Source organism: Furipterus horrens, unplaced genomic scaffold (assembly GCF_987537825.1).
Source record: "Furipterus horrens unplaced genomic scaffold, mFurHor1.1.pri manual_scaffold_7, whole genome shotgun sequence".
NCBI classification, from domain to species: Eukaryota; Metazoa; Chordata; class Mammalia; order Chiroptera; family Furipteridae; genus Furipterus; species Furipterus horrens.
In genome coordinates this window covers 13,603,716-13,675,804 of record NW_028327177.1, presented here as the reverse complement: position 1 = coordinate 13,675,804, position 72,089 = coordinate 13,603,716, and the positions used below count along the sequence as shown (strand labels likewise).

At 40.0% G+C, this 72,089-nt stretch overlaps 1 protein-coding gene and 1 pseudogene across 1 annotated transcript; one reads left to right on the top strand and one right to left on the bottom strand.

The window, feature by feature from the left end:
- The first annotated feature begins 8,865 nt into the window (after positions 1-8,865).
- Positions 8,866-17,476, top strand: LOC150004061 (armadillo repeat-containing protein 10 pseudogene; annotated as a pseudogene).
- Positions 17,477-21,663: 4,187 nt separating this feature from the next.
- On the bottom strand, positions 21,664-49,939 carry TNFRSF11B (TNF receptor superfamily member 11b). Its single transcript, XM_090282745.1, has 5 exons — positions 49,606-49,939; positions 30,686-31,055; positions 26,799-26,990; positions 24,597-24,821; positions 21,664-22,839 (listed from the first exon to the last, which is right to left on the bottom strand). The coding sequence occupies exons 1-5, from the start codon at positions 49,633-49,635 to the stop codon at positions 22,451-22,453; spliced, it is 1,206 nt and encodes a 401-aa protein (XP_090138871.1). The 5' UTR covers positions 49,636-49,939; the 3' UTR covers positions 21,664-22,450.
- Between the last annotated feature and the right edge of the window lie 22,150 nt (positions 49,940-72,089).

The following is a 72,089-nucleotide window of genomic DNA, read 5'->3' as shown; positions in this document are numbered from 1 at the left end:
AAAACATTGAGAATAGGGACATGAATAAAGCACAGTCAGCCCTGTTCCCACCTTAGAAGACAAGTCTCTGTTCTAGAAACACTGAGGCAGGTGGAAGAGACGGACAAGCAAAGACTCATGATCACCTAAGTAAGATCTTTGATGGAGAGAGGTATAAAATGACATTGGAAATGGTGATGGGAAGGTCCAACTCACTCTTGGGAAGGGAAAGAAGTTTTTAGAGGATGTTGCATTTGAGATGAGATGCAAAGAATCTCCCAAGTGAAGGGCATGAGGAAGGACATCCCAAGCACAGGACTGAGCTGCCGAATGGCACGGGCTTACCAGCATGCCAGAGGACATGCGAGAGAAGCCTGAGTGGGGACAGTTAGAGCGTTTGTGTCCTAGGACAGGACTCTCATGTGTGTCTGAGGTGGAGATGGTGATGCCCATGGTATCACTGACTCTTTCATACAGCGCTTTTACTTCCCTCAACTGGACATTGACTGGGTGTCTTTGTCCATAGGAGACAATCCTAAACAGAATTTGCAATGGAAATTCACTAAAGGAGCACCATGTCTCCCAAAGTTGAAGCCACAGAAAAGATTGTTGAGAAAGATGATGCTGAGGGAAGTCTAAAGAGTGAAGCAGCGTTATCATAAAAAGGGAGAAGGGCAGAAAGGGGCCGTCATTCTGCAAGTGCAAAGCATGGAGTAAGACTGGGAGAAAGGCGTGTGCCCAACTGTTCAAAGGCTTCGTATGCTCTGCTGGAGTCTAGACTCCATCTAGGTGGCGCTGGGGAGCACGGGTTATTTTATGCAGGGCAGTGGCAGGGTCTGATTTACTCTTCTGACAGGTCACTGGGCATATGTGTATTTTCTTTTCCAACGGATTTGTAAGCATCTCTCAACAGGGATCATTTCTAGATTTTTTTTAAATCACCAGTAGTGCTTAGCGGAGTAAAGGACACATGTTGAGAGGCCGGTACTTAATGGATTCATTAATTAACTGAGAGACACAAACTCATACTTGAATGCATGCTGTAATATGGCTACTATATCCTACGTGGTGCCCGAAATTCAAAGATCTCAAACACTCTTAAGCTGTGCTTCTTAATTTTAACTTGCACACAAATCACCTGAAGGTCTTGTTCAATGGAGATTCTGATTCGTTATGTCTTGGGTGAGGCCTGAGTTTCCACCTTTTCTAACAAGCATCCAGATGCCGCAGCTGACTGTATAAAGTTACCCATTTTGAGTGGCAGGGACCTTACCAGTCAGTAGCCTTATTTGGAAAGGTTCTGGCGGTGAGGTCATCTGTGAACTGTGGGACTTTCTGCAGGGATCGTGTCGATGGAGAGGCTTCACCATGAGAGACTAAGGTCCCGTGGCTGAACTAAGGCTTGACACAGCTCCTTGGCGATCAGTTTTGAAGGCGGTAGCGTGCCTTCAAGGGCCCCTTGACATTGAGGTTATTTGCCTTGAGGGAACTGCTGCTGTGGTGCTGCTACCAGCTCCTCGCTGGGGCTGCCAAGTATCACGCTCCGCCAGAAAATCCATTAGTAACGGCGGGGCCGACGGTGGAACGGCAGAGGCAGTCGGGGGCTCTAAAAGCAGCATGCTGTCAGTGGAGAATGTGTTTAGGCTTTTGGAGAACAGAGTCTTTCTCAGGAATTTTCAGGTTTGAAATTTGATGATGGGCCAGTTTGTAATTTCTTGATAATTTCCTCTTTTTTTCTCTGTTCCCTTTCATGTACTCATTGCCATATGATGGCAGTCTGGATGTCCCAGGGGCCTCACCAGCTTGTACTCATAAAGGCAGCACCATGGGTCAGACAGCGATTTTCAACTGGCGTGCCGCAAGAATTTTGAAAACATGCGATACATGACTATTTAGTCAGGGGCACTGACCTCTTTTCCCTTCGGTTGTCAAATAAAATATGACAACAGCCAGCACAATAGCCGTCCAGTGTGAATGAATCCAAATTATACCTATGTTTTTGTCAAATCGGCAAAAAAATGCATTTTTTGGTGTGCCGCAGAATCTCAGTAATTAGTTTATGCGTGCCAGGAGATGAAAAAGGTTGAAAATCGCTGGGTTAGGCTAAAATCTGCTGGCTTAATGCCACTCATTACTACGAGCAGGAGCTTGGTCTTCATGTTCAGGTTCCCTGGCTCCTCTAGAAGCTCTCGGGGCAGCCCCAGGCCACAGCTGCCCTCACCCCCAATGTTAATATGGGGCTTTGCTTGCATTTCTCCCCTCTTTCCGCAATGGACCCACAATGGCCTTTCCGTCTCAGACAGCTCCCCAGGACACTGCCTGTCTCCTTGGCATCCACTCCATGGCTGTCCCTACTGCTTGCCTGGACCACAGCTGCTACCCCCTTGTGAACGTAGGGCAGGGTAGCAGCTAAGAGGATTGTCTGTGGACACAGAATGCTACCTATCAGCTTTGTGAACTGGGCAAGTTATTTCACTATACTAATCCTCAGATTCCTTACCTGTAAAATGATGTTAACCAGCGTTCTCTATTCTTAAAATTGTTGAGAAAATAAGACAATCCACTTAAGCTCCTGACACTTCATTACTGGCACGAGATAATGCTCAGTAAGTGTTAACTATTATTCTTACTGCCTTTCTCTTTATTGCTATGGTCTGAGCCTGATCAGGCTTCATTTTTATTTATTTGCAACACGTCTGAGACCAGTTAGTTCATAAGGTATTCATGACATGGCTGCAGGCTCTGGGATAAGGGAAGGGAATGAAAACCGCTGTTTAATATGGACACCCTCAGAAATAATAGGCCCAGGGGTCTATTGTTTCTGGGGTCCCTTTCAGGGACTCCTCATATGCCTACAGGACTGCCTTTCATGTCAGAAGACATTTTCCCACATGTCAAAAAATGTCCTTGAACTTATCTGGATGCCTTTGCATCTGGGCTCAGAGATAAGTTTTGTCATCCTGGGGTCTGTTTCCTTCTCCAGCATCAACTTCTTCGTAGGGTTATTGGCAGCAGGAATCTGCACTCCCTTCAAACAACCTTCCCCCTACTCAGAGGAATCTGTAGGCCCATGTCTGTACCCGCTTCCCAGTCTCACTCCAAAAGTTGTTCTTTCCTTTGTGAAGAGGGTAACTGAACTCTTGGCTCAGTTCATACTCAGTCTCTACCCAGGCTCACATGTGTACTTACCTCTAATAATAATAACAACAACAATTATTTTTTCTCATTTACTTTGCTCCACTGCCTCTAAAATGATCTAACATATGCTTTTTTTTATTATTTCACTTCCTTATTATAGCCATTGCCCCTCATCGCTCCCCACCAAAAAAAAAAAAAAAAGAAGAAAGAAAAAAGAAAACTTTGGAGAAAAATATTTTATTAGCCTAAGAGTCTTTATCTGTGCTGGTCTTTCCTCCTGAGATGCTTTTTCTCCTTTATTTCCTCAGGAATGTCCATTCAACCTGCACAGTCTAAACTCAAATATGATATCCTCTGTGGGTTCTTTCTAGGACCTGGCTGGCACCCCATATCCCTATACCTCAGTCAGGCTCCTCGTCTGGGCCCCCATGGCACTCTGCACATGACTCCATCACATTGCACCCCATAATGATCCGCTTCCAGTTCTGTGTCTGCCCTTTGAAAGGAGCTCCATGACAGCACAGTCTCCATCACAAGGGTGGCCAGTGAGTAAAGTAATGTTTCCTTTGCATTGTTCTGAGTCCCTTTTCATCTGTCTTTTGTTTTCCTGGTCCTTCCAATGGGTCCATGAGAGAAGTAGGGTGAGTATTATGTGACCTTCACTTGATAGCTGACCAAAGGGGGTTCCGGCAACTAGGTGACCAGACTGTAGTCACCTGAGGGAGAGAAGAGGGAAGTAAACTCAGATTGAGCTCTTTGGACTTGAATTCCAATACCCCCTTATACTCCTTTTTATTGCAAAATAAAAAATACAACCCTGAACCCTGGTAGAAAAAGGATAAGATCTCAAGGAAGAAGGAGACACAGGCCAAGGAAGACCAAGGGGAGATGGCCACACCCAGGGACACCACGGTGGCAGGTCACTAGGACTCACAGGTCACGCCATTGAGCCTGATGTGGAGACTGCACACCCTGTGGACTGACATTTAAGTATAAGGAAGATGATATTTGACTCAAAAAAAGGTGGATGGGAATGGCGTAAAAAAAATAAAAACCAAATGCAGGTTCCACTTAAATTCTGGTCTCAAGCACCACCTTGCAGCCATTCCTTTTCATCAGCCCTCTGGATGGCTCTAAGTGGCGATGGATAATTTCATAAACAGCTGCTAAGAGTTCTTTTTAAAGCTGAAAATAAAACAAACAAGCATGAAGTTTTACAGAGCTGAGAATAAGCTCCAGAGAGGGTGAGAGCAGTGGAAATAGTTACTGGGACGGAGACCGAGATCACAATGTACCTTGTTTCAAACCCCACAAGCGCTGTCACCTCACCCACTTGCAAGTCCTGCGGGCAGTCTGAGCTCCGCCGAGGGGGGTGGCAGGGAGACGCCAGGATGGGAGGGCTCAGAGCTATTTCCGTCTCAAGGCCAACATCCACGGAGACCTTGAGTTCCGTCATCGAAACTGTCTGGACTTTAGGCCCCTTATGCCAAATGCGGTTTCCAGAAAAAGGATCCGTCACATATTTGGAAGCCCATCAACCAAAAGTCGTCTCGTCACTTTTGTGCATGAGATCTTTTCATTTGTGAAGAGTATATTATTGTGCTTAATTATGGGCTTTGAGGAGATGGCATAGGGCAGCGGAAAAAGCATGAGCTCGGAGTCAGAGAGTCCTGGGTCTGAATCATGGCTCTGTCTTCCCCCAGCTGTGGGGCACTGGCTGGTGGGCCTCTGTCTTCTTGTACATCACTGAGAGTTACCTTGTACAATAGTATTTACCTGTTGTATGGCAGTTGTTAGGGTTAGAACGTGAATGTATGTCAAGAATCTGACATTGTTCTTCTATTCCGATACTTACTAATTGGTAGTTAGTATTTAAAGTGACTTTTATCACAATAACATTTGGCAAATGAGAGTTCATTTTCAATCCAGAAATAGTAAATGTACAGTGGTATGTTTATACACATATATGAATATATTTTCCTTTTGCTTGTAAAAACTACAGTGTATATTAAATTTCTATTTCCCAGTAGAGCTTGCCGTAATTCAAAATTACCTCCCTAAGCTCACCTTTCCTAGGGAATTTTTTAGATAAACCTTATGGATGCTAATTTTCATCACCTTGAGAATTTGTTGTCTTTAATACTTACATTTTATTTTGTAATCATCTATGCCATGATTAATTCTACTTTTGTTAAGGAAGAAGTGATCCTGGAAATGGATAAGACTGGAGCCATTTTCTCCATCACTCAGGCACTCACTTACTAAGACTGACTCTTCCTCTCAGGTTTGGGGATAATATTGGACCTATGAACCTTACAAAAGATTTTTGTTTTCCCTTAAAAAAAGTCAGCTAAAGTCATAAGTGGGAAAATATTTTATAAATTAAATAAGATATGTAAATTTGGGTTATGACAATTTTTGCCATAGATCATTTTCGCCACAGCTCGGAAGGTCCTTCATGCTGGGGCCACCTGATGCTGTTGACTGGCTGGTGTTCGGTGCCTGCGAGTCACCTGGGGGTTACTTGGAGCCTCTCTCCACCACCGGATGTCAGGGGTTTGGGCAGCTTTCTTGAGTTATTATCTCCTCTGACTCAAGTTCCTTGCAGTCCCCATAAGGAATAGCCCCAGACTTTAAGCTTAGGCTTTTTTATACCTCTTCCAATACTACCTATCTGAGTAGTCACAGAAAAAAATCTGTGCTGCTGTGGATTCAGGCTTGCTTAAATGTACTTTGGGCAAATACTCTGGGAAGGGCACAAGATCTCCATTCCTCTAGTCAGATTATGTTCAAGGACATCTATGTCTCCTTAAAGGCCTACTGGGGATGGAAGAACATAGTTAATATAGAGACTAAGTGCCAACAAGTGGTCAAGAGTTACCTTTAAGGTATATGTGACTGTCTTTCTCTGTTTCTGGTTTCTCTCTCTCTCTTTTTTTCTAACACTTTTTCCTTAGTTTCATTTTACTGTACTCTCTTACAATAAATAGACCTGCCATGACATTCCCACACCTAAGTCATTAGCTTCATTAGAAGTACTCAGAATGCAACTGTTGTAGATGTGTAGTCCAGGTCTCAGGTTCTCATCCCTTGCTGTGTATTGTAATTACCTGGAGAGCGAAAGGATACTGATACCTCAGCCCTCAGTAAGTTAATATCTCTGATGGTAGGCCCTGAGCCTGGTAATTTTTTAAAGTTTCTAAAATGATTCTAATGTACATTCAGGTTACACTTGTTAAAGATACTTGGAAAGTGAAGATATGACCAAACTCTTATAAAAATAAAATAAAAAACAAATGTATGGCTCAAATAGCTGCAATCACGTGGTTTGGCCATGTTGGCTTGTTTTCTACCAATCAAATGCCAAGTGTTGTTTGAGAACCACAGAAAGAAGGGGTTGGTGATGTCCAGGCAAAGCTTCTAGGTGAGTTTCAAAGTTAAGGTGAATGACCATGACACTATTAGAGCTAGCTCTGAGCCACGAGCTATACTAAACACCTTTTTTGTACATTATATCATGTAGTCTTCTCAACAACTCTCTAAGGCATTATTATTCCTCCCAGTTTACAAACAAAGATACAGAGCCACCAAGTGATTGCTTAAATAGCTCAAGATTTGATTACCAATTAGAAGTGGAGCCAAGATTTGAATACAGACAGTTAGATTACAGTCTTCCTTTTAATCATCATATGATACCTCCTCCTCACATCAACGGGTAAGATGAAAATACAAAAACTTAATGGACTATTGGTTCTCAATTGAGGCTGCATTCTAGACTCATTTGGGAGAGCTTTGTGAAAGTCCTTTGCTCAGATCACACCTTAGACCAATTTAATCCACACCTCTCAAAAATGAAACCCAGACATCAATATTTTTTAAAGTGCAATAGATGAATCCAATGTGCAGACAAAATTGAAAACTACTGGATTAGAGCAAAGAAAATACTGTGGGTGAGAGTTCTCAGGGAAAACATTCTAGGTAATATGTTACCTGATCTCAGCATGAGATAGAATAATGCTCCCCACCCCCACCAAAGATGTCCATATCCTATTTTCTTAGACCTCAGAATATGTTGCTTTATAAGACAAAGGGGAAGTAGGGGTGCAGATGGAATTAAGATTGTTAGTCAGCTGATATTAAAATGGGGATTTAGCTTAGATTATCCAGGTGGACCTGATGTAATCACGCGGGTCCTTAACAGTGGAAGAAGGTGACTAAAGCAGGAGAAACAGAAAGATGCAGCCTGAACAGGACTTGGCCCGATGTTGTTGGCTTTGAAAATGGAGAATGGACTTAAGGAATGCAGGGGGCCTCTAGAAGCTGGAAAGACAAGGAGATAAGTTCTACCCTAGAGCATCCAGAATGAACACAGCCCTGGCCAACACCTTGGTTTGAGCCCAGTGAGACTCATTTTGGACTTATGTCCTTCCGACTGTAAGAAAATCAATTTGTGTTGTGTAAACCACTGTTTATAGTCACTAGTTTCAGCAGCTAGAAAGTTAATATAGTGCCTTACAAAGGAAGAATTTAGAGAAGTGTGTGGTAAAAGTGAAAAACACCTATTTAAATTGCAGATTAGGTTTCCTGTATATAATCATCTATGTACCGAGCCCCTCACATCTCTTCCCTATGCAATGCCTCTACAGCGTAGGCATCCGTAGCTTGAAGTTGAGCCAGGATTCAAACCCAAGCCTTCTGGACTCTAGCTTCAGTGCTCATTCCAGTTACCATACTGTGTGCTTTTCCTCCAGACCATGTGGATCTCTAGTGGTTTTGCTATTCTCTCTTGAACAAAAGGCAAGAAAGCATGATGTCACAGCGGACCTTATGGTAGAGAGATAAAGGGTTCTCATCCAAGTGGCTTAGAGGAAAAAATCACTGCTAATTAGTTGAGTGTTTTAAAGAAGATTGACCTGATATTTGCATGCAAGAAGGATTGGAGTAAATAAAGCCGGGGGCAGGTAGATCAGTCAAGAAGGTGAACCAACAACTTAGGTTCTGAAGTTTTGAATTCAGTGAGCAGTGTTAATGATGGTAGTGGAAGTGAAGAGTAGAGGGTGAATCTAGTAAACATAGGGGAAATTACGCTACTTGAGAAGGGCAAAGGAAATGCAGAACCAAAGACAACTCCAGGTTTTCAAGCTGAAAGTGTGGTTGCTGGTGCCCCTGAGTGAATTGTTGCTAGAAAAGGGGAATAAGTTTGAGGAGTGGGTTGGGATTGAGTGGTGGCCTGTAATAATAAAGAACTTCGTTGGTTTTTGTTTCTGGAAGGGACACTCTAAAACCTTGGACTATCCCAAGTGATAAAGAATATCTTGTTATGCTACTGAATGACTCATGTTATCCATCTAGATAATTTTAGCATGGGAGTTGGTCACAGGAAAGACCAACCATGTTGCTTAAAGTGTTGGGAGTTTGAGCTATCTTGACGTCTGGGGCACGGAAGAAGACTGGAAATTGAGTTCAAGCAATCATGCTTATGTAATGAAACCCCAGTAAAAACTCTGAACAGTGGAGCTTTCTGGTTGCTAAACACATTATCGATGTGCTGGGAGAGTGATGCATCTGATTGCACAGGGAAAGGGCATGGAAGCTGCGTACGCAGGACCCTCTCAGATCTAGCCTCTAGGAGTATCCTTTATAATAAACTTTATAATAAACTTTCCTGAATTCTAAGAATCATTCTTTCAAATCCTCAAATCTGAGGGTGTTGCGAGAACCCCTTTGTTGTAGCCAGTCTGTCAGAGTATGGGTGACCTGGGGACTCCTGAAACATGTGGCAGGCAGCTGGTCTCTGAAGAGGGCAGTCTTCTGGAGGATTTTGCCTTTACCTTCCAAGGTCTGTGCTAACTCTGGCTGGTAAGTGTGAGAACTGAATTTCTGTTCACCCACTTGGGTGGAAACAAAACAGGTAGACACTAACATGACATATGTACCTGTGGGCAAAACTCAGAACTTTGTGACTTTCCCCTCAACATCAGAGCTAAAAGAAAATTCAGAGAACCTTAAATACAAGTTTTTAATGTCCACTTCTTGATTCTTTTTTTAAGTATATTTTATTGATTATGTTGTTACAGTAGTCCCTTTTCTTTTTCCCTTTGCTCCCCTCTGCCCAGTACCCCCCTTCCTTCCAGCAATCCCACCCCCTTAGTCCATGTTCTTGGGTTGTGCATATAAATTCTTTGGCTTCACCCTTTCCTGTATTATTCTTAACTTCCCCCTGTCTATTTAGTACCAACCAATTATGCTTCTTAGTCCCTGCACCATATCCGTACTTCTCCCCCTTCCCCATCCGAGCTGATAATCCTCCAAATGATCCCCATACCTATGATTCTGTTCCTATTCTGGTTTCCTTACTTGTAATTTGTTTTTATTTTTTAGATAAAATTGTTGATAGTTGTGAGTGTGTTGTCATCTTAATGTTCATAATTTCAATCTTTTTCTTAAGTAAGTTTCTTTACATTTCATATAATAATACTTTGGTGATGATGAACTCCTTTAGCTTTACCTTGTCTGGGAAGCACTTTATCTGCCCTTCCATTCTAAATGATACCATTGCTGAATAGAATAATCTTGGTTCTAGGTCCTTGCTTTTCATCACCTTGAATACTTCTTGCCAGGCCCTTCCTGCCTGCAAAGTTTATTTTGAGAAATCAGCTGATAGTCTTATAGGCACCCTTTTGTAGGTAACTCTCTTCTTTTCTCTTGCTGCTTTTAAGATTCTCTCTTTATCTTGAATCTTTGGCATTTTAATTATGTTGTGTCTTGGTGTGGTCCTCTTTGGTACTAGCTTGTTTGGGACTTCCTCTGCTTCCTTCACCAAATTTAGGGAGTTTTCCTCCATTATTTTCTCACATAAGCTTTCAATTTCTTGCTCCTCCTCTTCTCCTTCTGACACCCCTATGGTTTGGATATTGGCACATTTAAAGTTGTCCCAGAGTTTCTTCAGCCTCTCCTCATTTTTTTCAATTCCTGTTTCCTCATTCTGTACTGGTTGACTATTTTTTTCTTCCTTATATTCCAAATAATTGATTTGAACCCTGGTTTCCTTCCCTTCACCATTGGTTTTGTGTGGATTTTCCTTCATTTCATTTAGCATAGCCTTCACTTCTTCCCTATGTTTTTACTGTACTTAAGCATACCTGTCAAGCTTGTGAGACCTTTATCAGCAGTGTTTTGAACTTTACATATGTTAGGTTGGCTATCTCCTCATCATTCAGTTCTCCCACTGGGACCTTGATCCATTCCCCCTTTTGGGCCATACCTCTCTGTCTCCTCATCTTGACAGGCTCCTGTGTTTGTTTACCTCTGTGTCTTAGGTAGAGCTGTCCCACCTGTTACATTGTAAGGGGCAGAGCACTAGGTATTTGTCAGTACAGGCTACCCATTTCACCACGTTGTGGTATTGTATGTGGGGAAGGGGCCTGAGAGGGAACAATGCCACTTGCTCAGCACTAGTTCCTTTTCCAGGCACTTCTCCCATTTCTGTATGGGACTGACTCCTCTCTAACTGTTGCCCTAGATGTCATTCCCAGAATGGGTGGGCCTGTGGACATTCTAGGACTGTGGAGGCCCCTTAAACAAGTGGACTCTGCTGAGAAACTGGCAGTTTCCTCTTCTGCCCCAACCCCCACTGGTTTGCACTGTCAGAAGCAAAGAGACTTTACTTTCCCCAGTGCTGGATCCATGAGCTGTGAAGTCTGGTCTGGTGCTGGGAGTGCTCCCCAGGTGTCCCTCCTGACTTTTTAAAATGTGTGACTGCACTTTCCACTGGCCTGCCACTGCTGCCACTGCTGCTGCCACCACACCATGTCCTCTCTGCCCTGGCTCTGCCCCTCCTACCTGTCTGGATGAGTATTTCTTCTTTATATCTTTGTTTGCTGGACTTCTATGCAGTTTGATTTTCTGGAACTTCTGGTTGTCTCTAGTTTTGAGGTAGTTGTATTCCTTCTTAGTTGTGGAGGGAGACTCAGTCTGTCTGTCTCGGCCTCCATCTTGGCTGGAAGTCCACTTCTTGATTCTTAGTTGACTGTTCACTGTCTTCCCTAGTGTCTTTGGGCTAGTGTGATGGAATGAAATATCAGGGGTTTTGGTTCACAGGCCAGCACTCAATCCCTTGAGCCACACCAGCCAAGGTGAAATATCAGGGGTTTTAGAGACAAAATAGAGCTCAAATCCTGTCTTTTACTTACTTGCTGTGAAATGGTAGCATGAACTTGTTCTCTTCAGGCTGTAGCCCTTTATCTTTAAAATGAGAATATTAAGGCCCAATTTGTACAGTTGTTGAAGGAATGAGCATTAGAAAGGTAAGATCTTGGTACATGACTGATGCTCAGTGAATGTTATTTTCTGCTGTCCTTTAAGATTATTTCCAATTGGAATGGTTATTTTTGAGAGAAATTTTCTTTTATCTGGATTTATCAAGAGGAAGTCAGAGTGATGGATGTGGCTGCATTGAACATTCAACAATCCCTCTGATTTGGGGTGGGGGGTGTGCTGAGTCAACCTCGCAAATGTCAGAGTCTGTTAGAGAGTTTTGTCTTCAAGAGTGTAAACTATAGAAAATGTATGATCTCTGCTACACATGTGCAGGGACATTCCTACAGTGCCTGCAGCTGCCTGGTGCCCGTTTGCCACAAACCATCTGAATGGCAGGTGCCCTGTCCCCAGACTCTGCAGAACACCCTTCTTGTAGGCTCGTCATGGCTTCAGTGACCTCCCCAGGGAGGCCCAGCGAGTCTGGGGCCCAGAGTGAAAGCCAGGCCCACAGATACTCCCTTACTTCTTTAATCTCCTTCCCCTAATGTGCCTTTCTTCCATTTTTTGGTGAAGTGGTTAATGCTCTGAACCAACTAACGAGCGTAGTTTTCTGGAGGAATGTCCCCTTCATCATCTTCCTCAAAATGATCACACAAAATGATGAGAACATCCCCTGTGTAAATGTCTCTCTTGTGAAGGAAAAGTGTAAAAACAATGACACATTTACTATCCCCAAGGGCTGTGGTAGAAAGAAACAGGAATATCCCAATAAACTTCTGAGGTGTTATTCTATTGATTATTCTGATAGAGAAGCTGAGCCCCAAAGCAATCCCGCTATTTAGGAGAAGAGACAGGATTGAAAGTCAGGTGTGTCTCACTCCAAAGCTCTTTATCCTTTTGCTAAAGATTTATTGACCCACATGGGCCTGTTTCTGAGAAAGACAGCTACTTATTTCTTGGTGGAATCTGCTCTTATTTTCCTTTTATTCCCACAGTCCATCAAATTTTTATTTTTTCTAGAAACTTTATTATGCTATTTTGAAAACATGGCTTAGTCAACAAAGCCAATTTTCAAGTAATTGGGAAATGATATATAGTGCCAGTTATATCCAAGTGTGAGTCTGCTGGCTTTAATGTTTTTTATATACCCAGTCTCAACTGCATGGTTTGGGTTAAAACAAATTTATTCTGGAAGCTTTAGCAGAGTTTACTTCTTTTGCCATCTCCTTTTAATAAGCATATCCTGGCTGCTGTCCTTGCCACTAGCGCTTAATGGAAGAGTACATCTTGTCACCATCCAGGGCAGATCCTTGAGAGCGGCTTATTCTCCCAGCTGGAGGGAGAAATCCGATCCAGATCCAAGAAAAAAGCAGATGTAATTTTCCATACCAAACCATTACTCTTGAATTCCTGGCTGGTGAATTTCTGTTTTTCAGAATTGTAACTTTTTCTGTCTTGACCCTTGCTGTTATCCTATTTCAGGAGTGATGTTTGGCAGCTCAAGCTTCAATCCAAATGTGTAATCAGGATAGATCGTTGTAGGATGTACAAGGCTTGGGATATCTGTGACTGAATCTGGCAAACATGGCACCCAGTCCAAGGAGTAAGATGAGAAGAGATCCCTATGAAAGACTGGTGAATGTCAGAGGAAGTCAGCTGCTAGGGCTGTTAAGTTTTAGTAAAACAGTGATGATATAATAAGTTGCTTGGGGAGAGTCAGCCAACTGGGTTTTGGGGATTTAATGAAATGATGTCTATAATGGTCTTAAGGGTAGGGCTGTGCTCCAAGCAAGTTCTCAATAAAGGACATTTGCTGTCAGAACTAGAGGTCAATGTAGAAGCAATCACAAGTCTGAAAATAAATCAGTGACCTCCTGGCTTCTGATTTCATGGAACACTGTTTTCTAAGAACCTAAGTGGATCCAGGATCTGGGCAAACAGGAAAGCATTTAATAAATAATAATAATTATAATTGCTGTTGTTAGTATTACCATTAGTATTAGCATCAAGGGAGATAGTTAAGATAGATAGTGATAATTGCAATGATATATATATGTGTACAGTGATTAAATCACCCAAAGAAGGGAAGTTAGTTGTTCCCCATCTTCATTAAGAGAAGCAAAAAGTTACACAAGAGTCTTAGTAAGACTGAGGATCTCTGAGTACTTCTACTAGCTGTGCAACTTAATTCCTCCAAGCCTCATTTGAATCCTCAAGGATTAGATACAATATGTCCCAAAGTTGGCCAATAAAAATTCTAGCACTCTGCTCATGAACCATGGTATCAAAAGAACCCTGAGAGGGTGCTGGAATTGTGGATTTTGAACAAATATCCCAAGTGATGCTTATCATCAACACTCACTTAGAACACTGTATAAAGGCCCAGGTGCTCTAAAATTCCAATAAGGTAGGGGTTTCTATTAAAGAAGCCATTTCTGCCTAGACTCAAGTTTAGTGTGGGAGCTATTAAGTCCTGGAATTGGGTTCTATTAGCTCTCTGTGAGTTTGTGTGTGTGTGCAGGGTTGGGGAGATTCCTATAGCAATAAAAGCATTTTTAAAATGCTTAAATTCAAGGTCATCACTCTCCAGGATGATTTAGGAATGACTGGACCAAAGCAGGAGGGATGACTAGATGAGCTCATGTTGTCTCTCAGAAACCTATGATTCCACAAGAATGACACAGGTTTTATGCATGATCTGCCCAGTTCACCTCCTCTTGTCTGAAGTCAGTGAGTCATGAAAAACCAAAATTACTATAGAAATGTCAGTTTGGAAGATGTCTTTGTTTTAGTTAGAAGAATATTTGTGGAAATATGACTTAAGCTTTTATGTCTCAAAAGATGAGGTGGGTTTCCCTGGGGAAAAAACACTCAAGAAAACCCAAGGAAGTGAGAGATTTATTCTGTATTAAATATTTGGAAAAAGACAGGAATCTCAATCCATTAGTCATAACCAAATGCCCAGTGATGGTCCTCCTTCTCTGATGACTCTTCTGGAAAGATTAATGGTTCTTTAATGTGACCTTCCCTTTCCCCTCTAGGCTCCCACCTCCAGTCTGAGCTGTCTGTTTACTTCATGGCTGAACCATTTTAATAGGCAGTTCTTCTGGGTTAATTGACTCTAGCCTATTTCTGCTCCAATCCATTCTCTACTCTCCTGCCAGAACAATCTTGAAATGTTTCTTTGCAAACCTCAATACCTTTCTTAAAACCTCAGTGGCTCTTATTGTGCTTATAGGTAAATAGAAAATTAAAGATTCTCAGGTGGTAAGGATCTCGCAATCATCACAGTGAGCTCCTCAATTTCAAATATAATTGTCTGATATTTAAGGACTTCTTATTTACTCTGCATATCAGTCAGGACTCTTTTTTTGTGAATGACAGAAGCTGGCTTGGGTGAGAAAGAGAGTCAATGGTTCACAGAAGTAGCTAACAGGAAGAAAAGATGTGGCTAGAACCAGGGGCTTGCACATCATCAGGATTCTTTGCCTGTCTCTTCTTCCTAGTTCTCTCTGCTGGCCCCTTGCCTCTGTGGACTCTGGCAGCTTTGGGTTTATACTTTTATAGCTTTTCCTTAGACAGAAAAAAAATCTAAATAACTTCAAATGCAAAATCCTAAGAAAGGTCTCTTGTTGAATGCCTTGGGATAGCAATGGTGGAAGATGGGGGTGACCAGAAAGAGATGCTATGGGGTTGGGCTGGACAGAGAAGTTCCCTGAAAGAAGACACTGCTTACTAGACTCAAATGAAGAATTTTGGGTAGACAAAGCAATAACTCTTCCTATTATAAGCCACAGTATGTTAGTAATAAATTTCTACGAGCTTATTTTATATTTCTCTTTGAATTTCTTATATAAACTGCATGAGTCTAGACAATGTTTTCTTAATATGCTAGGTACATTTTATTGTCTATGGCTTTTCCAGTGCAATTCCTTATGTCTAAAATATCCCACATATTTCCCTCTGCCTAGATGTTCCTACAAGACTCAGCTAAAGTTACTGCTTCTTGGCTTGCCCTGGGCTTCAGATATGACATTTGATGATGGTGCCATGTTTATACAATTCAATTGGCACTAAGTGTGTACCATCTGGTATTAGCAACCACTCTTTCATGTGAATATCTTGTCTCCCCAACTAGATTATAACCATCTCCAGAACAGATGTACGTATTTAAACTCAGTTACAGAGACTATTGTTGCAGGTCATTATTACTGTTAAATCCATGTTTTATAGTTACCTAGATTTGAAGAGAAAGAAATCTGGAACACAATAGCAAGAAAGTCAAAGAATCCAAGTACAGTTATATTCGCATCAACAATAAGAATTGCAATAATTATAGCCACTGTTATAAACTTTGATCAAGGGAAGAGAGTAGTAAAAGTTTATCCCTCAGATTGAGTTTGGGCATCAATTTAGGGAACACCTCCAAAGGTGCTAAGTGTTATCAATTTCTGCATTGGTGAGAAAGGTGCAAAAGTCTCTGTTCTTAGAGCTCTCCCCTTCTCCCACACTCAGCTCTACACCTTTAGCACAAACACTGTTGTGTTTGACAGGGATGGCTTCACAAATAGCAAATGAAAACAACCTAACATTATGCTCCTGAGAGTAGTAATGGTTTGCCACTGTATCTCTTGCTTAGAACGGAGTATAAAGTGCTTTGAATTAAGTATACTGAGCCTCAAAAGTGTTTTTTTTCCACTGAATTAACCAATTAGGTTTTCAATGTGTAAATAAAATACTGAAGATGGTGTATTAAATAAAATGCTTAATGGAATAAGTAGAATAGAAAAGCATGGTTATATAAATACAAAGGCTTCATAGAATATTTTTCTTGGTCTGAATTCTTTAGCTCATTATTCAAGCTCATCAGAAATACTTTACAACTTGTGTAGGTTTTTAGATGGACAAGAGGAGACAGTGGGTCTGGACTCGTGAGAATAGTTTTAACTCCCATTGAATCTTTAGCATCAAGTGTTTAAACAACACAATTGACTTTTGGCTTCTTCCTGGGATGAATGCACAGAGCTGTAGGATATAGAGAGCTGGAATTAGCTCCAGCTTGGGGGACTGGGGGACCCATTTGCTTCACTGACCCCTGCACCAGTTCCCACAAGCTTCCTGAGCCAGGCCCCGTACTGTGCCCCAGTGGCAGGCAGGTGTGGACCTCCAGGCCATGCCAGCTATTGCATTTACAGGCTGATGTGGGCTGGTGGCCGAGAGGCCACAGTCTTTGGCTGCGTCCTTCTGAGTCTGCAGAAGACTTGACCAATTGTTCATATGATGATGTCCTAAATGCTGAACAATATCAGAAAATCCTTTATCTGCTTGAGTCAACTGAGGATCCTGTAATTATTGAATAAGCTTTAGTCACTCTGGGTAACAATGCAGACTTTTCACCTAAACAAGTCATCATTTTTGAATTGGGTGATATTCCAGTTGTTGGAAACAAAATCAACAATCCCAACCACAGTATTAAAGAGAAGGCTTTAAATGCACCGAGTAGCCTGAGTGTGAATGTTGAAAATCAAATCAAGAGAAGGGCAGACATCAATCAAGTCTGTGAGAATTCTTCTCTGGTCCCTTGAACTGCCCCCTTCAGCTGTCCAGACTGAGACTGTTGACAAACAAACATGACAGTTGCCTCTAACCACGAGCTCATACTGAACAGTTACATTGCAGACCTGTTCCAAGTGTTCCTTACACGAAATGGAAGCACCAAGGTTCACGTTTTGAAACTGTTGTTGAATCTGTCTGAAAATCCAGCCACAACAACAAGGACAGCTTGGTGCCCCCAGTGGATCCATCATTCCTTGAAGATGGCTACCTGACAAAAGAGATTCTTCTTCAAATTCTTTCACTATTTCAGAATATAAATGACTGCTTCAAAAAGGAAGCCCATTCATCCATTTAGCTGACTTTCACCTCAGGTTTACTGGTTTTCCTGTTAGGTGGAGAAGAATGTGGCCAGAAAATGAGAGACTTGGTTAGTCACCATGATGCAGATGTGAAGGAAAAGTACCCAAGAGTAATGCAGTTTGGAAGTAATGCATATAAACTTCTTTTTCATCTTCTTTACAAGGGGATTCTTTTCAGCTGCTGAATTTAAACAGTAAATATCAGATTTCATCATTTACTCAGCCACAACTTGCCATGATCTTCTGGTTTGTTTTGGACCATTTTATCGATACTAAATGGATACAGAAGTTTGTTCTGAACATTTTTTTTTTTTTTTTTTGCTAATTGCTGGGCTACTTCAATTATTTCCTCGACATGAAGTGACAGTGACCTTTTTTATGTGTAAGCTACTCATCTACTCTTTGCTGTGATTTATAGTTACCTGCGAGAGCATTAGTATGTGATTGTTTCAAAACTACCGTCACAACAACCTTCTTCTTTTAGTAGCAATGAAATCCTAAGCTCTTGAGTCCACCTGCCTGCCTAGCTATACTGCTTTTGAAAGTCTGTTCCAATCATTAGAATCTATTTTAGTCAATGAAAATCATAAACGTTTAGGAGAAATGTTTCCTAGTATTCCCCCACTCCCATTCAATGTACCACTACATAAAGATGCTGTGTATAAAATGCTAGGATCAATCAAAAGATCCATCTGTAGGCAATTGGTTAAGTCAGTTATTCAGTCCTAAAAGAACTAAGCAGGTCTGAGTGTGCTGATGTGGAAAGACACCCATGAAATATGGATGTGGTTTTTTAAATGAAAAATACTTAGCACTTATGTATGAGCAGCACACTTCTAGAATGATACCCAGACTCCTGGGAGTGGGACTGTGGAGTGAGGAAATGACTTTTTTATGTACACTTTCTTCTACTGTTTGAATTTTTTACTATGGCATAAATTTTATAATGATTTTTTAAAATAAGAGCAAAAATAACTCACAGAAAAAAAGAGCTCAGCTGGGAGAGCCAACAAATTGACAAAGACTGTCTGGGGGTTGGTGAAACAGTGTGAACTCCTAGATGCTGCAGAAACTGCAGGAGTCTGCACCCTTTTTGTTGTTGCACATCCTTGAGAGCTTCCCAGGTAAAATCTGAAAATGCCCACCCACACATGGAAGGCAAGGAGGGACCGAAGAAAGAGGCGGACCACCCCAAATTGGTAGGCGCTAGGTTTAATGAGTAAGGGAAATTACTACATGGCTTATCCTGAGTGACCGCAAGACAGGTAGATCTCTGCATCTGCCCACCAGGATCTAAAAGTTTATAAGAGACCTTAACAAGGTTCAGTCTTGCACTCAGTCCAGGTGGTCTCAACAACACCTCAACCTCTCAAGGAGTCGTCTTTGAAACGGCTCCCACTGTGGGAACAGTGGGCAGAACATACAATCCAAGGACAGGGGAGTGGGTTTGGAGCCTCTGATTGCCCGCAGCCGGCTTGAGGGTCAGGTCCTTTTGTTGACCTCCCAACACCTTTGCAAGCTCCTTCTCCATGAACCCCACTGAGCACTCACTGACTAGGTGAGAAAGAACCATAATATATTGGAAGGAGAGGCAGTGGTCCTCCAGGGAAGGGCAAGACACCTCACCCAGAAGAACAAAAGCATTGATCTGGGGGTGGCGGCATAAACCTGCTGGCTTTAAGATAATGGTGAACACCCATGGCAGCTGGGGAAGGGGAACAGGAGTGGGCAAAGTACATTCTTGCCTTGTGACAAGGGGCAGGATTAAATGCTGAACTCACAACTGCAACCTGGGAAGGGACCTGAGAACTGAGACATATACCCCGGGGACACAAACGCACTTAAGAGACTTAATCAGAACTGAGAATGTACCTACTTTCCTCCACCATGAAGCTAAGAAGCTTCAAATGACAAGTAACAGCGAAATGCCCTGGATGAGGACTTGTAGAAGGGCAAGAATGTGCAAAGAGAACCTCTCCAAGGCATAGCACAAAGGGAAGTCCTAACACTCAGAATCAAATAGGCATTGATCTCATGCACATCCACCATCCAATAAACAAGCTGTAGGAATTCAAAACCTATGGTGCTCTGCGTGTAACCACAGGGGGGAAAAAAAAACCACCATCACAAAATCTAGTCCACCTACTGACTGAATTAATGCAAAGTCTTCCATTACAATTCTAGCAGAAGGAAAGGCATGTCCATATCCAGGTATAAATACTATATACCTTAGTTTCCACTGGTCTACACAATAGATTTGGCTTTTAGCCAAAAATTAGGAGTCATACAAAAAAGCAAGGGAACACACACATGCACTCTCCCAAGTGGCAATGTAATCATCAGAAATAATTTTAAGATTTACTATAAAGTGACAGTAATTAAGACAATGTGGCATAGGGGAAAGGATAAATTTATAATACATGGAACAGAATAACATCCTAAAATATACCCACACAGATATAATCAACTGATTTTTGACAAAGATTCAAAGGCCGTTAAGTGGAGAAATCCTAGTCTTTTCCACAAATGATATTGGAACAACTCGTTGGTCTTATGTAATTAAAAAAGAAAAAGCAACTTCAATACATATCTCACATCTTATATAAAAATTAACTCAGTTATTGTGGTTAATATCAGCAGCAATTAGCCATGCTGACATCATTTGCCTCTGATATGTTGTGAGAAGGACCATGATCTATGTGATATTTTTCTCCATATCAGTCTATTCATTAGAAACATCAAACAAAATGATTGTAGCATATTTTACAAAATAGTTCACTACAGGTACTTAATAGTATCTTTTCAATGAATCTGTGCATCTAAAATTATTTCAAAATTAGAAGTTTTAAAAAGGGAAACTAACATGAACTTATGTATTCTATATCCCTTGGAGAAGTTTAAAGTAGACCTAACCCAAAGGAGCAGCCAAGAAAACCAAACAAATTAGCATTTGAATGATTTAGACTTGATACCATTAACTTTCAAACTTTTCTTAAACTTGACTGATGTGTGTGGGTCACTTCAATGCCCATAAAAAGAAATTTTGGTGGAGAAACTGGAGCTTCTGAAGGGAAACTGCAGACCATTAGTTAACCCCTGTCCTCCTGCTTACACCTGCATCACTTAATTTCTACATTTTTTTTCCACTTCAAGTATTACAACATTGGGACTCTGATTCTCCACGTTTGAGCCTCTTGACTCCCCATCTGCTTTTCATTTCCCCAGATTTATGAGTTTGTGTAATACTTACCTGGATCAGCCATACCTGATCTGTTTTCACAAGGTAGAGTGGATCTGTGCCAACATTAAACTCTAAGTCATAGTAAGGTGAGAGAAAAGAAGAACACAGACTTGGAAAGGGTGCGATACAGTGAACCCTGTTCACAATATCCCCTGCTTGGGTGTTGCAGCTGATAAAAGACAGGCCCTCACTATCCAGGTCTTTATGCCAATGTAGGACAACCGGAATTTCTCTCATGGGAATTTGAAATTTTGAATTTAAAGATACAGAAATATAGGATTAGGAACCAGTGTAGAGACCTCTGCCCACAATGGTGCCAGAGTGATCTTAATTCTGCCATTTGTGAGGTTGTGATACAACCTGTATTAGTGTCTGGTGGCTATTGCAGCAAATTACCACAAACTTGGTGGCTTCAAATGACAGAAATTCATTATCTCATAGTTCTGAAAACCAGAAGTCCTAAATCAGCAAGACTGTACTCCTTACAGAGACTCCAGCGGAGAATTTTCTCTTGCCTCCCCTAGCTTCCTTGGTTTATGGCTACATCACTCCCATCTCTGCCTCTGTCTTTACATCATCTTCTCTTCTGTCTGTCCCCTCTGTCTCTTGTCACCTCAAAAATTAGTAATTTAATTACTTCCACAATGACCCTTTTAGTAAAAAAGGTAACATTTACTGGTTCTGGGCATTATAAATAATGTGAACCAATTTGGGGAAGTGGCACCATTCAACCCAATACAATGGCCTTCCAATTAATGTTTTCTTAAACTAGGTAGTGGCAGTTTCTGTAGTTTGCAAACAAAATAACTTACATAGCTGGCCTCTCAATGCTAGTGTCAATAGTTATAAATGGATTGCACCATCTGTATGCTAAACTTGACCTTAAAAGTTCTCCAGTGTTAATTAATAAGTACTTTAGAACTTGTTAAAAAAGCAGATTTCTGCCCATCTTCCTAGAGTTTGTCAATAAACTGGCCCAGAAATCTGCATTTTTTAACAGTTCCCAGATGGTCCTGGTGATGTAAGAATGGAAAAAATTATAAAAATTCAGACCCACCAATATTCCATTCAAATAAAAAACAAGAGGAAAAGCGATGAAAAATAATTTGAAAACTTTAATGATGTTGTTTATTTAGTAAAAACATAAAATCTTTTAAATAAGGTACATTCAACTTCTCAGCGCATCTAATATTCAGATAATTTATATTTCAAACACTTTCCAACATTAAACAATTGACTAAATAATGCATTTTCTATAAAATGATATCATAGCTTATATAGGTTACATTATATTACAAACACACTCCACACAGGAAGAATGGCAGTACCTATTAGGAAATGTTACAGACTGTCCATTAAAAAATATATTTTATCTCTCTTGTTTGTCAATAATAAACAGAATATATAAATTTTTTCTTTCTAAAATTAAGTCTTACACAGTTTCCCTTTAGGATGATAATATGTACAAACCTTATATCTGAATGAATATAAATAGCAAATACTGTAATAGTGTTACAGATATATTAGTACTTTTAAAGAAAAAAACATGGCTTTCTAATAAAAGCCTCTAGACAGCTAAAATCTCAAGCTATTTAACTTAGACATTCTCATATTTAGTAAGACACAATAGAGTCTAGTTCCTTATTTCCAGTTGAATTACTGCAAACAGTAATAAGGGAAAATGTAGTCAGTAGATATTGGACCAGATCTGTCAGTTGGATAAACTATTTGGGGTTTCTTTCTCCATGCCAGTTTTTTTTTTTTTTTTTCTTTTTTCTTTCCTTTTGGGCCCTGGGGCCAAATCCAGCCCTTGGTGATGAGAAAGAAATAATTGTACCCCCTCAAGTGCCTGAGAAACAGTTTACTCATCCATCGGATCTGGTCCACGGTGAGGAAACAGCCCGACGGCCATTTCCCGTTATAAGCAGCTTATTTTTACTGAGTGGACCTGGTTCCCTATCATTTCTAAGAATAGCTTCTGATACAATCTGTACATCGTGAAGCTGCGAAGGAACCTGATGGTCTTTTTCAGACTGTGGGTGACCGTTTTGGGAAAGTGGTACGTTTTCAGATGCTTCAGTGCGTGCACGAGGCCCGTCAGGGTGTCCTGGTCGCCGTTCTTTATTCTCCACAGGCTGAGCAGCTTCAGGATCTGCTCGCTCGATTCGCATGCCTTCATTGTCTTTTCAATGTCTTCTGGTGTGACTTTCTTCCCTGGCAAGCTTTCCATCAACCGGTGGAGCTGCTCGAAGGTGAGGTTGGCATGGCCCAGGTGCCTCTGCACGCTGTTCTCGCAGAGGTCGATATCTACAGGGAGCAAAAGCACACAGAGACGACCACGTCACTGCCAGTGCCCTGAGGCAAAGGTTCCCCAAGCTTCATAGCTTTAGGAATAACCTTTTCCTTCATTTTTTTTTTTTTTTTTTAATTTTTGGAGGGGGGCTTACGCGATGCTAGTTATTCCTGCAAACTGAGATAAATATTACTTTATGTTATCATAAGATAATATGCTATATAGTCTAGGCATTCAACAAAGCTTGGTGAGAAGCCCTCATTTTGAAAATTACTAGTAGAAAATCAAAGGCACATTATTCTCAGTTTTAAAAAAAGCACTTGAGAAATTAAAACCATAACACTTCAGAAAAACAAAGTATTCAAGCTATTTTGTAATATAAACTTTCATTACCTGATATCTAACATATGTGCTATTTTATAAGAGTTAGTTGCTTCAAACAGTCTTTAATAAAGAGTACAAGAGGATTACCACCACAGAGAAGAAAATTCAAAAACCTTATAATATGTGGCCCAGGGACATAATGATACACACAGCCTAGAGAATATTTCCGTAATGAGCTAGGGCATAAACATAAGAGGGAGTAACTAATGTTTCTATTAATGACATGAGTCATTTTGTATCTGAGCCCTAAGGCAAGTCAGTTCATCTTCCTGGGCTGAAATGTCCTCATTTATAAAATAGGGATTTGGTCCCTTCTGATGCTCACAGTCTCTGATTCTTTACTTCCTTTTCTTTTTGCTTCGGGGCTAATTATACTTTCAAAGAACATATTTTGTTTGCCAAAAACAGGGGGAAAGTTTACTCTTTGCACAAGTGAATGCATTCAGGGGCCAAAAATGTTAAGTCTCCTAAAGTCCGTTGCCTCGGTTTCAGATGTTGGAGGATTTTAGGGTAGTGTTAGGACTCGTTCGGTTACAGGGGGAGGAGAATGAACTTCTCGTTGACATTGTTTGTGTTATGAAAAACCTCCCTCATGTTTTTCTGGCATGCCCTTCCATTGCTAATTGAATTCAGGACTCTTTCTGCTGTATAACCTAAAACTTGCAGTCCACACTGTATGAAATTTACTTTTCCTTTTGGATTTTCTCCTCATGGTCTCCCCCTGCCCCAACCCCCCCACCCCAACACACACACACACACACACACACACACACACACACACACACACACACACTTTCTAAAGGAGATTCTTTAGAAAACTGTAAAACAGGAGAGCACGTGGCTTAAACTAACGCCTTTTTCCAAGAAACTCAAGCATGTTACAGCCCTTATCTCATTAATCCTTACAACATATGTTATTAAAATGGTAATTTTAAAGTAGGCCACCTTGTGAGGATTAATGAGAGGCTCTCTGTAAGACACTGGGAGGCTCTCTCGAGAGAATTTTACCAAATAAATACAACAGAGCTTCTTGGTAGAAACGCAAGGTAAGATTCAAAGTGGTTAAAGAACTCCTAGGAAGGTCAGAGGGGATGCTAATAAAATTCTGAGGGATTTAGAGTTAGATTTCCTGAGTCCTAACCCTGCACTGAAATGAAATGCACTGTGGCTTCTATATACGCTGTGAAAAGAAAGTGGAGGTGGGGTGGGGGAGGTGACAATAAAACCCTGCACGACTGTTCTGAGAAAAGCATGCACAGCATCCCTTCATAATGACGTTTTCAGTCCAACACTAATTGCAAACAGGAAACATCATCCACACGACTAAATCCGTGCTTAAAGGGTGTCTTTGATGTCTGACCGACTTGCATATTTCAGGTTACCGTACCTTGGATGATCTTCTTGACCATATCCTGGTCTTTGTTTTGATGTTTCCATAACTTCAGCAGCTGGAAAGTCTGTTCTTGGGAGCTGTGCCGCCTTTTTATCCTCTCGACACTCTCCGCGTTGACTTTGGTGCCAGGCAAATTGTCCACCAGGAGACTGAGCCAGTCAGGGGTAAACTTGGTAGGGACAGCAAACCTGAAGAATGCCTCCTCACACAGGGTGACATCTAAAGAAAGATGGGAAAACCAGGGTTTGCTCAACAATTAGACTCTTGGAAGTCCGTTGGACAAAATATAAAATTTAAAAACCCACACAATTGATAAATTCCAAGATAAAATATGCTAAAATGAAAAATTTGAATGAAACCAGACTTCTCTTGGCTGCTCTTAGGGGTAGATTGCCAATCCAACTGGGCTTCTATCCTTTCTTATGTTCTTTTAGGGCATTTTGGGAGAGAAAGTTTAATAAATGTTTAATAGCAAAATATGGCTATAAATAAATTAAAGCAAAAGTTCTAGGATTTAATGTAAATATTAACATTCTGTTAAGGGTGTCCCTAGTACCCACAGGATACTTCAAGATCAGTGCCAAAACAAATATAAGCATTGCTTTGAAAGAAGCTTGAAAGTAATCTGGAAGAGTGTATTATTTTCTGTACATACACAATCACATAGTTTACCTTTGGGAATAAGAATATATATAAACATATAAGCATATACTGAATGAGAAAATAGTCACACACCAAAAAACATGTCATTTAGAAATGAGGTGCAATGGCCTGAATGTCTGGGTAGGGCTGGTATATCGCAGGGATTAAGTGTTTGTCTTTGAATTCACCAGCCCTGGGTTTGAATCCTGACTCTGCCCTATATTGAACTTGAGAAGCCTTAACAGTGTCTTTGTAAAGATTAAAACCCATGTAGCAAAGTACCTGGCAAAGAGCTCCAGGGATGACAAGAACAAAATTTCAAATGTATTCAAGAGAATGTTAAAGTTAGAAGTCATTCCTCTAACTACCTCTTCCCTTTTTCCATTTTTTAGGTAAGAAAGCAGAAAAGCTAAATAATGTGTTTAGGATTTCAATCACACAGTGAGAAAACACTGGTACTGGGTTGGAACTTTAAATCTCCCAGTTCACATGCCTATGCTTCCTGCACTTCTGTGTAGTACAAATAGATGCCTGGGGAGAGCCAGGCTGGTTCATGATGTTGTTGAGCTAAATGCTAAAAGACAGATTATCGTTGGTGTAATGAGTCCGTGATAGAAGGTGTGAGATTAGTCTCATAGTAGAAGTGACAGGGTGAGGACACCAATTTGATTAGTGTCATCAACAACATGGGATACATTCAGATAACTTGAGCTCTGAGCTAGTGACCCTTCCTGACTAAAGAGTTTAAGGCAAGAGGAACTTGGCACTTCTGTGTAATAGACACAGCAATACCATAGACAAAAAGTCAGTTTTACATTTCTAATTTGTCATCAATTTATGTCACTGTGCTTCATTTTTTAAAATTAATTAATTTATTTTTTATAACAATAAAAAATAACAATCCCTCCTTCTCAGACTTAAGACCCTTTATAATCTTATAAAGGACAATAGGCGAAGGTCTTGTGCTCCTCTAGCTGCTTCAAGCTGGACATGGTCATCGTCCTACCTACCCTTGGGTCCAGAAGTCCCTAATAAGAGTGGGGGTGTGGAGGGGAGGGTGGCCTTCCCACATGGGGAAGGATCGTGCAGACTCCAGGTCAGGTGGCTGTCCCCGGACAATGGCGTGCTTAGTTTAACAGGCTGGCATCCTTGTTGTATTCTCTGGTTCAATTTGTGCTTCTTAACCCACCTTATGCTAGGGTTAATAATACAGGTATTCTTAAAAGTGATAAAAATGCATAACAAAAAATTCTGCAATTTGAACTCTGCTAATTTGGCCTCAGACATAATCTTTGCACTGCCCTTTTCTCCACGGGTAACATCTGATCCAAGTGTGAAGGGAAGAAAATCAGGGTTTAGAGCATGATCTATGAGGAAATGAGGAATTTTTGACGGACTTTGAGGGTGCTTTGGCAATGACGCACAGAGAATAAATAGTCTTAGAATAGACTAGCTGGTTAAAATTTGAGAAAGGGGAAATATAAGTTTGATGAAGAAGGGTCTTGTATTCAACTCAGAGGGGGCACGAAGGCTGATATTCTGACTGATAATTACCTATTCCACATCGTTGAGTCGATTCACTGTTTCCGGAACACATATTGTCATGCATTGCATTTCCTTTCTGAGTCAGAAGGAGACCAAGCGCACTGCAATTTGAGTGTTTTCTACAGGGTGCTTTTGAGGACGTCTCATTCGAGAAGAACCCATCTGGACATCTTTTGCAAATCGTATTTCGCTCCGGAGTCCCTACAGAAAATACCAAACAATTTAGTGCCTTCTTCTCAAACACTTTCACAGCAGATACCCTCCACGCAGTTTTAGAAAGACTTTTCACTTTGTTTTAATGGCTGTTTGGCTTCGTCTTTACTATTAACGTTGTACCAAACTTCAGGCATTCTCATTTTTCACTTCATTAGACACACAGAACAGAACTCTCCAGTTAGCCCCTTCGGCGGTCTCCCCTCCTAGCGATACAAACACAAGTTCGTTCTGCTGTTACCCACAAAACACTTCTGAAATGCGAGATGAAGGAAAGAAGGGAGGCTGTTCATTAGTGCTGTGCGTGATACAATGTCAGTAGTGTTGTCCGCCATATTTTTGCACAATTATCCTGGAAAAGCATCAAGATAGATGTTGTGTAACAGCTGTGCTATCATTCTCCCAAATCAGCACCCACTGGATGCTGCGTCGTTAAATTCCAATCCGTTCCTTCCGAAGTCCTTTCTCCTGAATCCTAATTGTGAAGCAACTCATAAGTATGCTAACCCTAGGAAGTAAAAATTTATAGCATTATAATAAACTTTTGAAGGTGGCAATAAAGTCGGCCGCTGACTCAAAAGCGTAAGCCGGCAGTTAAGCTACACATTAAATGGAAGATGATGTATTGTTTGCTTAAACTGTTGCGTTTTAAAAGAGTCTAGTCATTAAAATTTCAGGGAAGGGTGACTGCAAGGGTGTTTCACGGTAGAAAAATGCTTGACAAATATGGAGAAATCATTGGTAGGCCAACTTGAACAAGTCAACAACTAAAGATGCTATTAAAAATAAATACCTTCAAACCCTTGACTCTATTATACATTCGTAAATCATACACTGAAGTGCATTTGCATTTGAAAATACCTCCATCTAGTGTAAGTTAGTTGAACAGATTTAGGTTTCAGTATTCAACAGTAGCTTTTATAGGCCAGTTCTGGCTTATGCAAGATAACAAATGCAAAGGGGACTAATGAAAGCTACAGAAAGCTAATGAACTTCAGTTATTAAAAATGCGACCCTCCCACCTCATTGCAGAAAATTCAGTGGAAAAAAAAAACAACAAAATGGTTTGGTTCTAGTTTCATCTCCTACTTCTTCTAAAGGGATTAATGATTCATTGACCAGTAAAAATGAGAAAGGGCTGGCAGCAAAAAGGGGAGGCGGGAAACCACAGGCAGGAAACCTTCACATATTAAATGCTGCCTCTAGCACTGCAGTGACATCTTAGGAACCAACCTACAAAGGGGAATATTTTTTTTTAAAGTACTTTCTTACTATATTTCTCTTTTTATTTATTTTTATTATTTTTTTAATTTTATTTTTTGGTTTTTCAATTACAGTTGTCCCATTTTTTTTTTTTTCTTCTTAAAGGGCATTCAACTCCACACCAAATTCTACAATGCCCTAAGTGAAGATACTTGGGCAGGGATTCCATGGTATTTTTTCATGGCTAATATTCTGGAAATAAGTGGACTTGAACATCTGGATCCAAGCCTCCCTTTGCCAACCACCACATGTTCTGGAAAGCCAACTGCATGAAGAACTTGTCATTCTTCAGCTACACATTGACAGATTGGGTCTTTGCATGCATCTCGATGGGAAAGTCATCGGTACAGACATGACATTATTTAAAGTCCTTTAACAAAAGGAATCCAAGAATGATAGAAGTAAAGTTTCTTAATATCTTTGGAAGCTTTATATAATGACCTTGATGAAAAGCACTTCCCTGTTTTATAATTGTTAGAACTTTTTATAAAGAAAGATTCATCCATCTAAGTAAATGATTTTGCCTTATTAATATCAATGGAAACATAAAAAGTATAATCTGGCAGACCAAACATCAAATATCATAATGATGAGAGGAACTGTGTTCTGCAGTTGAGAACTTCACCATGCTAGCCAAAAGTAATGACATAAGAATCTGAAGACTGACAGAGTGAATAAAATATGGAGACAATCTGACTTCAAAGAAACAACACAAAGGAATAGTTATTAAATACTTTTTAGAATGGTATTTCATAGTCTTTCCCTCTCCTTGGGCTGGAAACCTCTTACTGTCCACAAGAAACTACCCTGTGGCTTTTCAGGGAATGGGAGGTAAATAAACCCAGCTGCGCACCACAAAAGAAAATGTGCATCTTTACGCTGGCCCTCTGGCTGCCAGCTTACTTCATTCTGCAAAACAGATTTCCATGCTTATGTGAGAAAAATCTTTGCTATTTCCATCCTTTTTTCAAAGCTTTCTAATTTCTAAGCTGCCTCGTCCCTGCATTAATTTTTCTACATATAGAATTTACTGAAGTGAATTAAATGAATGTGTTTTTGTTGGATGGGCTTTTCCACTCTACAGCTTGGTTTAGTATCATCCAATAAAAAAGTATCCAAAAGTCCCAAAGTGTTATCCAATAAAAAACTAGGAAGTGTCATTAATTTCTCCCTCAAATACTCACACTCGAGATATCTGAAGGAACTCTCTTGCACTTTGCACCTACTGTGATTTATCTTACAAGGTTCACAACTTAGGAAGCAATAGATTTCAATTTTTGAAAATGTTTGCTTTGTATTTTTCATCCAATAACTTAGAAATCTGTATATCATAAGTCCTGAAAGTTAAAATAGTTAGAAATAATTAGCATCCTCTTAACCAGTGGTTGTCAACCAGGGGCAACTTTTCCATCAGGAGACAATGGGTAATGCCTGGAGACACTTTTGGTTGTCACCCGGCACAAGGAGCATCTAGTGACAAGACCAGGGAGGCTGTTAAATGTTCTACAATGCTCGGGACAGCTGCTCACAGAGAGAATTATCTAGCCCAAAATGTCACTGGTGCAGAGGCTGAGAAACACTGCTTCAAACTGAGTAATCAGTTTCTATACTGATTACTACTTCCTCCAGAAAAGTGATTTACTCTTAATTTTCCCAAGCTATCAGACTACATGGAAGTTTTGTGAATGTGGTAGAAAAAAAAAATGTGGTTGCAGCTTTAAAAGATTCAATGCACACTGGCCCTAACCTATGCTGTTCAAAATGCAAAAAGAGAAAGCACTTTGTAGACAAGTACTTACTCTTGGCTTGACAATCTGTTTTATCTAAGCTAAAGAATAAACTCACTGATGAGATACAGCTATAGTCTTTATCTTCCCAGCTCCTCAACTCCCACACCAACGAAGGACTAGCTTCATTTTTTATAATGAAATGTATTTCCCCTAGCCATTCTCATTTTTTGCATAATTAATTATAACTGTTCATTGTGAGCCCTCCAGAGTCTCATCACTATCAGCATAATTACTCTCTTGGTATCAATTAAGATTTCTGATGTTTGTCAAAAAAGCACCGCAGTTTCAAGCTGTCCATGCTGAAGTGAAACATAGAGGTATCTATCAGTTACAAACAGTGCAACTCAGAGTGTCCCTTTAAAAAAGCAGTCCATCACGCATCTCATTAGAGAGCAATTCGCTGCATCTGAGATTTGTCACTAAATCGCCCTATAGCGGCAGAGTATTCCTCTGAGGAATGGTCATTCGGCAGCAATCCAGACACATAGTATGTACCTAGCAGGTTCCATCACCTTTGCGATTTGCTATCCTGTAATATCATCAGACAAAAGCGTTCCTTTAATCTTTCCCTACTACCTAACTTTATATGATGCTAATGAATGGTGCGACCTGTTGAAAGCTGACACATACCAGCTTGCAGCACTCCAAACCCCGGGGGGCAGCTCCTGTGCTTTAAGCAGAACTCCACCTCGAGGTAGCGACCTTCTTCACATTCGCACACACGGTTGTGGGTGCGGTTGCACTCCTGCTTGACATACTGCAGCTCCTTGCACACTGGTGTGCAGTACAGACACTCGTCACTGGTGTGCCAGGTGTCTGTGTAGTAGCTGTCAGGACAAGGGGCACACACGGTCTTCCGCCTTGCTGTGCAGTGTTGTTTTAAGTAGGTGCCAGGAGGACACTTGTCACACATCAGCTGGCGAGAGGTTTCTGGGTCATAATGAAGGTACTTTGGAGGAAAAGCTTCCTGGGTGGTCCATTTAATGGAGATGTCCAGGAACTAGAAGAAGGGAAATAGTCACATGTCAACATGGAAATAGGGTGGTTCTTCGGTACAAAGACATCACAGGATCCTTTATGAACCTCCTGCCTCCTGAGTGGCGTCACAAAGTTCAGAGACCATAATTTTTGCCTCTATGAGCTTAATCTCAAAGACCAAGATGGTGGTGGCAGCACGCCTATATTAAGTAAATCCAGCTCATAGATCAGTGGAGTAGAAAGCTCATCAGAAAAGAAATAACTACAGTTAGGTGCACCATTAAACAGGCCACATGGCCTCATGGACACTTTCTCTCCCTGGACTTCAGGATTATTTCTAGATGACTGAGTTGGAAGAACTAGTGGTTCTCAGGAGAACCATACCACACTCTTGGATAAAAATGTAGGGTCTGGGGATCCACATCACTAAACATTCTGATTCCACAGGTGTGGAATTGGGTTAGGGATTTAAGAAAAATTCTTGGAGCCCATACTAAAAAGTTATTCTATTTTTTATTCATTGGACAAATAGTTATTGAGACCTTAATATGTGCCAGGCTCTGTTCTTGGCCACTGGGAGACAGCAGTGAATAAAACAGGCCGGAAACACTGCTTTTGTGGAATTTACCATGCAATTGGAGGTGTAAGAAAATAACAAACTAGAGGTAAATTACATGTTAGAAAAAAAGTGTTCTAAGAAAAATTATGAGTAAAAGAGATTAAAAACATGGAGGTTGGGGGAGATTACAACACTTAAATGAGGAGGTCACAGTAGCCATGATTAGGACCAGATGATATCTCCCTTATAGTTAACTCATTCTCAGACTTAATGATTCCAGACATGTAGTGAAGTCAAGAGGTGGAGATGTTTGAAGTATGATTACATCAACAGTCACCTGATCATTCATTCATTCATTTGTTCATTCATCCCACAGATACACATCAAATGCCCACCAGGAAAGTACCAGGAATACGCTGGTGAGTCAAGTATAATCCCTATCTCCACACCACTGGAAAGAATCCTAGAATTTTAAGACTGATGTTTCCTCCAGAACATCACATAGCCAAGTCTTGACTCTTTTATAGGTCAGTGATGTGTAGAAAATTAAATGATCACCTCTTTTCAGGTTAACTGGGAAAAACTTCAGGGAGCAGGCAGGGTTTCATAAGTATCCATACATATGGCAGGAAGTAGTCTATACAAGAAGACAAAGAAGAAGGAGGAGCAGAAGGAGAAGAAAAAAGGGAGGAGGAGGAGAACAAGGGGAGGAGGAGGAGAAGGAGAAGGAGAGGAGGAGGTGGAGAAGGAAGAGGAAGGGGAATGAGAAGGGGAAGAAGGAGAACAAGGAGGAAGAGGAAAAGGAGGCAGAGTTTTCAAGCAAGGATGCTGCTTGGCAGGGCCACTCTAACTAGGTATTTCATCTTGTAGTCTAAATCTCAATGGGTCTTCTAGGGAGCATTGAAGTAGTTCTTCATACTAGTTTACAGGAAACACACGCTCAAAAGAAATAGTTTTATTTGTGCGTAGGGGGTGGTTTGTTTGGTTTTTATTATTTGTTTTTTGGGAAAGGGATCAACAGTGACTATTTTCAGGCTTTGGGGAGGTGGCAGGCCAAACATAATAAATTTTTCCAAACTCTCTTATTTGCAGAACTCAGGAAATTTCACAGAAACCCCTTGACCTGGGAAAAGCATGCCAAGCTAGGAAAATAGCACTGCCTTTGGAATTAGGCATGACAAAGGTAAAGATGGCCTTCTTAAATAAGCATTTGGGCATTTTGATCTAAGTAATTTCATTTACTTCTTATTGGAACACAACAAGCATCAGTACTGACTGGACATGATATGAGCTGATAACCCAGAAAAAAAGAACAAAATATATGCCTTAGGGCCATGGACCTTTTATCCAAGAGAAATGTTTAGAGTGTTATAATGTGAAGGACTCCTAACCGTCAAACATAGAATATAGTGCAAAATTGAGGCTGTTTTGGTGGTCTTTTCAAGGCACTTTCCTAACCTGAGGTTTTCTGGGGAAAAATGTTCTTAAATTTTCCTGTGGTTCTTATTGGATCAGTTGGAGTGGGTGGGCATTAGAAGAAATGAACCAGAATTGGGTGAAAGTACCAGTTTGCTCAAAATCTTTCAGAAATGAATGGAATCTATTCATTCAACACACATTCATTGAGTACCCACTGCATACCAAGCACTGTAGAAGGTACTTAGCACATGGCTGTACACAATACAAAGATAGTCCATGCCTTCAGAAGCTCTCAGTCTAGCGTGCAGCAAGACAGCAGAGGAGAAATAAATAATTGCAAGTAACAATCAGTATTTTAAAGAAACAATGCAACATAAAATGACTTTGTTGCTTCTTGGTCATTTGAATATACCATGCTATATTTTTCAAGGCCCTTTGTGTGGATTTGGCTCAGATGTTTCTAAAATCCCCAATAAAGGAAATAAAATTTTCCTGGTACAACTTGCAAAGACAACAAAAGAAATGAGAAATGCTTTTTTCTCTTGCTGCCTATATCTGAAAGGTCTGTTGCCTTAAAGATGCCTGTCTTGCATGCTACTGCTGAGTGAGCTTCATCCTGGTAGGGCTAGCAGTCCTGAGACCTCCGCCAGCCCAACTTCCCATCATGCCCCCTTTCCCATTTCAGTGGGGTTCTGCTGTGTCCACTTATTTTGTGTTGACTCTAATCTCCCTTCCCAAGAAGTGATGCGGATGAGATGGGAAAACCCCACAGAAGGTGCCTGTGTTCCTCACTGAAGGAGCCACACAAATACAAGATCAGACCAAGAACGCTGAATCAATTTGTATTTTTCTAGGCAATTGGACATGACACTGTTGGTTTCCTGAAACCATGCTTTGGAAATTAGTTACCTTTTCTTCAAAATACAGGGAAGTTGAGGTGAAAGGAATCCGCAGAGAAAAATAAATGAATAAGGTTGACTTAGAGAGGAATTGTATCAGTGAAGGCAATTTCTTTAAGGCCACTGCATAGAATTAGCCTATGTATTTCAAAAAAGAGGAAAGCCTTGAGGAACTGCAGACTTGTTTTCAGTAAGTTCCATTGGGCCTCTGTGTTTTATTTGAAAATTTTCCACTTTGGTAAAAAGACAGAACTCTGTGTGGCCAAAATGGATGTTTAGGTTTCAATCTCTGGTTAGCCCCAATTCCCACATAAAATTTCTGGATCCAGTTACTGTACAGAGGACGGACAGGATTAATAGAACTCTTCATCAGTCCTCTCTCTTACTTTCTTTTGCATTTCCTGGAAATGCAGTGGAAAAGATACCATAGGAAAACAGATCATCTTAACATTGGTTTTATCTCGTTTGCCAGCTAATAATACTTAAAATCTAATAAGAGTTCAAAATATTTTTTTCTGTGTAAATTGCATAACTAGTGAGGAACATCTGCAAAAGCCAGGGCATGTGCATAGGTGTGTCTGCAGAAGCATAAAGTGCCTTTTGCAGAAGAGGACACACCTTTGGTGTTTAATGCTTGACTTTAGAAGAAAACATTAAATGGAACCTTCTCTCTGGTTTTCCTTTCTTCCCCCTCCCATCCCCTATGGGTCTGATCTTTGGTGTGTAGGCCAGTTGTTCTTGAAGGGAATGAAACTCCTTCAATTTGGTGCTTCTCACCAGTCCAGGAAATCTTCCTGGAGCCCCTATCCCTCTTTTCTTCTCATCTTCTGTGTTTAATGTTGGACAGTGTTAAAGAACTTTTGGTCTCAAACCCAACATCTTTCCTCACCTATCCAATGTCAGCAGACGATGGTGGTGTGTGAAGGTGGTGAGTAGGTCGAATAACTTGTTCTCTAAAGCCTTTTCTAAATCTACCATTGGCATATTCTGTGGTTTGACAGGGCTTAATTGGCCAATGAACTTGGACACCAATGTCTTGCTCTAACTCCCTTCCTACCTCCTTTCTTCACTGCTTTATTTGTGAAACCCCTTTTGACTGCAAAACTCTACCACTATCCACTTTTCAGGCATGCCTTCCATTTCCTCTGTAAACCCAAGTGATGCACCAGCACCCTGAATTCTCAGCTCTGCCTTCTCTGCTAGCATACCACTCCTGTGTGTCCTTACCAGTGGAGAGGCATGCTTAGCAAGTCAGTTGTGTGTGTGATGCTGAATCTGCTTATGCTCCTGGTATATATGTACCTGTAAATGCTGTAGTATAGCTATCATTAGTAACTCCATTAACTACTATGTAAACCAATAAACACAGGTGAAAAAAATTATTATTTTACTCTATAAAATAAATGCAATGCTCTGGGGATGACTTGATAAAGATGAGCTACAAAAAAAATAAAAATAAAAAAAGATAGAAAGATTAAAACCTACCATAAATTTGAGAGAGCTGAGACAGTTGTAAAAACAAAATGGTGAAAATGTCTAGAAGGGTTATATAATCAATTTATTTCAAAAATATCTTGAAATACCAAAAAGAAAATGAATGGGCTATGCATTATAGATAAGGGTTTTGCAAGAAAGGTGGCATGGAGTCCCATGTTAGCAAACACAAATTCCAAGAAAGGCCTTGGTCATATCTCAAAATATAAGCAAATAAGTATATACTTGAATGTTCTAAGTAAAAATAAAACATTTAAGATATATGTGTACCATTTTTATTATTAAAAGACATAACTGGTTTTTCACTTAATCACCTAATTCTTAATCCCAAACATTCTATGCCAGGCAGTAGACTAAAAAATAATTTTTATAATATTTTGGTTTGTACCTACTTTAGGGTGTTGTACCATTATCATCAAGTCTCCACCAACTATAAACATGAGTCTTAGAATGAGTAATTAACCTTGTGAGGTCATAACAATTAGTGGAGGCAGAATTCAAAGCCAGAGCATGTGTCACAGAATGCTATTATTTGTCCAAATCCTTTAACATTTACCAAATGCTCTCACTTATGCTATAGCCTTCATGCAGTTCAAAAGTTACCCTAAAGTGCTAATTTTTCACTTAGACTCAAGAGCATGGAGTTTGGAGATCACAAAAGTTAGATCAACCGATGCCATCTTAAGTGAATTAACTCTCACTTTTATTTCTTTGCGCTAAGACTGGCTCTCGTCTAAAGCTACTGAGAAGGACACTTCTCAGATGATAAGTAACTTGACTACAGCATTCTACTGGTGCAGGCTTCTTTCAAAGGACAGCAGAAGAAAACAATGCCTCCAGCAAGTTTATTTTTGCATTATGCAGTGCAGCCAGCCCCATACTACTGGGCTTGCCCTCTGGAGTGCAGGACCAGGAGTGACCCAGTGGGTTTCCATTTATGGAAAATTCATTAAAAGGAGCCCACACAAAGCTTGAAATAACTACTTGGTTTGGGAGTTCCTTTTGTGATCCCTCGTCATGACCTTTCCCGCAGGAAACTATTTGAGGACTATCCAGAGTTAGGTAAACTGGTCAGTTGGGAAATCATGCCATTTTATATAGTTCATCTTGGCCAAGAGAGGAAGCTTTCAGGATATATGAATATGGTGAGTTTCCTAAAGAGCTCTTGTAGTATGAACTATAAAGCTTACATTTTTTAAAAACGTACTTTTTTCCAATATTTTTTTTTATCAAAGCCTGCCACAAAATGGAATGGAACATTTTAAGTAAGTTTATGAGATAAAGCAATATTGGTTGCGAGTAACTTTGGACTACATCTGTAGGGCTTTAGTCATTCACTCATTCATTCTTTCACTCTTCGTTCATTTGAGTGCCTAAAAACACACACTTTTTCTTTCCTGTGGAGGTTAGTTTATTTGATATTCAATAGTCTTAAAGTGTTGTATTTGCTTTATGCTTTTCTCTGTTTCTTAAATAATTCATTTATTCATTCATCCCCACTTACTGAAACAATTTCTATGCTCTGGACACATTGCTAAGCGATGGAGTTGAATAAGTTAATGTTACTGTTTCATATGAACATTCATCTAAAAGCCAAGTGTGATGTAAAATACTCATAAATCACTGCAAAACAATTGGTTGCAGAAGAAAGGAGAAAGAGAATCAAGAAAAGCCTCAACAGAGAAACAGGTCAGAAATGAGGAGGAGCTGAAGTTAGACACGAGTCATGGAGGAGAGAAATGGATAGATATGACATGTTATTGGCTGGCTGCATGGCAGGAGGAACTAGAAAGAGCAATTGAAGAACATGGCCATGATTTCTTACTATTAGGTATGTGGTATTGGCATTAATTAGTGACAAAAGAGAGATGTTTATGAAGAAAGGCAACGAATTTAGTCTGGAATATCTCCCATCCAGGAGACTCAAATAGATATATGTACTGGGAATTCAGGACAGAAGTGCAACTAAGGGCACAGATTTCGGGGTTATAAGCACATAAATGACTCTAGAAGCAAAGAGATCAGATGGCATTATCCAACAATATTGTTCACAAGCAAAAAGTACAAAAATGTCAATCCTTGGGGCTTATAAACACTGGCAGGATGGGATGAAAAAAGAGAAGATTTTAAAAAGTAGAGATATCACAGAGAATTCTAAGAATACTAAATGAATAATGAATAATATAAAAAGTATATAGCATAGCAATTAATTAGATTGATGTAAATTGACAAGTGTGCTTTCAGCTTGGTGCCTGCATTTTGAATATGCACCCAGGGTTCTAAACCCAGTTAGACCATTAGGTTAGTAACCCTGGGCCACTATCTTGCCTCTAAAACGAGAATATCTTACCTCTAAAGTGAGAAAAATCCTCTAAAAGGAGACTATCCTTGTACAAGTGTTATATTTTAGATGAGTTAAAAGACACAAGTAAACTTGGTAAAAAATAAAGTCCCACACAAGTATGAGGCATTATTATATATGCGAATTACACAGAATATAAGAAATGGGAGACATTTGAATCAGCCCAATTTCTGGAGAGGTTTTTAAGTTTCTTGTCCAGTAAGAAGTAACACACCTAAAATGTGCCCTAAGGTGATTATCTACCCTGTTCTTAACTGTCTCCAGAAAAAGCATCTTGGAATTGTTTTTAAAATCAGTTTCAGTGTCTTTCCAACTGGTATCATTTTCTTGGTCTCACTGGAATGTTTCAAGGCAGCTCCATGGGTTTCCTCCAAAGGCCTTAATAGAAAAGTATTTGTCTCCATATTCCTTAAATGCTTAGCACAGTGTCTTACATGTAGCAAGTATTCAATATATCTAATTTAATTTTATTCAGTCCAATAGATATAGTGAATGAATTATCTACCATATGTAATTAGGATTATTGATGATTATATATAGATGCGGATAAATATCCACACGTAAAGGATGAATTTGCGAGGACAAGCACAAAAGTCCGCCATTTTCTCATCTGTAAAATGATAGGGATGACTATTTACCCAAAGGAAGATTTTTTTTTAAGCTTCTTTCATTTTTGCCTAAACTATTCCATTTGTATTTAGCTTCCACTCTACAGGGCAATGGGTGAAAAAAACAGGTTGTTCATTTGAAAGGTTTATCTGCCGCTGCAGGCTCCCTACCTGAGAGTCTACCACTGCTTAATAATTTTCACAACAGCCAGTTGTCTGGCAGAGGATTATGTCTGTAGGTAGGAAGTAAGAGCAGAAGAATTAAATCTGTTCATCTATACAGAACCGATTTGCTGCCAACATCTTTTGCTAGGCAAATGGGAAAGAAAACATAAGCAATTACGACTTATTAGATGAATCACCTGGCCAAATTCCACGCTCTTATGCTTCCCTTGGGGCTGAAGAACTGTCTACGTACAAGTACAACTTAACTTTAAATGTGTGAGGTTTTGTTTGTTTTTGTTTCTGTTTTTGCCCTCACTGGGCCGGTGTGGCTCAGTTCGTTGGGCATCGTCCTACAAACCAAAAGATCGCTGGTTCAATTCCCAGTCAGGGTACCTGCCTGGGCGGCAGGTTATTTATCTCTCATATTGATGTTTCTCTCCCTCTCTTTCTTTCCCCTTTCCCCTCTCTCTAAAAATAAACAAATAAAATCTTTAAAAAAATAAAAGTTGAAAATAATAATAAATGCCATTTTTTGTTCCCTTCAGACTTTCCTTTAGTTATCTGAAGGCTTTTAAATTAATTAGCAGTAGTTTGTTTAATTTTGGAATCAACCAGAATTACCAGGACAGATTTGTTTATGATACCTTTGGTACTTCAGAGGAGTGTTACAGACAATTAACATTTGACAGATTAATAAATAAAAGGGGGAAAAAAATCTCTGAAAGAAAAAAACTTGTAATGCAGGTAAATACTTAAAACTTTCCAAGGAAAGCATGTAGAAATCTCACATATTTTGGCTCCCGGATCTTAATATTTCTTCTCTTGGGCTTGGTGTTAATCCCCAGTTTTGAGATATAACATCAATTCTAAAAACTTCTACTCAGCAGGAGGGCTGGTTGTGATTTTCCGTATCATTACATCCATTCTGGCCCACTTGATTAGCACAAGGGCGGGATCGCTCCAGAGATTTTCGTCTCTAGTCCCTGGCATTTGGGGCCCAGAATTGGCAATACGTTTAGTATGTAGAGAGTTTTAAACATCAATTTTTTAAATTCCATTTTATTTCTACAGTGTTCTCCTTTGAAGATAGTACATGGCTCATATCATCTTATGAATCTCTTTTGGTTGTTAATGTCCTGGATGAAGCCCAATCAATCAAATTTATGGCTGAGGGCAGCTGGTGAAAGTTAGGAAAGAAAAATCATGGTGGTTATGAAATGGAATAGAAACTAGAAGTGGAAAGGAAATAAAATAGTATCTGATTTAAACACGTGGACATTTACAATGTGCCTACAACATGTGAAACACCATACTAGAAGCCCTGTGTGGTCTGATGAAAAATAACAGCTTAGTATATTACAATATTATTATACAGTAGGCTCTTAGACTAAGCTCTTTCTTCCTTGCTATTATCATCCATTCCTTCCAACCATCTTTGAGGAGATAGGATTATCCCCATTTTATAAATGACACTGACTCCCAGAGAAGTTGAGTGACTTGGCAAAGGCCACAAGGCCAGTAACACATTCTAGCTGGGATTCAAGTCCACTCCTGTGAGAATCTAAGCCTTTGACAACTGACTCTTCCCTCTGCAGACTTACAGTCTTATGAAGGAGAGAGGCATAATAAATGATCAACGACAACACAATGTAAGATTCAGTAAGATCTCTTTTATCTATCTGTCTGTCTATCTAGAACAAAAAATGGGCTATGTAATAAACTTGACAAGCTCAGGGGGCTACTTGGCAAACCTGACAAGCTTAGTGATCAAAAGTAACCAGAAAGGATGATCTGATCATAGATTCCTGACTGGGCAGGTCACAGCAGGTCACGGCAGGTCATGGTGGGTAGTCACATCCCAGGACAATAGCTTCCTTAGCAAAGGTCAGTCTTGACCTTCACTGAGCCCTGTCCATTGTTCTTATCATCTAGGATAACATACCTTTGAAATGTCAGAGTAATTTTCTTGTCTAGACTACTCGAAGGCACAAATGCAGGTACCACAGGAAAGGACGATAGGACCCCTCCTTGTTATCTTGTTCCTTGAATACCATCTCTACATGCTGTGAGTGTTATTTATTAACTACCTTATAGCCACCATGGTAAAAGAAGTGTGTGCTTCTCCATTTTTGCTTTTTATCCAATCCTAGAGAACTTCCCGCTCTGCTTTTTCTCACCTCTTTAATCTACCACCAATGGATTTCATGTGCCTTCCTTGTGTTTTCTTCTTTGATTATAAATGCATAAAAGGGACTGCAGAACTGCCATTCCCTATGTCCTCATAATTATGAATCAAATAAACTCTTTTCTATAGGTTGGCCATTCTATCTATCTATGATGGATCTATCCATCCATCCTGGTGAATAAATTCTTCTCCCACTCCTGTCCTGGAATACAGTTAGTTCACACAACCTCTCCGTGAGATTGAGCAATGAATTACACTTTGTACAAAGCAGAAGCTTCTCGGTAATGCAGCTCCTTCCTTTTCTGCCTTCTCCTTTCGCTCACTCTTGCTTCTTCTCTAGGATTGCTCTTTCTAATAATGTATTAAAACGTAAGTGTTTGCCTCATGCTCTGTTCCCCAAGGAATCTGGCTTAGAAGTTATGTCCAAAAAAAGAGATCCAGGGATTTAATTTCAAAACAAAAAAGAAAAAAACATGGTGACCCCCAGGAGCCACTGGAGGGAAAAGAAGAAAAAAATACACCGGCACAGATTTGCCCACAGATTTGGCCCTCCGAAGCCCCCTCCTGAGGCATCCTTAACCCGAGCTGAGAGGAGAGCTCTGGGTTGAAGGCACCCACAGAGGCTTAGCTCTGATTTATGGTTATTTTTCCCAGGACTCGATAACTATTAGATCTAAGCTCCTACAGGGCAGAAAAAACCTTCTCAGCTAGATAACCACCCTTAGGGAAAATCACTCCATTTTCTTGTCTGTAAAATAGATACTAATCTCTGCGTGATAGGATTTTTTGTGAAAATTAAGTGAATCACTGTGTGCGTGACTTTCATATACGATACACATTCTACTATGGGTGTCTTTCTGTGTTATGGTTTCCAGCTTTTGGATTAGCTGAACTGGGTAGAAGTTGCCCTGATGAAGACGAATGAACCCCTACAAAGGAAGGGTCAGTTGAAATCGATGAAAAGAAAAAACATGCTCCCTGTTTGCTTCCTCTCACAGAACAGGGTGTTTGATTTAGAGTCTCCCATTACATAGCTGTTTACCTTCCCATTTTGAAGCCTGGCTAAGCTTTGAAGTAATCTCAGTTCCCTAAATTTGGAATTTTCAGCATCAGAAGAGGTTCTCGCAGGAGTCCTGCTCACAATACCTTTGATGGGAGAGGAGTTTAACTTGATCATCTAAAACCACAGATTTTAGTCATTGGTGATTTTTAAGTGCTCTTTGCCATTACTGCCCCTCAATGATCAGAGATACGACTGGGGTTTGGTTACTATATTTGTCAAGGACGAGCTGGGTTTTACACTGCACTAACAACTTCCAAATTTCAGTGGCTTAAAAATAACAAAGGTGTATTTCTCACTCATGCTACATCCCTAATGGATCCACTGAAGGCTGTTAGCATTGTCTGCTGTCCAGAACCTAAGATGATATAGCAACTACTATCTGGAATATAGCAGGCTAAATGTGGAGGAGGGAAAGAGGAACAAAATGTTGGGGGTTATACACTGGCAATTATATGCTCTAATCTAGAAGAGACTTATTGGCCAGAACTATTCACATACCACACCACCCTCCTCCCCTACCAGAAGGAGGTGAGGAGGTACAATCTTATCATATTTCTGGAAGGGAGAAGAAATGAGATCAATTTACAAAAAGCATTAACTACATCATCACTCAATAAACATCATTCATACATTTTAGCTGACCTTTATTTTAGCACCATTGATTTGATTTTTTTTTTCTTTTCACTAAGTATTAAAAGAAGAGATAGGAAGCAGAGAATGTGGGAGCAGAGGTTTCTGTCCATCAACCAGATGGAGTAGTCAAGTGTAGTATTTAATGGTCATGCCAACCTACTCATCATCATGCTTAATCTGTCTGAAGGTTTGACATTTATTCTAAAGAAAGATAAGCAATTGTCAAGTACTTCCTTGTGAATACAAATTCAAAGAAAATTCTGCTCAGTGAGAATAAGAAGATTGCTAGTGACCATAATTACACCTCTTCAGTAAGTCCTGAAGCAATGTCTTGGACCCGCCTTCTAACTAAATGGAATATATATATATTAAAAAAAAAAAAAGGTGCATTAATGACTTCTATGCATACTAGCTAAAGACAACAAGAACTTGTTTCAGAGTGGGAAAATAGTTTTTGGTTTAAAAGAATCTCTGATCCCCAAACAAGTCCTTCCACTTAAAAGCAGGTGACATTTCAAAAGCTGCTTCCTCTTGTGATTTCATTGACCTAAAAAGAATGTCTTATACATGAAACCTACTGGGCAGAGCAAACTTTGACAACTGCGACAAAATAGACATTTTTTTTAAAAAGAAAACATTTCTCTAGGAATAAGTAAGTTTGATTTAAATATTTATTCTAAAACTTCAATATTAATATTTTAATTAAATAAATATGTAAGTATTTCAGTACAACTGCTTATTTAAATACTTATTTAAATAAGTCAGTTTGAGTTTTGCAGGTTTGGAATATTAAATAGTATACAGTATAATCCTTTATAAATTCATTTTTTCAATGACAGAGCTTAAACCTGAAAATACCTTCCACATACACCTGGTTTAACACCCCTGTGTTAGAGATGAGTCAAAATAGACCCAACGAAGTGGAGTCACAGACTAGACCTTAGAGTCTATAGTAACACTGAGAAGGCAGGTGTTTTGCCTGTGTTGTAGAGGTCTCATTATCAGTATGTCCCATGATTGAATTCCTATATTAAATTTTTTCCTTTTTGTTGGTGGAGGTGGCAATTAATGGTAGAGGGTACGTCCTATGGAATATGATCCTGATATTTGTATTTTCTAAGGTTAAAAGAAATAGGTTTTTTTTTTTTTAACAAAGTCACATTACCATGTGGCAAGGGAATTGAGATTTTTGGATCAAAGACCAGAGAAGAAAATTGAATTTACCAAAGGCATTCACAAAGCTTAGATGAATGACTGTATTGCTTTAAATCTAAATTCATCTTGACACCTATTTTTCTATTTTAGAGTTGATTATTTAAGAGGCACTTATAGAAAATGCTTCAAAGCTACAGACTAAATTGAAGTGAAAATCCTAAGGCTATTCATTTTATTTTTATAGAAGGTGCTTCAAGGAAATTAAACAATGTTTTTGCAGTATTAAAGCTACAATTTTAGAGAGAGAATTTTTTTAAAAAACCACAATAAAAGGTAATAAATCAAGCCTATCAGGAGCACATTACTTTTTTTTTTTTTTTTTTTTTTTAAGAAGAACTTCAGGAGAATGACATTGCATTTTTTTTCTTCTGTGTCTTTTATCCATTTAAGGTCAGGCTGATTCAAGTGCTTTTGTGAAATCGGGGTGAAAAAAAGACCTACCCAACACCTGGGAAGTTATGTCACATTGTCATTGGGAAAAACCATTTGAGTGTGTCTAGATTATTCTGGCCTTTGAAATGTTAATTTAGAGAGGCCAGGTAACTGTGAGAGGGGGTGGGTACCATAACCTGTCGTAACACTATTCTTATCCCTTACAACTGTCTAAAAGAATTCTTTTTTTAGACATTCTATGCTAGTTACCCCAAAATATTCTGTGGTAGTGAGTTCCAAAAACTAATTACATGTCACATAAAAATACTGTCCTGGTATCTATTTCAAGTTGGCCATACCTCGCTCTTTCTTCTTGCACAGATAGTTTACAGATGTTGCTAGGATTTCCGATCCACTAGTTCCTGCTATTGTGGGTTGCTAAGTTTTATTTTGATTTTTGTTTTCTTTTCTAAACATGGCTGCTATTATTGTTCATATTTGCATTTTGTTTACCAGACTATCAGTATCAGAAGAGGACTCTGGACTGTCTTCTTTCTCTCTCTTGCCATGAGAAATCATCCTTCCCCCTATGGCTTTAAAGACCCGCTCTACTCTGATAACGTACTTTTTTTTTTTTTTTTTAATTCCAGCTCAGGCTTCTACTAAGTTCAAATTATTTTTGAATCCAAATGCCTACTTGATATCTCCATTGGCACATTTTACAGACATATAAAATGTATTAAAACCAAAAATGAGCACTTGATGCCTGAATCAACCAGATGGGGCAGTCAGAACCAGGTTCAAGTGAGCTTAGGCAGTGCCTCCAAAGGTCAATATATGAACCCAATTCATTTTTTTCCTTTTTTGCTTGAGAATGGGCCTCCCTGGACTTAAAAGTGAAAATGTACAAAAGAACATTTAAATATTGGTTAGGTGGGTGGGTGTTATATTCATATCTTGGAAAAGATCAAAGCCAACATTAGAATATTAAGTCTCTGGCAGTAAGCTAAATTCTGTTGGAACATCCATGAAAATCGCTGGTAGATTACACAACACACTAGCAAATCTCCCCATCGCTCCTTGACTCGGCAAACACACACTTAGTGTCAGGCACTGTGGAGGCCTGAGGAGTACAAACATGAAGAAGATAGAAACCTATGTTTGCAAAGAGCTTGTACTTTGTTCTCTCTAAGAGTGGTGCTATTCCCTGGAAGTCCTGGAAATCTGTGCGGGATATCTGTAGTCAGGGGGCCTGTGTTCTGCTAGGTATCCTCAATGATCAAGAATAAGCCCCTGTCCCACACACTTTCAGATGTCCTATTGAACACTGATACAAGTGATCTAAGTAAAAAGCCCATTTAACATTATCTGAGCCTAGATTCTATTTCCATTTTATATAGATACAAAGTGGTTTTTGCATGCTTTTTATACTTACTGGACTTTTCAAGAATTCAATGACATAAAATTTGATAGAAGGTTGTACTTTGCTTTTGTTTCAAACTTTAGCAAGATTTATTCACCATTTCAGAAAATCATAGCACCAAAGCCAACGCTGATTGTAGCTTTGAGCCCCAATGAGATATATGTGCTCCAGTCCTTGTTCCTAAAGGGGCGTTCATGGCAATTGTACATAAAGCTGCCAACATATCACTGCTCCATTATGTCTTCTAGAGAAACTGGTTTTACTTCAAGTAATTTTCCTTTTCTTTCTCTTTTATAGTATAGTTATGCTGGCATATTGACTTTTTAAAATTATGTATATAGGTACAGTATATGTCCTCTAAATTTCATTTCAGGAGGGCAAGGGAGTTGGTACAAGGATTTACTTTACAAGTGCTTGGAAGAAGTCTGATATGATTGAAAACCATTGCCCTACATGGTAAAACATACAAATTCACTGACAATTTTGGCATCTCTGCTCTATACTAACAACATAAGGGACAGCTAGGCATCATTAGTCAAGGTCTTGACTAACTTTTTATCAATCTACTTCCAAGTCCTCTTTTTTAAAAAAAATTTATGGCTACAAAGGAGAAATGCAAGCTAAAGGAAATGCTGTTGGTTAATGAGATGCTAATGGGAATAATTCCTGTCACAGAGAGCTTTCCAAAAGGGGACCATGCAGGCAGGGGACTGAGAATTGCTTAAAGCAAAACCCAGTAGGCAAGTCAGTGACTAGGAGAGCAAGAAGACTTGAGTGTGGGTTAAGTGTCCCTTTGATAGACACTGCCACAGCTCCCGTTCTAGACCTAAGTGGGTAAAACATCTGGCACAGAAAGCCTTCTTCCCAACCCATGGAACTTGACAACTGTGGTTTAAGCCTAAGAAGTAAAATTAAATACCACACTGAAGTTAGGAATTGTGCTGAAGGTTTCTAGGCAACAGAGGCCAGGAGGTTGCTAGGGACAGGGATTAGGGCTGTTTTAAACTGAGTATATGTCAGATCTTCCTAGAAACTTCACAGTGATCATTCCTTTAAACAAGCAAACAAACAAATGGGCTAGAGAAATATGCACACTCAACCATGGGGGTTGGAGGAGGAAACCCAAGTAAATAACAAAGCAACCAAAAGTCTGAAGGAGTATTATCCTAAAGGAGGATCAACACATCAGGCAATTGTTCTGAGAAAAAGCATCTACGACCTCCTACCTCTTCTCCTGCCTCCCTCAAGTCATAGTATCATAACATTAACTCAGGGCTTAGCACAGAGAAAGCCAACGTATGGTTCTGGCACTTATGATGGGACGTTTCAGCCACCAGTTAAAATCTAAGCCAAGGCCAGAATGTTTGCAGTGTATCAGGTGGTCCTTGGGCAACCATGAAAGAAATGACCTGGTGATGTGACTACCTCACATTGTGGAGAGGTTCTCTGCTTAATTCCATTAGTGAGCATTCCAGAAAGCCCGGAGCCATGGCATTAACTCAGTGATCACACCCCCTCTCTGCTTTCCTGCCAGCGTACCCTATACTCTCATAAAAGAGTCTAGAACTCTCCTTTGCCACAGTTTTATTTCTCCTCCTTCTTAGGTTTCAGGGCACCCTGACTTTATCTCCAACAATGAAACATTCTACTCTTCCTTTGAGGTAATAGCTAGTGGCCCTTTCTCCCTCCTCAGAGCATCGCCAGCACTTTGTATACATCATCCACTTGGTTGTAGATTGTCCTGCAGTTCCTGTGAGCATAATGCTAGAAGCTGGGATTAATATAAAGACAGAACTTTATGTGGTTATCTAGCATGCGTGCATATCATTATATCTATTTTCAAGAAAACTAAAACTCAGAAGAGACGTAACTTGCCCACCATAATTTATCAAGTAAGTAGTGGTACTGGGATTTGATTTTGGTTCACCTGATAACCACTGCACTGCAGCTTCCCTTTTATGTCCTAGAGGACAGGATCTTTTATATTCCCAAGTCACCCAGCACTTCCTCACTTGTTACTCTCATTACCGGTACAGTTATTTGTCTACTGTCTGCTTCTCCATTAGGCTGTGAAGTCCATGGGCACAGGAATGGTGCCCATCTTGTTTTCCTTCTGTCTCTAGTGCCCAGTGCCATGCCTGGTACAAAGTATGAAATATCCGTAATGCTTCCAGTTCCTGGAACTGTACCTCAGCATTTACAAAAGGGCATTTGGGCTCTTTATATGTGACTACAAAGCATCCCTTTCCAATCATTTATAACATAAAGTCAATCTCAGAAACTACAGAAAGGGAAAGAGAAACCTTTCCTATTTAATTTACTACGTTCACAACCCAAAGTTTTCTCTTTTGATAATGCCATATCATCTATAATTAATATTATCTATATAAATATCTATCTTTGATACAGACCATGTATCAAAACATCTATTTATTATTTAGAAACAAATTATTAGGTACTTATATTATTTAGTAGAAACTATGAAAGTTAAGTCATTGACAGTATGTACATCATTAATTAAATCTTTGACAGAATATTAAAGGCTAGGAAGAATAAAAGTTTCCCCATATTAATAGCAGGGTTACTTATACTAGCCAACAAGGAGAATAATTAAATCAATTCTGGTGTGCCCATGCAAGGGAATATTATACAGCAATAAAAATGAAGAAACTACTGTATATCTGACAATGAAAATAATTTCAATAATAATAAAACTTTAAGTGAAATTAGCCAGACACAAAAAAAGTGCCTAAAGTCTATTTACATACAGTTCAAATAGAAGCAAGACCCCTTGATGGTGTTGGGAGTCAGAATATTGATTACTCTGTCCATGAACATAACAGTGACACAGAAAGTCCAGGAAGCTTCCAGGGTGCTGGTAATACAACGTTGCTTGATCCGAGTGCTAGCTCACAAGTGTTCACTTTGAAAAACTTTATTAGGCATTATTATTTGGGTAATTCTTTATGTATGTTAACAAAGGTTTACTTTTAAAAAGTTCTTCACAGTATCCTTATTGGTGGAGACACATCTGCATCTATATATCTATAGTTATATAGTTATATGGCAGTAGGTAAAATGAGCATACTTATATGTGGACTCCTGACGAACCTATCTGCTCTTTAGTGCCTTTGCTACTTATTTAGTTAGTTAGTTAGTCTGTGTATCCCAGAACCTTCCTAGTCTTCCATTCACTGTGGGTTGGATATTAAAGTTCAAGCATTTACTCCAACACGTTCAAAATAATATATAGCTTAAATATGGATTTTCCCTATCCTTTTGTGAACATCTGAGTTATATCTCAATCAATCCCTCACTTTGGTGACATAAAGGAAATAAGTCATGATCATAGAATAATCTTCAAATCTTATTTACTTAATTGGTCAAATCTCTCTTTTTTTTTAAGAAGCAAAACCAAATCACAGAGCTTCCATTTTTCTCCAAATGATATGTTAAAAATAACATTTAGCCCTATGCAATGCTCAATTTCAATTACATAAACATGTTTTTGAACATCATTAACATTAGCCCATCAATGTTTTCTCCATCATACTAGCATTGAGAACTGGAAAAAGCCATTTTAATGATAAAATTTTATTAAAATGTTAAATTGCACAGTTAAGAAGTATGTGTGTGCGTGATCTTATGCTAATAATTCAAAATTCCCCATAACATTCGCCTACGTGGAGAGTGAGCCTATAGCTGTATCTATCATATAACTGTATCCAAAGTTTATTCTAATTATAATAGTTTTAAAAAGACTGACATCTTCTCCCCACTTACTCTAAGGGACTACTTTATTGTTAATAATAATGGCAACGTCCAAGTTAACTAAGCAAAGATGGTATGAACTATGTGAGGGCGTTATCTGAGATGAAGAAGACAGTGCATAAAATAGATAAAAATCATTCAAACTAAAAAAGACCTACAGCTTCTCTCTCTTTTGTATAAACCCAGAAGGAACTTTCCAATGTAAAGGGACATCCTAGGAGAAGCACATTTATCTTGAAAGAGGTCTCCTGTTCCAACTGACCCCAAATCTCTCGTGGGAGGGGAGCGCGTTGAGCTTAGTCCCCATCCAGCCGAGGGGGGGTCCGGCGGCCTGGCCAGAAGACGGGCAGCCTCTCCAGGCGCCCGGGGCGCAAGTACCGGCTTCCCCTGGTCCAGGGACTTACCACGAGTGCGCAGCACAGCAACTTGTTCATTGTGGTCCCCAGGAAACCTCAGGCGCTCAGAGGAGGCGGCAGCGGCAGGGCGAGCGCTTCGGTGCGTCTCCGCAACCGGTGCAGTCACCGCGTTATATATAGTGTTGCAACAGGAAGTACCCGCTTGGCTTTGATCTTTCATTCCCTATCGGGACCAAACTTTGCACCTTTTTTAGGAACCTTGGAAAGGGAGCGGTGGAGGTAGGGGGTTGGGGGGAGGTGAATACCAGTATGAAAAGCTCCGGGGGTTAACACTTTCAGAGCCAAGACGGAAAGAATCAGCTGGACAGATGGGCAGTGAGGGGTGGGGCGGGGATGTCTGGCCTTTGGGAGGAGGGGAAAAGCCCTCCAGGGCTGCGGAACAAGGCACTCTTTCTCCGCTAGGCTTGAGGTTTCCAGGTCCCTTCCCGCCAGCGGGCAGCCTCCTGGCTGCCACCACCGGAGGTGGGAGGGATGGGCGCACGCTGGGGAGCCGCTCTGGCTCTTCCACCCTGAGAATCCCTTTCAGCCAAGATCCAGGCGCAGCCTGGAGTGTGTCCCAGGCACTTCATCCCCGTCTTGTCCTGACCCCTTCTGCGCGGGTTCTGGGAGACCAGATGGCAAGGCCTCTCTCTCATTTATGCACCGCATTGTCTCAGAACACGGGGGTGGGGTGGTAATCATTAATCCGCAACGTAGCATAGGCTGATACAAAGAACTCCTCTAACTTCTGGCCCTAAAGCTCATGCTTTTGCCTATTCACTTCTTGTCTGCGGTGGTTAAAACTAAAGAGAACCAGCGGAGAAAAAGCTTCCTGCCTGAGGCAGAAGAAACCTTGCAGGCTGTGGGGTGCCTTGGACTCTTATTTTCTTCACCAACACCTTCATCATCAAAGGGCTATAGGGACCTTAATGTCCTCCATACTGAAGTCTAAAATCTCCTCTTCAAGGTTGTTCTGCTGTCCCCGAGTTATGTACAGAAGTTTGGTGCTTTCATAAAGAGTCCTTGCCTTCCCCATCCACTTCCAAAATTGGCTTGTCTGAAAGTTGGACCCATTGACTTCTAAACTGTAGTCCCTTTCCAGGGCCTGTGGTTCATCAATGAGTTCTTGAATTTTCACCAAAATCCTCTGCTTACAGATGCTGGAAACGTCACTGCGGAGCCAGCTTCCACAACGGGGCCAAGCATTCAGTTAGATGTCTCTTGAAAAGGGCAAGTTCTGCTCTTCACCAAGTTCAAGGATTAAAAGGTGAAGAATCAGGAAAGGGGGCAAGTATAGCCAAAAGGGATCAATGCTTCTGCCTCTGCAAAGGGCCTGATTCCACCAGGAGTTGAAAGTGGATCCATAGACCAAGAAGAAAATATTTAGAGGAAAAGACTGTCAGCTCTTCTGCTGTGACTGTGAATTTAAAAAAGACAGAAGGTCTAATGCATCTCTATCTCTCCCATGCCAGAACACAAGAGCATGCTAGTTTCTTAAGTGAACCAGTGAATAAATGAAGGTCAGCGAGGACAGCATTGTGTAACTCCAGCCCTGCCCCTCCTCTTTTGAACTTCAGTTTTGATATCTACAGCCTGTCCTACTAACACAGAGACTTCACAAGAAACAAGTTAAGTTCAAATGATAGTAGTGAAACATTATAAAAATGGCAGTATTATTATTTTTAGTAGGGTAATGTTTGTCTAGGATATTATTTGAAGGGATTTTTCCTTGAAATATACTCTTGTTAATGTAAGAAACATCGAAACACATAGAGAATTTTTATCAGTTCATTTGAGTCAAACTGACAACAATTGCTGGGAAGCAAAATCTGAATGGATTGAAAAAATGCTCCAGAGAATGGTAACTTTGCAGCTTATTTTATACATTAGAATCAAAGAATGAGATGTAAGGGGGATTACTGAAATCCATTGATGGTAGGTTAAGGGGGGCGGGAGAAAGCAAAGCAGGGCAGTCTCTGAGATTGGATAAAAAGTAAAACAGAAACATACTTCTTTGACATTGGCGGGTACAGGAAAGGAAGCATTTACAGCCCACAGAAATGGCATGAGAACAAGATACAATGAGGGGTTCTGTGGTCTCCTGCTTTTGCGCAGTGGGTGTGCCAAGGGGTCTGGAAAAGAAGATTCCTCTGTCATTTCAAAAGCATGCTATCTAAGATGCAAAAGATAACATGCCACTTAGGTACAGGAGACCTTTGTCAAGGAAGCTACAGGCCTAGGACATGATTACAAGCATGACCCATCTTTAGTGCTTTTAGTCTGGAAGTTTCTGTTCAGACTGCTTTCAGTGTCTGAGTTTGTAAGGCCTTCCTTCCATGTGGCCTTTACTGAGCTTGTCATGTTGAAGATGTGGCCTCTTTTTCATCCACAATAAATGCCAATATTGATGCAGGAGTCGAACTGGGCGAAAAGCGATCAAGTATTGAATTTTGCAGTATTAACCCTAAAAGAGTTTCATGTCTCTCTCAGCCTTAGTGCCTTCATTTTTTAAATAAGAATAATGCTGATATTACAGAAATGTGGGAGAGAGCCAATGAAAGCATTTATGAATAAAGTTAATCATAATCGTGAGCATTAAGTATACTAATGCATGTAAGGTACCTTTGCGCAGTGGCTGGTCCATAGGACATATTTACTAATTTATATCTATGATTGTTTAGGGCAGCAATTTTCAACTGGTGTGCTGCAAAAAAATTTTAAAACATTCAATAAATGACTATTTAGTCAGAGGGCACTGACTTCTTTTCCCTTACATTGTCAAATAAGAAAAATAACAGACAATAGAACAATAGCTGTCTGGTATATATGATTTAAAATTATACCTTTTTTGGCAGATTGGCAAAAAATATATATATTTTTTGGTGTGCTGCAGAATTATAGTAATTAGTTTATGTGTGCCGTGAGATGAAAAAGGTTGAAAATTGCTGGTCTAGGGAAGTACCTAAGATACGGATCTTTGGAGCCAGACACATGGATTTGAACCCCAGATCCACTACTTCCTAGCTCTGTGGCCTCAGGCAAGTTTTATCTCACCTGTTTGTATTTCTGTTTGCTTTCTTTATCTGTATAACGAGTATAAAAATTATACCTACCTAAGAGGATTATAAAGGTTATTATGAGGATTAAATTGGATTAAATACATAAAACACTTAAAACAGTGTTTACCACATAGTCAGTGCTCATTAACATAATAGTAATAATAATAACAATATTCTTATCTTAAGGACATTTATATGAGCACAAGGTGAAATCTAGATTATAAGCTCCTGAAGGCAGGAAAATTGTGCTTTCCTTGTGCTTTTAGCTTGATGTCTGGCTCCCTGTGACTACCCAATAAATACTAATAGTAATAATGGTGGCTGGTATATGTGTGTGTAAGGGTAATAATTGGCTGTAATCTTGAGAAAAGTTGGGACACTGTTCATCTAGAGTCACAAAATAGACTATGTATTGACTTTGTATTTCAGGGACTGACTGTGGGCAGTTTATTTATCACCCACTGACAGGAAACAGACAGACACTATGAGTTATCGGTCATTTTGTTTCCTGGAGCAATCTGGCCAATTCCCCTGAGTCCTCCCATGTGACGCACTACTGTGGGCTGCAGACCCTGAACACTCTGAAGGTAGAGTTCATTTCAGGCTTCAATAGGAATGGACCAAGGGACTCCTGACTGAACCCACAGGAGGACATTTCAACACTAACTTGGCAGACTACATTCATCTTCTTGTGACAGATCCCACATTGGCAGAGGCCATCGGTGACGTTAAACAGAGTGTCTCGCCAACTTAACCTTATGTTTCTGTCTGTGATGCTGACTTTCCAGGTGACACTTCTTCAGATATCCCTCATCTTCTCTTCCTAGAACTCTTCTAAGTTAGGCCCTATGTCAAATACGTGTTCACTGCCTGTATTTCTGATAGAACTTGCCTCCATTTCAGCCACTGCTCAGGCCTGAAGAAATGGCACCCAAATCCTGGGAAATCCCACGAGAAAACACTGCATCTCCACAGCACGGCAATGAAGCTCCTGATACAGAAGGGCATTTGGGATCATCGTCATAATGCCAATGCCTGAAACTCAGGACAGGAGTTGACTTAGGTCATGGGCTCTGAAGCAGCTGATCAAGTGTTTAGAACATTTTACACCTAAACTCTGTTACCTGAAAACTGAAAATACAAGTTCTGAGCTTACAAACATAAAAGGTTATTAACTTGAAGAACATGAGTATATTTCTTGTTGTTACACTGTATTAAAGTGAAGCTTTTTCCGATTTCATAGGAGAAGAAACAGAAGGAAAAGGGGAGAAATATCATGCAGCTAGCCTATTGATTTTCATTTATTAAATTAATGTTTGCCAATTTTTTCATTAACAAACACAATTTTAACTCTATTAATATTCTAGACAAAAGCTATGTGCCTTTTAAGGTGTGATAGACTATGTACAGAAATGGATGTGTACTTGCTTTAAAAAAAAGTACTGTACAGAAAGGCAGGGTTGTATAGCTGAAGTTCTTTCTGGTTGAGTAAGTCACCGGTTAGTGTCAGACCAGGGATCAGTAGATGCTAGTTATGGGTCCCCACACTATGGTAATGTGACTCTGACATTGTCACAAAAATAGGACTTTCATTGACAACCGGCATTAATCAAACAGTCACACAAATATATAAGTCTAATCAGGACTATGTGCTCCTTGGAAAGAAATAACTTACAGTAAGAGTACCTGACCCACTGTGATTTTAAACCAGCTGTCTGTAAAACGAGTGTGTTAGCTAGAGGTGAGACGATTGTATAGGAAGCACGGGAGGGTTTGAAGCATGGGAGTGACATGATCATCTTAGCTTCTTTTGGGCAGGAGTTCTCTGACCTTACCCAGCCAAACTCTGAGGATCATAGGTTCAAACATAGATACACAAAAGGAAACCTTCTAAAACTAAATATCATAGCATAAATTGAAAAGTATTTTTATTAGCTTAACTAGGTTTAAACATTTTTAAATGCCTGCATATGGTAAAAAAAATTAAATAGTATTAACACATAGACTCTGGAGGGTGAATCTCTGTTTCGCAGCAGCCCTGCATTGCCCCTTTACAAAAGCCACTATTGCTAATGATTCTTGTATGATCTGTCACATCATGTACAAACACATGTTTATAGACAGATATCCTGTTGTTTCAGGTAAAAAACATATACTCTATAGTGTTCCAAAGGTTGTTTTACCATTCAACATTGTTTCTGTTTCATAGCACCATTGTGTCTGAGATCTTCAAAAGAGAGAACTTCACCCATGGACTTGGTTACACAGGTTATAGAATCCCTGAGAAGTCAAACAGAAGATAGGGAGGCAACCAAGAGGTAAGCCAAGGGGTAAAACTATCACCTCTCCTAACCTGGAGTGGGGAAAGGAATGAGGTAGGGACCTGACTACCTGGAGAAAGCTGGAACCACCATGGATGTTTCTGTCCATAGACATCTGTGCTCTGAGCAGACAGAGCTCCTCTTAGAAACAGGGTTCCTCAAATCTCCTGCCAGAGCTTTCTGTTGGCCACACACGGACATGGGAACCTGGTAATGCAACATGTGTTAGTGGGCTCTCCTGTGATACAGGGAATGGGGATACAAGGCACAGTTTTGTAGGGGCCAGCAGACCAAGGGTGAGCACAATCACACACAGAAATATCTCATTCTTTTTCACAGTAGCACAATATTCTAGTGTATAAGTGTGTCATAATTTATTTAACTGGTGCTCTACTGATGAACAATTTGACTGCTTCCAGTACTTTTTCCTTGTAAACAATGTGGCACTGAGCAGTCTTAGGCATGCACCTTTGCACACTTACATGAGTGGATTCTTTTAGGGTAAATTCTTTGAAATGCAATTGAGACAACAGTACCTGTAATTTACATTTTGGTAGTTTTCGTCAAATTGCCTTTCGAACACCTTACATTCTTAATATTAATCTTACTGCTTTTGGGGAGATAACTAAAATAAGTTAATATTTCGCCCTGTCACCCATGTCACGTGACATTGGAAGAAGCACTGCATTTCTTAAGTGGAGAGTCTGGTTTTTCAAATGGAGATCTATAAAGAGAGCTGCTTTGCAATTCAGGGCTTGGCAACTGCTATCAGCCCAAGAGAAGTGGAGGGCGGGAATATGCCTTAGTAAGCTGGGGCTGCCATATCAAAACACCACTACCCGGGTGGCTTAAACAACAGACAATCGTTTTCTCACAGTTTTGGAGGCTGAAAGTCTGAGATCAGGGCTCCAGCGTCTGGTGAGTCCACCCTGGCTTGTGGGCAGACACTATCTAGCTGTCTGCTCCCATGACCTTTCCTACGTGTGTGTTTGGAGAGAGAATTCTTTCTCTCTTCCTCTTCTTATAGGGCAACCAAGCTCATCAAATTAGCACTCCACCCTTATAGACTCATTAAACCTTAACTTTACCTCCTAACAGCCGTTTATTTCCAAATACAGTCACATGAGAAATTAGGATTTTAACATATTAAATCTATAGTAGCTTAGTTCTACCCTCCTTTTTCAGAACTCATACTCTCATGCTCAATTTTCAAGGGAATGCAGGATTTTGAAATGCTAGTTGCTACATAATGCACAATATATTTTATGTATATATAATTGTACTGTCACACTTTTTCTCTCCCTCAAATTTCCTTTTTTTATCCTCTTCTGAACTCTTCAATCTAATTTTAAAAAAGCCTCCATAGTTCAAGCTGTTATGATTTATGCTACGTAGCCTTCTCAAATGCTAATTCACAGGTTCTGGCTTCTCCGGCTATCCGAAGTTGTCAGGCTACTAGCAGGGAGGAAATCTTGGTCATTCTTTGATGAAGTCTTTTACTAGAAGATTCTATTATGTTCAATAGCATAGTATACCCTGTCCAGTGGAGTGGGGAAAATTTAGGTCAAGCCTTTCTGCACATGCAACACACATTACAATTTTCTCTTTGAAATTTCTATCAAGGATTGTGCCAAATTCACAATACCACAGGGTGGGGAAGTTGGGAAAAAGGAATCAGAATTTCAACAGACCATTATAAAGTTTCTGTTGTTCTCTGCAGCCAGAGGAAGAGACATATCACCTTTCTTAAAGGCTTTGACCTTATTTGTTAATTTCCCTAGTCACTTCAACCCGGGGTTCCTAAAACTCAGATACCCATCTAGTGCCTACTGAGCCCCAAGAAATTGGTTCCTTAATTAAACAGAGATGCATATCCCAAACAACCACTCATCTGGGGCTTCTGAGCAAATAAAAGTTTCGATCAGGAGACTGTAAGAGAGTAGGCCTACACACTCAGACTTCCTCTTCAAAAATCCTTCAGGCAGTTTGTTCATCTGTGGCATCGGTTCAAAGATTCTCTCATTTCTAATGCCTATTCAAGGATTCTGCTGTCTCCCAACCCCCATGCAATTTGTCTGCACCTGGCTAATGAAAATACGACAGATAAGATCCCTTAGAACTTTTCTCTTAATAGCCAATTAGGTGCTTCTACCTGGGAAACTCCCCTCCTATAACTAAAACAAGCTCTTAGAAACAAAGGTTTTGATTAGTTTTCAGAGAAACTAGCCAACAGGAGAGATTCGCTTCCTGGAATAAAAGTTTGCCTCCAAGAGGCTGAGCTTAAAAGAGCTTCTTTAGGTGAATATTAAGCTAAAGAGTAGTGTGGAGTTATTTAATATTCAGCTGAGCCATTAACAAAACCAGGAAAGGAAATACGTTTCAGTTCAAATAAAGTAACTTCTCATTCATTTATTCAACAAATATTTATTTGGTACCTTGTAGGTGGCAGACACTGTACCGCTGATACAGACATAAATAGTCCCCTCACTTCTGAGGCTTACAGTCAGGTCAGGGAGAAAGTAATCAAGTAACCCTAGAAATAAACTCTTCAGATGGTGATAAGCCAATTTCAGAGAGTGTTAAGGAAGTTAAAGTCCACGGTATAAGGTAGTATAATGGTGTGTGGCTAAGAAGGGGCTTCTTTTAGCTGAGTTTCTTAGGGAAGGGCCCTCTGAAGAAGTGACTTTGGGCTGAACAATGGAATGTGAAGACATTGCCCATTTGGAAGTGGGATCGGAGCCTTCTAGGTAGAGGGATTAAATGTCAGTGAGGCTAGAGCTAAGAGAACAAAAGGGAGATTTAAATCATAGAAAGCCAGAGAGGTGGGAAAAGCCAGACCACATGATGTCTAGAGAGTCAGGATAAGGATTCAGCACTTTAGTTCAAAGACAGTGGGAAGCCATTGCCATGTCTTCGGATATGAGTGAAGAGGTTTGACATATACAAAAAAGCATCATTTTTGGTGGTGATAATGTGGCTAGAGCACAGGAAGCAGAAAGATAATTGTCACCAGGACAATCGTCACCAAACCGTTACATCCTGGAAAGAGAGTGAGACATAGTACCACCATTGTATCCAAGTGTCTTTGGCCAAGTCACTCAGCTTCTCTGAGCCTCCTGGGTTTCGTTGTCTGTAAAATGCATGTTCTAGTTACCTGAGGAAGCTATATGTACTTCATGAAGATACTAGGAGAATCAGATGATGTAAGTAAAGGGTTCATTAGTCCTAAAGTGTTATGTGATAAGGGATATTTCCTTGGATCCTCAATAGACAGATATATAAAAGAAACATTTATGTTAAGTGTACATGAACTTTCACATTTTTTTAGTTTCTACACATTTTTCCAGATACTTGAAGTTTAATCGTTATTAAGAGGATTGATGATGATGGTAATAATAACAGCATTTTTAAATGCCTACACTGTCTAACATACTGTGCAAAGATACTATACAGTTATTAACTTCCATAATGTAGATACTATTATTTTTCCCATTTTACTAAAAAAGGGGATGGCGCTCAGAGAGGGTAAGTTGTACAAGATCAATAACTAGTGAATGGATCTGAGTCCTGACAGTCTCATTCCAGATTCTGTGCTCTTAACTACTAGTTCTGCTGCTTATAAAAATGTGAGGAATTTTATAAACCTTGAAGTCAATTTTGTTCTGTTGAATGATTAGGTCTTCAGTTCATCTTGGTAGCAGCCAACAGTTAAAAATAGATGATGGTTCACTTCTCTGGTCAAAATCTATTATATATACAGATATTTGTTCGCAAGCAGATCCCAATGGTCACGTGATGTAATGAAGTCCCAGTTCTTATTAAAACTTTGGCCTTCTGAACACAATTTGCACTGTGGGTTGACCTGCTGCAGTGGCAGGATGCAGCAACAATGCCTCCTTCAGGCAAGAGAGTATTCCTAGGATCAGAAGTAAAAGACAGGGCAGTTCAGGGATCAAACCTAGGGCGTTGATCCGAAAATATATTTTATTCCTAAGAATTTTATTGTTTTCAATGCTATTGTAAAGGGGATTGCTTTCTTAATTTCCCTTTCAGATAGTTCATTGTTAGTGTATAGAAATACAACTGATTTTTGTGTGTCAGCTTTGTATCCTGTAACTTTACTGAAATTATGATTGGTTCTAACAGATTTCTGCTGGCATCTTTTGGGTTTTTTATATATAAGATAATGACATCCTTAAACAGAGATTATTTTACTTCTTTTTCTTTTTATTTTTTCTTGCCTAGTTGTTGTGGCTAGGACTTCCAGTATTATGTTGAATAGAAGTGTTGAGAGTGGGCATGCTTGCCTTGTTCCTAATCTTAGAAGAAAGACTTAACTTTTCAGCTTTGAGTATGTTAACTGATAGCCCAGAAATACAAAAACTCATGAGAGGTTACTACAAACAACTATATGCCAACAAACTAGACAACCTAGAAGAAATGATAAAATTATTAGAAACATACAGCCTATCAAGACTGAGTCAGAAAGAAACAGAAACTTTGAACAGACCAGTTACTAGTAAGGAGATTGAATCAGTAATCAAAATTTTTCCAGCAAATAAAAGCCCAGGACCAGATAGCCTTAAAGGCAAACTCTACAGAATGCTTAAAGAAGAACACATATCAGTCAATCTCAAACTCTTCCAAAAAATAGAAAAGAATACTTGCAAATTCATTTTATAAGGCCAACATTCCCCTGATGCTGAAGCCAGACAAATATACTTACAAGAAAATTACAGACCAATATGCTTGATAAACACCGATGCAAAAATCCTCAACAAAATGCTAGCAAACCACATTAAAAGAATTATATACCATAATGAAGTGGAATTTATCCCCAGGATGCAAGGATGATTCAACACATGTAAGTCAATGAAGGTGATATACCGCATTAAAAGAAAGGATTAAAAATATATGATCACTTCAATAGATGGAGGAAAGGCATTTGACAAAATTTAACATCATATTATCATAAAAACTCTTCACAAATTAGGTATAGAAAGGCCATATATAATAAGCCACAGCTAACATCATACTCACCCATCCTAACAATAAAACACAAAGAATTTGCAACATTCTGTATTCCTACAAAGCTGTAGAGGATGTTAAAATAATTTAGCCCAGTATTCCCCACTTTTTATTCTTTATTGCTCTCACAGGAAACAACTTTTAGTTAATTTAACTTAATTTAAGGAGAGAAATTAAATAATAAGGTGTAAGGTTTTTTCAGGTAGAGTTGTGGACCACAAAACTCTTACAAAATCTCAGGCTTTTTTTCATCCTACCCCTTCCAAGACAGATTTACCCACTTGTAGGATGTACCACTCAATATGAGTGGGCATGCTTTGGCCAATCTCATGCCTTGAATATCCATAATTTCTCCATAATTATGCTAAGTTACAAAGTCTCTAGTGCTGCTGGGAGATGAGCAGGCTGATTCCCCGAAATGTCCCTTCTGATGAAATGCTAATTCTCTTCCTGGGAAATGGGAATCTTGGCTAAGGCGACTGTCTACTAGTTGAGGGTAAATTAGCTTGAGTAATGTGTGTATAAGCAAATGCTTTGCTAAAATATTAAAATAAATTGTGGACATAATAACAGGAATCCAGAGCAAAGAGGCGGACAGAGAAAAAGAGTCCTAAACTACAGAGGAAGGATGAGAGAAAGGATGGGGTTTGGCTCCGGAAGAATATAAACACAGTGCAAAGCAGCCTAATTCTGTGACTACAGCTCCTCCTCGAGTACACAAATTGGTCTTGGAAGGTTCATATTTCTGCAGGCACCATGTGCAGTCAGTGAGAATTGAACAGGTAAGGGCATTGGAACTTGAGAATAGTTAAGGTCACCTTTCGGGCCCTGGTAGGAAGGACATTATTATGCTTTGATTTCTTCTCTCAAAAGACATGTTGCTTCTGCTGGGAGGAGCTCCTGTGAGACAAAAGCATGTTTGCACTTCTAAACCAGACCAGTTGGGAGGGTTTTGTACAGTGAGACCAAAGGCGGGGTCTAGAAGTGATGATTTAATGGTTCTAATTCCAGGCAGCATGTAACAGGAACACTTTCCTGGCATGAGAAAGCCTCATGGCTGGGGCTTTCAAGTTCATGAAAGCTGCAGGTCTCCTGTCTAGAAAACCATACTTGGGCGCACATAAATTTTGCATTCAGTTTCTGAAGGTTCATGGCCTATGACTCCACTAGAGAAATTGATTTGAAATATGATGAAACATTTGCTGTTCAGTTTTAAAGAGATGTTTGTACCTTGGTTCATAATAATATTGATGTATCATCATGTGTCATATTTCAATATTGATATTCCCTGGGTTCTGGTCCCAGATACTGATCCCGAATTTTCAATGTTATATAAATGGGGATTGTTTTCTCCTTTCTGGCGCATCATTGTACTACCCACATCTATAAATGGCCTCGCCCTTCGGAACTGTGTACTCTCACAACAGCTCACATCACCAGGCAGCTGATTCTTCCTTGCAGGTGTGGGATGTGTGATTGAGTCATTCAAGGATCTCAAAGAGATATTTGTTAGAGGGAGCAATGAACAGTGGCTGATTCAGTAGCTCCTTGGGTTCTAAACAACTTGGTACTTACCACAATTTACACTGGAAGGAAGCTGTGCTGCTTCTTTAGTGGCTGTTAGCTGTGGAGGAGATGAAAGGACCCCAAAAGCAGAAGTCCCACAGGCAGGCACAGTGGGAAGTGTGGAAGGGGGGTTTTCCTGTGGCCTTTTTGAAAAAACCCACTGAAGATAAGGCTTCGGTAACATAGGATGAAGATCTGGCGGTTTAGTAGTAAATGCGGTCCAGTCATTTGACTCAGCACCTGTAGAGCTTGGTGTGGCTCTGGCTCTGAAGCTGGACTGCTTGCACTTGAACCCCGACTGCTTGCTGAGTGTCTTGTCGTTTCTCCATGTCTCAGTTTCTCCATCTACACAACAAAGGCGCTAATAACATTATTCACTTCTAAGACTGTCCCAAGTATTCAATGGGAAAATATATGCAAGGCCCTTAGAACAATGGTCTCCACAAATATCAGGGCCTATGTGCAATCAAATTCACTGAGGTGTTACTTTAGAGTGATTGTACCCTGTGCTGTGTGGACATGCTGTCTAGGCCATGGAATGGAGAGATTTTATAGTTTCAAAGAATGTTCATGCTACGGTTACGTCCTGTTTAAAAATATGAGCCAGATAGTCAAAGCAGAAAATCTCCCGGCGACGTGACAGTCAAATCGTCGGCACCTGGGTGTTCAGGAGGGCCTGCCATGGATTCAGCCCTGTGTTACTGTGGAAATGGCACTGCAATGGTCAGGGACCTCCGGGCTCTTGACTCATGCAGGAAGGAATTCAAGAATGCGTCCGAGTGAGAACAAAAGCAAGTTTTTTTCATGCAGAGGAAAATAAGCCAAGACACGGGGGCTGCCACCACCCCCACCCGCAGTGCAAGGAGCAAAAGTATGCGTCCGAGTGGATGTGGGCCAACTGGAGAGTGAGTTGTGCACATGGCCAGTCAGTTCGTGGTATTTTAGGGGTTTCCAAGGGGGGTTGTTTCTAAGCTCTGTGGTGCCAAATTCTGATTCTGCCTTCTGGTTGGGCGGGTGAGGGTGCTGTCCATTCCTCCCTTCCACTTGGGGTGTCCGTTTTCATTATAAGGTTGATATCATGAGCTTTGGGCTGGTTCTGCTTTTAGCCAGTCCCTACGTGTGTTGACTTCTCCCACTGCTGCAGGGATTCCCTTTGATCGTGCATGGAGGTGGGGTCTCTGCTGAGAGGCCCTAGTGGCCAATCTGCCTGGGATATCAGCTCCTCCTTCCTCACTCTGCTGGTCAGATTCTTATCCTACCTTCTTTCTCTCCTGCCTCAGAAGCCTACCAAAGGTGGATGTCCGTGGGTCTGTCTTCCTTGCCTTCTGGGAGATTATTAGCCCATTTCTGAATCAGAGCCTGGCCTATTCTGTCACCCAAATGTTACAAAAAAGAAGTAGGGCAGGAGATCAGGAGGCATAATGATGCAAGTATGTTATGAGGTCTTTAGGAGTTTGTGGGGTCAGAAGGATGCATTGGAAATGAGACTGGTGAGGGGTAAGATCAGGAAAGGCTTCCTAAAAGACAGGTGCTTTGGAAAATCGGTAGGCCTTTGAGAGGCAGATATGAGAAGGAAGTGGATTCTGAGCAGGAAAAAAAAAAAAAAAAGAAAGGCTACTGAAGGCCCAGAGGACTGTGGAGGTGGGGTGTGTGTTTGGGATGATGGTGGAGAAACATGGGTACAGTAGGGTGCATGGTCACAGCAGCGGGACAGTGAGCAGCTCAAGTGGAAGAGGACCTTGGCATTGGTACTAAAGCTACAGAAAAGGAAGGAGCTGAAGGAAAAGTGTGGATGGTTTTGAATGCCAGGTGCTACCGTTGTTTAAGGGACGGTGGAACTCAAAAGGTTTTGGAGCACTATCAGAACTATGCTTAAAGCACCATTTGTAAACCACTTCGTTCTTGTTAGAGTACTTCTTCACATTTTATTTTTGTCCATAGGGCAAGGTGATGTGGTACATAAAGAAGCCATCATTGGCCTCGTTTTCGCCTCATTTTTGTAAAGCCGTGCCATATGCATTGCACATAAAACAGGAAGATCAAGAGATTACCGTGTTCACACTCAGAGAAGGATTTGGCAACAAGGGGATGGGATGGTACAGAGCACCTGTGGACTACCGTGCAAAGCTACCTGTTTGGAAACTGAACCTGCTTTTGTTCTCAACCGTCTCTAAACTTTAAATAAGAATAATGTCGTCATTCGAAAAGTGTATCCTCATTGCCATGATCACCTTAATACCTCCCTAAAGTACCTATTATTTTATAATTTAAGTGATACAACAAAATCCAACATTTATGCAATGCTTTTAAATCTACAAAGTAGCATTTGATTATTTAATCATTTGACCTTTCCAGTAACTGACAGGTAGATAGGTTAAAACATGATTGATATTCCTTTTATAAAAAACTACTAGCACTCAGAGAAGACCAGTGACCAGTGTAAGGTAGACTGTTAATAAGAAATGAGCTGAAAATTAAAGCAAGAGCTTGAACTGTAGATTCTTTCAGAACTGCCCTAGTCTGTCCCGTTTTGTGAGCTGTTTCTGCCTACCACAGTTAAAGCCACCATCTGGCCTTCGATGGTGAGCGTCTGCAGACTAAAGGGTTCTTCCTACTGTTGTTAGAATTCTTCCCGGCCTGATGATTGGAGGACCATGGTGGGTGCCGAGATGGAAGATTACAGTGACTCATCCGATACAGGGCTGGCCCCTCGCTCATGGTGCAGAAACTAGTCAACAGCATCCAGGGCCTCTGCCAGGGCTGAGTGGCTTGGCTACGACACCGGTGGCAGTTTGTTGATTTTTTTTGGCCTGCCTTCCTGTCCTCCCATCTTCCACTCCCTCCACTCCCAGGCCAGAGTTGCAGCGACAGTCTGACACCAGAGCTCTGCCTTTTCTGGCTGGCTACCCATCTGCGTCAGAGCGCCGTTAATTAGCTTTGGTTCCCGAGGGACTGGACTCAAGACCATCCTTCAGCAGCTGGAACGATTTTTTTCTAATGGATTCTTGACCTGTAAAGCCAGAAGAAGGTTGTTTTTGCCTAGAGAGACCTCAAGAGTTTCATGGGGAGCTTGGTTTTGCACATCTTTCAAATGTTCTACTCAGTTCTTAATAAATAAACAGACCTAGGTCATTTTCAAAGAAATGACTTTACAGGTTGGCACGTCAGCTAGGGGGCCCACAGCTGAGCTCATGCTCCCAACGGCGTAGTTGCCTACATGAGGCTGGGAAACAATCACCCAAAACCAGCCCTCCCACAGGGCAGTGGTGGATGTAAATGCTGGCACCCACACAAAAATGCGAGAAACATTTGCATTCTCTTTAGGACCTTGTCCAGTTGAACAGCTTACCATGGGAAGGGACTTGTGGGGCAGCACATCCAAAGCACACTGCAGGCAGTGACTGCCTGGGCTGGAGAGGAACTAGCTGGATGGGGAAAGCCCAAGTGAGGGCAGACCTGTGACGTCCATGGGCTCTTTATGTGTATTTCAAAAGCCTTCTGGGTGTCAAGCACTGCACTACACATAGGATGGCTGTGACAAATTCAGGGTTCGCATGCTCAAGGAGTTCATGATCTCGTCAGGGAGGCAGATGAGTGACAAGTGGAAAGTGAAGGGGCAAAAGAAAACCACGGGGGGGGGGGTGTCGGGGTTCATACAGGTGGAAAAAAGCCCAGAATTGGCAAGTCAAGGTGATGGTCCAAGTATTAAAACAAACATGTGAACACATAAACATGAAATCAATTAAAATTTAATTCAGGAGTTGCTGAATCCAATAATAGAGGTAACAAAAACTATTATTTGTTTGATATCCATTAAATTCAGGCACCTTCTACATACATACAGTATCTTAAATATCATAATACCCATTTTTGAAATTAGGAATCTAAGACTCAAAAATTGCTTGAGCCCACACAACAAATGATTGTCAGGCTGGGGTTAAGATACATCTGCCACCAAAGTTACTAGATACTATGGGAATACAAGGCTTGTTTTTGATTAACACATCAATTCTTTAGAGCTCCCCGTGCCGCTGATATTCCTCATCTCTCTGTAAACCTGATTCACTTATCCATTCCAGGAACTCTCTCTTGACACACCTTGTCTACCTTTATTTTTTCACTAAAACATTTGTCATTATCTAACATACGATACACTGTATTTCTTCAAGTCTAAGATGCTCCTTCATTCTTGTTTTTATATCTCTGAAATTAGGATACATAGAAACATTAATGTCATGGCAAGGTGTGTGACATTTCTTCCTTCGTACATAAGAGTAATAGTACATCTTCACACTGATGACACCTGAAATTGCTTAAATATGCAGTAATTTGCTCTACTATATTGCTTATTTTCTTTTTCCCTCGGTAGACTATCAGCTCCAGGAGAGCACAGCTTTTGTTCACCCTTTTCATCTTTGTAGCCCCACCACTTGGGATGTCATTGAGTAAATGGACGACTGATTGGATATAGACTACGTACTGTGTGTCAGGAGCTGTGGGAGGCGCTGGATATAGAGTGAGGAATAGAATAGACATGGTCTTTGCCCTTCTGGAGAAGGAGCAAATCAAATAAACAGACAAGCATATAAAGAAATGTGCAAAGTTACATGGGAAGTTGGGAGACGTGAAAATATTGAAGGTGCTGTGGAGAAAATAAATGAGGTAGTTTCCAAATTTAGATTGGAAAGTCATAGAGGGCCTCTCCAATCTGACATCAGAATGGTGATGGCCGTGAATCCATGAATCCAGACTATTGTGCTGCCTGGCAGGTATTATAGTCAATCTTGACCATCCTAGTCCAAAACATGTTCTCCCCTCTTGCAACAATGCATGGCACTTATTGTATCTGCATGCATTTTTAGTTACATTATTTCAGATAACCTTTTTGCCCACATAGATTACAAATGCATTAATCCTTCTTGTAGAATAGAAATAACACTGGGTTAGGAGACAGTAGGCCTGGGTGGGAGTTCTAGCTTTGCCCCTACTTAACAAATTAGAAAGGTTATACAAACTCTCCAGTCCTCATGACCTTTGCCTGTAAAATTAGAACCTTATATTAGAGACCCATATTGAACTTTAACATTTAAATTTTATAATTATCAGTCCATTTAGTGAAGCTGCTAAACTTCCTGCGGGGCATTGGAGGAACTAAGATGTAAGAAAAGAAGACACCCTATGTTCATTCAAGGTGTTTATGATCTTGAGGAGACTGATCCATTGATGACTTTAATATATTGCAGCATAGACTTCCCTCTGCTTTTAAACTTTCAACTACTATCCTCGTCTTCCCTAAGTGTGAGTCAAGTCCCCCTTTTAGTTAAAGGCAATGCACTCTGCCTGTCGCCAGCAGATGAGGAAAGTGATCACGTCAACTAGACACTGTTGCTTTGGATTTGAGAGCTAATGGATGAGAGGAGCTTTGAGAACCCAAGTTGTCTCTAGGAAAGTGAGCATCTGTATGCCAGGGTAACATGGGAATTGAAAGGAAGGGTTGCTTTGTTCCATCTTGGGGGGGGATGAATGTGGGGGTGCTATGGGATAAGTCAAGGTGCTATTTGGGACATTGATGTCTTGTTTGAATATTGAAGGATGAAGAATTAAGCATGTGTATTAGTTGAGATGTCTTTGGCTGCAAAATACAGACTATTCAACTAAAGTTAGATGTGATAAGATGTGCAATCATTGTTCCACATAATATAAAGGGCAGATGCAGGAAAATTCCAGGGTTAGCTCAATGGCCTAAAATATCATTGAAGACTAGAGCTCTTTCTATGTTTCTGCTCTTTCTTAAGCTTTTCCCTTCACGACTGCATGATAGCTGCTGAATTTCTTGGCATGGTGTCTTAAACAATTGTATTTTAAGAGGGTTAGAAAGGGGCAACTTTTCTCAAAATCCTTTGGATCGCAGAAAAGAACCATGTTCTTGTCCTGTTTCCTCCATTTCTCACCTCAGTCTCAGCAGAGGGCCCAGTGGCCATGCTTGGGCACATGCCCACGGTCCAAATGCAAGGGAGGCTGGGAAAGTATGTCCCTGGTGTTTACAGTCTCCACATTGGATGGCAGATTCTCTGTGTGCTAAGCAGGGAAGCAGTAAATGGTGTGGTTGCTGGGTAAACCTCCGACTCTCTTCAAAACAGGAAAAGAAGGAGTGAGGACTTATTAATGGATCTCATGTTTAGGCCCTGGCAGTCCCTTGCTTTTTGAATTGAAGGCATTCAACTGACGTTTGTTGATTGTGGGATCATTGTCGTAGAAATGGAAAAATCAATGTCAGGTCAGACAAGTGAGATGCTAACTCAGTTTATTCTTTCATGACTGGATAAAATTGTTTTAAAATTTTGTCATTTGAATCAATGACTTACTGATATTTCTGTCCTGGGTGACTAAAAGAAAATACTAATTCAACATCAGGGGGAGGTAGCGGTAGTTTCTTAAAACCATGTCTAATTTGGCAACAGTTACATAATCTAAAAGCAAATCAGGGAAAAGTCTGAGTTCAATGGAAAAAGACCAGGTTCTTGGAAACAAAGGTTTACTAAAAACACCATGTGTGGGGCTCTAATGAAAGAAACAGTGTAAGATGACCCCAGCACTATGGAAAACACTTAGTAGACCCTAATAAAGTACTAAGTGTCAGCTGCTTACACACGGAAGCTCACCACAAGGAAGCATAAGAGTGTACTACAGTAGTCCAATTTTTAAAATTAACTATATATATGAGAATCCATTAACATTTAAAAAAAATTTTTCTTTGCCTTTCTCATAAGTATAAATGAAACAGAAAGCCAAAAAAATGTCTTCTGACTAAAATAACAACAAAAAGAACAGATTCGTGGAGATGAAAAGAAGATAGGAGCCATGGTGCGAAAGCGGTGTGACCTGTTTTAAATCATTCATATGAAGTATGCAGACACTTCAGAATCAGTATGAACATGTCACAGCACACAGATCCTTTGAAATGACTTCTCTCCCTGCCCTTTAAGCCTGTTAAACCCTTTCCCAGAATTGTGAGAGCTTGCCTGGGGAACAGAAAGCATTAGAGATGAATAAGAGGCATAGAGTTATTTCTCATTACTCTTTCTTGAGTGAAATTGCTCCATTTTTAAATAACTGGGGCTGTTTTACATCAACCACCATGTATGTTCAGTGTTGTGTTTGTTTGTTTGTTTTTTAATCTGGAGTTTTATTCTTTTGTTCCACTCCACCTTACTTTTCTTCTCATGAACACAGAGGCATGCCATCACACAGGAAAGGGGCCACAAAGGACTATGAGCAGTCAACTCATCTTTCAATGTTTCCAATGTTACAGTGTTTGCAATGATGTCTCAAGCCAGCTACCACATTTCTACTGTAAATTATTTTTTTCCTACCTAAACTAGAGTCACAGTCTTTTGGAGTTATTCCATGATTTTGTTGATTGACTTTCTAATACTACTTGGAGTTCCTAGATTCCTCAAAGTCTTTGAAGGTAATGATGCAATTTTAGCATAGTTTTTTATTGTCTAATAAGACCTTGTGCAGTAGTTCTTCCTCTGGACTCCATGTTAGAGTCACATAGAAAACTTTTACCTACACAGAGGCATCTACTTGCCTTGCACGCCAAATCAGAATCTCTGGGGTTAGTTCTGGCAAACATATTTAGAAATATTCTTTGTGTTATTGTGATGTACAGGTCTTGTTTAAACCATTAGTCTGTGGCAGTCATAAATTTACTCTCAAAATGAAAAGAAACAAAAAGAAAATAAATAGAAAAGCAAAAGCGAGATAGGCAGCTCTTGAATCTGACTACTATGATACCTAGCCACAGTGGTAATGCAGGGAATTGGCGTAGGATAGTGGTTAAGAGAGCAGTTCCCCTCATTTAAAGTCCTGCTCTGCTGTGTGACCTGCATCAAATTAAATAACTCCTCTATGTCTCAGTTTACTCATCTTATAATAAATATGATAATAATGCCTGCAGTGGTTTTGGGGTTAAATTATGTATTACATATAAGATTAAAAACTTATAAAGTATTTGCTGATAGTCTGGTATAAATTAGTAGTTCAAGCAATGTCAACTATGTCAGGCTGCTCAGAGGCTCCCTTAAATAGTATGTTTGATTAAAAAAAAGAAAAAAGAAAGAAGGAATGCTTGTAAATAAAGGAATTTAATTTAACAGATAAAAACATTTAAAAACCTGAGATCCATAGTGGGTTTTTGTTTTATGTCCTTGGATTTATAAATGTTGAGTCCACATTTTAATTTAAATAATTATATTATCATTGAGAATTCCAAAGTTTCTCTTAAAGACATTAATAGAATCCTAGGGTATCACCTAATGACATGTAGAAATTACTGGCTTGGATAATTAAGGATTGTGCTATTTTCTCTATGGGCTGTATTATCCAGTGAGAAGATTAAGAAAGAATTTGTTACATTAACAAAAAGTCATAAGAAGAAAATGGCAAGACTTACAATGAAATTACTTGACAGAAATATTTCAAAACAAGCATTAAATAGTTGTCATAGATAAAATTAAATGTTTGTTGTAGGTCTTTACATTTATTTTGTGCTTTAGAGTTGTTGGGTTTTTTTATTATTATAAATGAGTATAGGGCATAATAACCTTTTCAGTGCTTAAGAGTCTCTTATAGTTCTTAGCATGGTCTTGAGTCAGATTTGGGGTATGGGGATTTCCTGTAAGTGACTTCTTTAGAGAATGCTCTATTTAAATGGTGTCCTCTTATAGCAATGCTCTTATGGGGTAGAATTAGTAGAGCGCATAACAAAAATCATTGCTCTTATCCCCAAATGTAAAGCCACAGACAGATCACTTGATACATAAGCTTTCTTTCAGCAACTCTGATTCACCATAGCACATCTGCCAGTTTCATTTGTCATAGATTGTAGCTGCACAGACAATGTGACCAGGTGCTCTGTACAGTTCCCAGCATTGGCAATGAGAGCATTCCAGAACTGTAGGATTGACAGGGGTCTTAGCGTGGGCCCTCCAGAGATGTCGATATTCCAATACCTAGAATCTGTGAATATGTTAATCTTATATGGTTAAAGGAACTTTGTAGATATGATTAAATTAAGGATCTTGAGATGAGATTATTATGGATTGACAGGTAGGTAAAAGGATCCAAGTCAGTAGAAGGAATTGGGAAAATGTAAGCAGAGATTGGTGTGGTAAGGCCACGAGCTAAGGAATACCAACAGCTTCTGGAACCCAGAAGAAGCAAGGAATTGATTCTCCCCTGGAGTCTCCAAAAGGAACCAGCTCCAGTGATACATTGAGTTTAGCCCTGCCAGACTAATTGCAAACTTGTGACCTCCATAACCATATGATAATAATAATAATTTGGAGGGGGTGGGGTTAAGCTACTAATTTGTACGAATGTGTTACAGCAATAATAGCCAAGTAATACAGAGCTCATAGATAATCAAATTCATTTTTTTTAATTGAGTAATATAAGGCCCAGAGAGATTGGTCATTCATCTATTCACTCATTCAACAATTTATTGAGCTGCTAACATTTGCCAGGCACTGTAAGCATAGGACCCAGACTATACCTTTCTGAACCTTTCTCCCAGGATCCTGAGTATAGAATCTGAAGTGGAGAGACCAACCCTGCACACACCCCCACCCAATGCCCAGAAGAAAGATATCTGGATCTCATGAACTCTAATGGTGCTACACTTGATTCCCAGAGCTGCACTGTTTCAATTTCTTCCAGAGGCTTTGTAGTTCATTTTCTTTGGATTTTTTAACAACCAGGTCCTTATGATTATGATAAATTCTTTCATTTATGCAAGTTGGCTGGAGTAGGTTTCTGTGGATATTTTACCCACTCTAGTAAATAATCTAAAAAGTTGATAGTTACATACATCAGTTTTCATGATATTAAGTCATAATTTCATGAAAATGATTTTATTTTTAAAAAATGTTGAAAGTGTCCTCTGATCACTTCAGAGGTTTTGACAGTGTTATAGACAAAAAATGTATTTTTAGCAAGCTCATTTTGCTCCACAGTAATAGTCTGCACCTCATTAACCAACTGATGTTTTATCCCCAACAAGCTAAATCCACATTCTAATCTCAGCATTTGATAAATATTTTTCCCTGTCTACATGGAAAGAAAAATGTGAGCCCCAGACTAATTTTGCAGTCCTCTGATGTCTGAGATGCTAATATTTGTTGTGGACGGAATAGTTTTATTATAAATATGAACCTCATAATAATTTCCATGAATATTATCAACCATAAGCAAATTTAAGAATTGTCTTTTCTGGGTAGCTCTTTTTTGCCTTTAAAAAATTAACAGCTTTATAGTGGTATAGTTCACATATCACGAAAGTCACCCATTCTAAGTGCATGGCAATGATTTCAGCATACTCACAGAGTTGTGCAACCATCACCCCAATCCCATTTTAGAACATTTCCAATAAGAAACCTTGTACCCATTTACAGGCTCTCCGCATTCCTGTCTCCACACTGGATAATCCCTAATCTGCTTTCTGTCTTTGTAGACT

Coding starts and splice junctions, on each gene's coding strand:
- TNFRSF11B (XM_090282745.1), bottom strand. CDS start 49,635: ATGAACAAGTTGCTGTGCTGCGCACTCGTG. Junction 31,056..49,605: donor TGCTGTGCTGCGCACTCGTG/GTAAGTCCCTGG, acceptor CCCTTCTTCTAG/TTCCTGGACATCTCCATTAA. Junction 24,822..26,798: donor GACTCAACGATGTGGAATAG/GTAATTATCAGT, acceptor ATCTTTCTTTAG/ATGTCACCCTGTGTGAGGAG.